The sequence below is a fragment of the Gadus macrocephalus genome, chromosome 4, assembly GCF_031168955.1.
Source record: "Gadus macrocephalus chromosome 4, ASM3116895v1".
In the NCBI taxonomy this organism is placed as follows: Eukaryota; Metazoa; Chordata; class Actinopteri; order Gadiformes; family Gadidae; genus Gadus; species Gadus macrocephalus.
In genome coordinates, this window is record NC_082385.1 from 10,884,440 (window position 1) to 10,954,959 (window position 70,520).

At 40.6% G+C, this 70,520-nt stretch overlaps 5 protein-coding genes and 2 pseudogenes across 9 annotated transcripts; all 7 read left to right on the top strand.

Moving 5' to 3' along the window:
• The first annotated feature begins 5,738 nt into the window (after positions 1–5,738).
• LOC132455065 (myosin heavy chain, fast skeletal muscle-like) lies at positions 5,739–17,107 on the top strand. The gene is made up of 41 exons (XM_060048774.1): positions 5,739–5,805; positions 6,149–6,183; positions 6,294–6,508; positions 6,613–6,756; positions 6,848–7,004; positions 7,094–7,121; positions 7,222–7,339; positions 7,453–7,545; positions 7,636–7,699; positions 7,781–7,879; positions 8,180–8,283; positions 8,375–8,513; positions 8,638–8,756; positions 8,879–9,028; positions 9,149–9,319; positions 9,413–9,713; positions 9,847–9,917; positions 10,032–10,119; positions 10,218–10,335; positions 10,426–10,549; positions 10,621–10,757; positions 10,838–11,093; positions 11,180–11,422; positions 11,542–11,718; positions 11,827–11,972; positions 12,065–12,155; positions 12,246–12,635; positions 12,747–12,873; positions 13,983–14,101; positions 14,189–14,385; positions 14,471–14,654; positions 14,754–14,919; positions 15,002–15,126; positions 15,209–15,517; positions 15,612–15,815; positions 15,898–16,023; positions 16,103–16,273; positions 16,356–16,460; positions 16,564–16,659; positions 16,740–16,871; positions 17,001–17,107. The coding sequence occupies exons 3-41, from the start codon at positions 6,302–6,304 to the stop codon at positions 17,019–17,021; spliced, it is 5,817 nt and encodes a 1,938-aa protein (XP_059904757.1). The 5' UTR covers positions 5,739–5,805; positions 6,149–6,183; positions 6,294–6,301; the 3' UTR covers positions 17,022–17,107.
• A 6,076-nt stretch (positions 17,108–23,183) lies between these two features.
• LOC132454863 (myosin heavy chain, fast skeletal muscle-like) lies at positions 23,184–41,185 on the top strand (annotated as a pseudogene).
• LOC132455089 (myosin heavy chain, fast skeletal muscle-like) lies at positions 28,237–29,578 on the top strand (annotated as a pseudogene).
• On the top strand, positions 35,676–39,567 carry LOC132455079 (uncharacterized). Of its 5 annotated transcripts, XM_060048791.1 has the most exons (7): positions 36,391–37,080; positions 37,243–37,545; positions 37,678–37,841; positions 38,022–38,163; positions 38,263–38,497; positions 38,612–38,910; positions 39,032–39,567. In XM_060048791.1, the coding sequence occupies exons 5-7, from the start codon at positions 38,311–38,313 to the stop codon at positions 39,386–39,388; spliced, it is 843 nt and encodes a 280-aa protein (XP_059904774.1). In that variant the 5' UTR covers positions 36,391–37,080; positions 37,243–37,545; positions 37,678–37,841; positions 38,022–38,163; positions 38,263–38,310; the 3' UTR covers positions 39,389–39,567. The 5 variants fall into 5 exon arrangements, with proteins under 5 accessions (XP_059904778.1, XP_059904773.1, XP_059904774.1 ...); XM_060048794.1 differs by having other exon boundaries at positions 37,678–38,163; XM_060048793.1 differs by having other exon boundaries at positions 38,022–38,497.
• Positions 41,186–41,326: 141 nt separating the features above from the next.
• On the top strand, positions 41,327–44,169 carry LOC132454864 (myosin-8-like). Its single transcript, XM_060048412.1, is given in 8 exon segments — positions 41,327–41,467; positions 42,121–42,234; positions 42,345–42,450; positions 42,453–42,487; positions 42,573–42,677; positions 42,789–42,884; positions 42,967–43,203; positions 44,158–44,169. Coding segments are annotated over 8 exon segments (846 nt in total).
• Positions 44,170–47,643: 3,474 nt separating this feature from the next.
• On the top strand, positions 47,644–58,602 carry LOC132455084 (myosin heavy chain, fast skeletal muscle-like). The gene is made up of 40 exons (XM_060048800.1): positions 47,644–47,678; positions 47,789–48,003; positions 48,108–48,251; positions 48,343–48,499; positions 48,589–48,616; positions 48,717–48,834; positions 48,948–49,040; positions 49,131–49,194; positions 49,276–49,374; positions 49,675–49,778; positions 49,870–50,008; positions 50,133–50,251; positions 50,374–50,523; positions 50,644–50,814; positions 50,908–51,208; positions 51,342–51,412; positions 51,527–51,614; positions 51,713–51,830; positions 51,921–52,044; positions 52,116–52,252; positions 52,333–52,588; positions 52,675–52,917; positions 53,037–53,213; positions 53,322–53,467; positions 53,560–53,650; positions 53,741–54,130; positions 54,242–54,368; positions 55,478–55,596; positions 55,684–55,880; positions 55,966–56,149; positions 56,249–56,414; positions 56,497–56,621; positions 56,704–57,012; positions 57,107–57,310; positions 57,393–57,518; positions 57,598–57,768; positions 57,851–57,955; positions 58,059–58,154; positions 58,235–58,366; positions 58,496–58,602. Exons 2-40 carry the CDS (start codon positions 47,797–47,799, stop codon positions 58,514–58,516), a joined length of 5,817 nt encoding a protein of 1,938 aa, XP_059904783.1. The 5' UTR covers positions 47,644–47,678; positions 47,789–47,796; the 3' UTR covers positions 58,517–58,602.
• A 5,830-nt stretch (positions 58,603–64,432) lies between these two features.
• Positions 64,433–66,421, top strand: LOC132454865 (myosin-4-like). The gene is made up of 7 exons (XM_060048413.1): positions 64,433–64,956; positions 65,054–65,197; positions 65,292–65,443; positions 65,666–65,774; positions 65,900–65,992; positions 66,082–66,145; positions 66,227–66,421. The coding sequence occupies exons 1-7, from the start codon at positions 64,750–64,752 to the stop codon at positions 66,337–66,339; spliced, it is 882 nt and encodes a 293-aa protein (XP_059904396.1). The 5' UTR covers positions 64,433–64,749; the 3' UTR covers positions 66,340–66,421.
• The last annotated feature ends 4,099 nt before the right edge of the window (positions 66,422–70,520 follow it).

The following is a 70,520-nucleotide window of genomic DNA, read 5'->3' on the forward strand; positions in this document are numbered from 1 at the left end:
AGTTGGAAGGCCTACCAAATTTATTGGTAGTTAGATTAGTAGTTAAAAAAAAATGTTTGCAAGAAGTATGCTGCCCCACCTGCCCATATGGATGTCACGCGCCTGCATTTGAATTTGAAAAGAACAAACATGTTTTGATTGTAATTGCATTATAATATGTTTCAGAACAAAATCTTGTTGAACTCAAAGAAGAAGCTTGAGACCGACCAGGGTGAGGTGGACGACACCGTCCAGGAAGCCAGGAATGCTGAAGAGAAGGCCAAGAAGGCCATCACTGATGTAGGTCTACTTGTATTGCTTAATTCATGGAATGACAAGCTAAATTACCTCTTAATAAAATAAACATTCTTACTTTTTATAATTTCAAGGCTGCCATGATGGCTGAGTAGCTTAAGAAAGAGCAGGACACTAGTTCTCATCTGGAGAGGATGAAGAAGAACCTGGAGGTCACAGTGAAAGACCTGCAGCTTCGCCTGGATGAGGCTGAGAACCTGGCCGTGAATGCAAGAAGCAGCTCCAGAAACTGGAGTCATCATCGAGCATTTAATCATAGATTTAAGTCCAATGTAAGGAGGAGATTTATTTATTTCACTTTAAATCTAAAGGTTTGTGATCTGGAATCAGAGGTTGATAATGAACAGAGACGTGGAGCAGAGGCTGTAAAAGGTGTCCGCAAATATGAGAGGCGGGTCAAGGAACTCACCTACCAGCAGTGTTGGGATAGTTCACTTTCTACGTGAACTAGTTCAAAGTTCAGTTCACAAATTTTAAAATGAACTAGTTCAGTTCAACGTTCATAATTCAAAGATTTGAACTAAGTTCACAGTTCCAAAAAATGAACTGGTTCATAGTTCTTTTTTTCAATATGTTGCCGTGTGAGCTATTATTTTTTTCCGGTATTTTGAACATCGAGCCCACTTCGTGATTTGTCTAGGATGATATAGAGTGGTTGAATCAAGCATCGTAGCGAAAATGTATTGTACATTTAGCGCATTTTGTAAATCCCATTGATTTCTGTTGGAAGACTCATTGCTTCGTTGGCCGGAAGCGGAAAGGGAACTAGTTTGGTTGTAGTTCAAATTTGGTTGTAGTCTTTTCGCTCGGTTCTAGCCCTACTGTTGAGTCGGAGAACCGAGCGAAAAGACTACAACCAAACGTAAACAGCCCCCATTTACGTTTCCGGCCAACAAGCAATGATTCTAGGAGGTATTCTAGTCCGCTGAGCTATGAGCCAGCGGGAGATAACGTTATGGATTGTACATATTTATAATTCGAAATTCGTCTCAGCCTTTATACCACAGACACTCTAGGGTCCATAGCATACAACCGTGTTGTCTGATTACAGTTTGATTAATTTTTCACTATTTAACAGATCTCGTTCTGAAGAATAATCACCGCGCCATTCGTTTCAATGGGAATCGGGACGGTCTATGCTTTCAACATAAAGTGTATTTATATTTTTTTAATTCGTCCCAGCCTTTACACCACAGACACTATAGGGTCTATAGCATATAACCGCATTTTCTGATTGCAGTTTAATGTAACAGTAAGCTGACAACGCCGCAACTGCAAATGAAACACACGGAGATAACCATGGCAACCGGTCAAACAAATCATTCTGCGCGCGCATCCGCCGTTTTGATAAACAAATAACCCCCCAATTGAACGATGTTAAACCGAGTGCGCGTGCCGTTCACAGACACCAGAATGAACGAGTTCACAGTAACGTTCATCAGGCAGTAATACAGTACGTTCAGTTCACGTTCGCCGAAAATATGAACGAGTTCATGAACTATCGTTCAATGAACGCGTTCAGGCACAACACTGCCTACTAGGTATGTCAAACTTACATCTCCAAATATGTTTCTATTGCAATAATATTTTGAGGACATTTTGATATCTAAAGGCCACATGATGTAGATTTTTCACTTTCAAATGTGCATCAGACTGAGGAGGATAAGAAGAATGGTTGCAGACTACAGGATCTTGTGGACAAACTGCAGCTGAAGGTGAAGGCTTACAAGAGGCAGGCTGAGGAAGCGGTAAGTGAAAGTTACATAACAAACTCAAGGTATTGCAATACATTTTAGTACCTATTTAAACAAAATATGAATGTTCCTGTAGGAGGAGCAGGCCAACTCTTACCTGTCCAAGTGCAGGAAGGTTCAACATGAGCTGGAGGAGGCTGAGGAACGTGCTGACATCGCTGAGACTCAGGTCAACAAGCTGAGGGCCAAGAGCCGTGACTCTGGAAAGGTAATTGGACGGCAAACTACTGTTCACATTATTGCGCAAACATATATCTTAGAATTAACTGAAATTATTTACTTGAAAATGACTATGTATCTAATTCCTATATTTGTTTGGTTTTTTTCTCGTAGGGAAAGGTGAGTGCTGAATAATTCCTTTCCATTGGAAGTATCACACATTGTAAAAGTCATACAATATGACACAAATGTGAATTACAAACAATAAACTATGTGTCAACTTTCCATCCTGCAATGTGCGGCTATTTTTTGGGCTTTACTTCCTTTGCTCACTCAACAGGGTTTATCTTTACCAGAGCTGTATCTCATAAGTCATTGAATGTAGGCCGGAGGGTTTAACATATGCATATGCTATGGATAATGTAGTGAAAGCAAAAGAAAAGCTAGGCTTTGGAATGTGCGTGACATTTTCAAGTGTAAACATTGGACTACTTGAGAAACGCACAACTAATGCAAAAGTGTGTTGTACAGCATTTTAGTTTAAGTACTTTCCATCCCTGGTGGTAACACACATCTTCACTCCTTATGATTTGGTTGTGAATGCTAAAATGCTAACACTACATGATTTAAGCCAGATTTTCAAGTGAAAGACAGCCCACAGCTTCGAGGCATATCGTAGCATGTGCCTTAGAGTGATGATAGTGTGAACTGCAAAGACGCAATCCGATAGGCGCAGTGATATATTGCAGAGCCCCGAGTGATATCAAGCATGTTTAATATCTGGACCGGTCTTGTAGTCCAAAGGCTCTGCCCACAACCTTATTTATATATATACTGATACATGAAATACTGAGTAATGGAAATGCAATCTAACATTTCTTTGGCATCATGTCATTAAAGTATATATAATCCAATAACATGATCCGAACCATGCCGCTAAAGGATCTGTATTCAGTTTCGATGTCAACCTAATTATTTATAGATAGATGCCCAACTATCATTCAATCTGTGATAGAAGGTAAATGTCACTGCAGCTGGTTTTTGGCTGATATTACAATAGTAAAATGGGAAATGGTAAAGAGACAGGAATGATGCCCTTGTGTCTCAGTGTATGCGCTGACTGCAGTAAAAATGATAATAAAAAGGGGAGATTTACATTTCTACATTTCAAACGCAATATTAAACTGCTATAATTATAATAACGGTTCAAAATAAAAAACTACATGAATGAAGCCAGTACTCTGGTCCAAATGAATTAAGAGAAGCATCAATAAGAAGTTTTATAACCTACAATTTTTTTACATTGTGATGAACGAGTGATGAACTGATTTATTCATTTTTACTCCTTGCTGTTTTGCTGATAAAATACTTTAACCATTACTCCATATGCATTGTGTTAGGTTAAGCCACCATGAGAATGCTTACATTGCACACACACACACACACACACACACACACACACACACACACACACACACACACACACACACACACACACAGACATACACTATGTTGATGAAATACTTAGTGGCAATGGAAGAAGTGAAGGGAGTGCACTCCAAGAGGTATTAATAAATGCAACACTATACCTTCCAAGGTATCAGGCCTTGATTAATTTACGTTCCCTGGCATTAAGTCATAAAGATTGAAAATCTTGCCAACAAAACGGAATGTTGGCTAACTGTTGCAATGTGGCAAGCACTGGTAATAAACGTAACTAATATATTTATAGATTAAACTGATTATTAACTTGTTAAACATAGTAAATGTTCTGCATTTCCATGAAACCAAATATGAAATGTCCCCAGATATTATGAATTGGATTCCAGCATAAAAACATTTGAAATGTGTTGATGTTGCATTTAAACTATTGAGATAAAATACATATACAACTTATACAACTATAGATTGTTATCATGTATGGCACTAAAAGAATGAGCGACTGTCAATGACAGTAGCAACCTTCGTCCAATGAGAGAGCAAGACTAAAGGTAAAGGTAATCCTTAGGAGGAATCACAACACCTACAAAAGATATCGGAAAACATGGCTGAGAGGACGACTCAGCAGTGTGTATATATATACATAAAATGTATACTTTTTTTATTATAATTGTTTTGAAGGGAGGATTCCTCCTTCTAAAACATCTTGAAATATGACTCCCTGCAAAACTATTTTTGAGGCTAAACAGTATTCTCTTTCCCATAAAACTTCTTACTCTCCCCCCAATGTTTATTAATCAGACCACATGTATTTACAACTGGCATCTGCAATGAAGTTACACATCTAAGACAATTTTTGATATGTGTGGAAATGTTGTATGTATGTATATGTATGTATATGGGTGCCAATATAAATATAATTGCTTTTGACCGGTTACACAAGCCAATAAAGTCTCTTCAATCTTAATATCCTTTCTGCCAGCCAAATAGCAAGCTATGTGCCACTGGTGTATTTATGTGAGGTCAAGCACTCCGACATCAAGCTAGAGGATACAGTGTAACATAAACAACTGTCCATTATGAAGATATCAAACATAAAAGTACAATAAAAAGTATTTTCATACAATTGAATAAGAAGGTGATTACATAGTAGAATTAATTTGTGGATAGGCCTTTGCATATATATATGTTTATAGATATATGCCAAAAAAACAAGTAAACATCTTATTCCCTTGGTGGTCCACTTTTGCACATTAGATTGAATATGTATTCAGTTTAAAAGCACAATCATTGCAGATTGAACAAATAATTGAAGCGAAGCTGAATGGAAACACAATCTGTAAATCTCCAAAAAATGTAAAAATACATTCATCACTATTCCTTGGCATCATGTCATTACATTTGATATACTCTAACCATGCCTAAAGTGGTAATCAGGTGACAGTTGCAATGTTGCAATGTAGACAATAATTTGGATATTTATAGAATCACAAACTTCTTCTTCATCTTTTATTCTGTTAAATTAAATAAATGATACTAAAGATAGTTTTTGAACAGATATGCACATGGTATATCTATTAATATAGGGAGACGGCAGATGAGTGTCTGTACACCTGTGGATACAAGTATACAAGAACTTAAAAAATCAGTCATGATTAAAATAAATGAACACATGCAGCCCTATACCCCCCAGCATAAGGGCCTCTATTGAATCGTCTACCTTGGCATTATGTCATAAATGTTTGAATACTGTGACAAAGCCAAAAAAGGAACCCTTGCTTACAGTTGCAATGTGGCATTGATACGTATTCAACGTTTGTACATGATATAATTATAGATTGTGTGAAACTGATTGTTAAATAAGTGATCACAATCTGCAAGGAAACAAAATATGAATAACAAAATATACGTTGAGAAAATACAATAAGCTAACATTATATTGTATTCTATATATCTTCAAAGTCAATTATTAATTTGCTTTCAGAATTGTAACTGTTGGAAATGTATATGCCAATGAACAAATTAAATGCAAAGCTCAACAGCACAAGAAGATCTGCCCTTATTTAGTTTCAGCCTGGACTGCAGAACCACCTCTATATAAGAGGCCACAAGATGAGATGGAGAGACTGCAGGGGCTTTCAGGTTATTACAACTGGTGGTAAGTCAGACTGATGCTTCAGCTGCTGTGGAAGGGAGATCATTGCATGGGGAATCAGAAATGCTTTTTTTATTGCGTTCATTGAAAATATTCCTATTTATCTACCTCTTAAAAAGAATCATGAAGAATATTTTTAATTCACATGTCTTTTAGATAATGTTTAGGATCTTTGGTTATTCAAATTAATATCTAGTGTTGTTTACATTCGTAAAGATTTTTCAAGTAAAATTTTGAATTTAATTGTTTTGTTGTCAAAACAAAACATTGATGTTATTTATGCAAAAATCGACCTTTACTTATACATGTGACTTAATAACACTAATAATAACTTTTATTTTTAAAGGAACAATTTCTTCTTCGATTAGAGGGAAGGAAACGGTAAGAATATGAATATCTCGTGGACAAACACCATCACAAAACCTTCTTGAAGCCATCTATATATGTCAGTTAAAATAAATAAATGAGTATGTTTGTTTTCATGAAATAAGCCTCCATCATGAGTACGGACGCAGAAATGGCCATTTATGGCACGGCTGCCATTTACCTCCGGAAGCCAGAGAAGGAGAGGATTGCGGCCCAGAGCACGCCATTTGATGCGAAGGCTGCTGCATATGTCACTGATGTTAAGGAACTGTACGTCAAGTGTACCATCACTAAGAGGGATGCTGGCAAAGTCACCGTCACAGTTTTGGCTACAAAGGAGGTAGGCAGAGGTTGATCATGGCATGGACTAGATTGTTGGTATCAACAATGCGAAAGTGAAAGATGCATTATTAAGAAAACTAAAAATGGGTTTCCATATTTCAGGAGAGGACAGTCAAGGAAGACGATGTCTTTCCCATGAATCCTCCCAAGTATGACAAAATTGAGGACATGGCCATGATGACCCATCTCAATGAAGCCTCTGTGTTGTATAACCTTGCAGAGCGTTATGCAGCATGGATGATCTACGTATGATATTTAACATTCTAAATTAAAATACATAAAATATATAATAGTATAGTATATAAATTACCCTGAAACTCTCTGTGATTTCCTTCAGACCTACTCGGGGCTGTTCTGTGCCACTGTAAACCCCTACAAGTGGCTCCCAGTGTACGATCAGTCGTGTGTCAATGCCTACAGAGGCAAGAAGCGAATGGAGGCTCCACCCCACATCTTCTCTGTCTCTGACAACGCCTTTCAGTTCATGCTCACTGGTTTGTAAATTCAAAGTTTGAAATCCCTAATCTTACCTTGTTTTTATGAATAAATGGTATAATCATTCAAATGTGAATTTTCTTTGCAGACAGAGAGAACCAGTCCGTCCTGATCACGTAAGTTTGATTCTGTTAATATGACATAGATATAATACAATGAATCATGCATTGGAAACATGTCAAAATGAATTTACTTTATTCTTCTTTTCACACCCAGTGGAGAATCCGGTGCTGGAAAGACTGTGAACACCAAGCGTGTCATCCAGTATTTTGCTACCATCGCCGTGAGTGGTGGAGGAGATAAGGCGGCGGATGTAGGCGCTGGAAAGATAAAAGTATGTTTAAATCAATTAAATCAATGAATCAATTCATTAATAAATCACATAAGAACGTGAAGAATTCAAATATAATTCAGAAAAAGGTATAAACATTTTATGTCGGATTATAGGGGTCACTGGAGGACCAGATCATTGCAGCAAATCCCCTGCTGGAGGCCTATGGTAATGCCAAGACTGTGAGAAATGACAACTCCTCCCGTTTTGTAAGTATGAAATGAATTCCTCCCTGAAGATGCTCCCTAGATTTTGAGTATTTTTTTGAGGATGATTAAAACTAATTATTTTGCAAACAGGGTAAATTCATCAGAATTCATTTCCACGCAAACGGTAAACTATCCAGTGCTGACATTGAGACGTGTAAGTATCTAGTTCTACATGTGGATTCCTTAACCAAGATTATTAGTGGTATAGGTTTTGATTAATGAATGGGCCTTATAGATCTGCTGGAGAAGTCCAGAGTGTCATTCCAGCTTCCCGATGAGAGAGGCTATCACATCTTCTTCCAGATGATGACCAACCACAAACCTGAGATCATTGGTGAGATTTTATAATAGTAAGAGTGTGAAGAATGTACTTAATATTAAGATGAAAAGTTGTCCTGAATTGCCTTTATCAATTCGAATATGACGTAATATGTACAAATTACTTCTGAAGTTGAAATATTTAAAGGGCTAGTTTTCTCTCTAGAATAAATCGTTTTTGGTAAAGATTATATCTTCCATTGCATATTATGGAAATACATTTGGAAAAGCAAGATTAATTATTTTTGTATTCAGAAGTTAACTGTTAGGTAGCAGCATATAAAGCAGAAAAAAATACATTTGTTTAATCCCTCAGAAATGACACTCATCACCAGCAACCCCTACGACTTCCCCATGTGCAGTCAGGGTCAAATCACTGTGGCCAGCATTGATGACAAAGAGGAGCTGGATGCTACTGATGTCAGTGGTTGATTGAAAAACATTTCATATATTTTCCACATGGCATACGTTTTACAAAATGTTTTCTAAATGTTCTTTGTTTTCAACACAGGCTGCTATTGATATTTTGGGCTTCACTAGTGAGGACAAGGTGGCCATCTTTAAGTTTACTGGTGCTGTGCTTCACCACGGTAACATGAAGTTCAAGCAGAAGCAGCGTGAGGAGCAGGCTGAGCCAGATGGCAATGAAGGTAACGATTAACATGTATTCATCAGTGCACTAGAAGGTATATTGGTGCATATTTGCTTGTATTACATTTGGAGTAATTATTATACAGAATAATAACACATTCATTTTTCATGTTACCTTTGTAGAGGCCGACAAGATTTGCTATCTACTGTCTCTGAACTCTGCTGATATGCTCAAGGCTCTTTGCTACCCAAGAGTGAAGGTCGGAAATGAGTATGTCACCAAGGGACAGACTGTACCTCAGGTAAGAAAAACACAGTTTGTTAAGGAAATATGGTACAATTTCTGTTAACATGGTTTGTCTATTATGACGTATAGTATATTTTGATATAATTGTGATGATTTTATAAAAAAATATATTTTCAGGTCAACAACTCAGTGAGTGCCCTGGCCAAGTCTATCTATGAGAGGCTGTTCTTGTGGATGGTCATCCGTATCAACACGATGCTGGACACCAAGCAAGCAAGACAATTCTACATTGGTGTGCTGGACATTGCTGGTTTTGAGATTTTTGATGTAGGTTGTTCAATAAGTGGCAGCATTTCTGAAAGCATTTCCTTCATTCTGAGACGTTCGTCATTACCATTCAATTCTTGAAAACGAGTAATAGTCGGTTTATTAAATGTCCCCTACTAGTACAACAGCATGGAGCAGCTGTGTATCAACTTTACCAATGAGAAACTGCAACAGTTCTTCAACCACACCATGTTCGTCCTGGAGCAAGAGGAGTACAAGAAGGAGGGTATCATCTGGGAGTTCATTGACTTTGGCATGGACTTGGCTGCCTGCATTGAGCTCATTGAGAAGGTACACCTGAATATTATAACTATAAATAATTATTCTTTGCATGAATTACAAATTACTTTTGATAATGTTTCATCAATATTTTTTTCTCTTAAGCCAATGGGAATCTTCTCCATCCTTGAAGAGGAGTGTATGTTCCCCAAGGCCTCAGACGTTACCTTCAAGAACAAGCTGTTTGACCAGCATCTTGGCAAGAACAGAGCATTTGAGAAGCCCAAGCCAGGAAAGGGCAAGGCTGAGGCCCACTTCTCCCTGGTGCACTATGCTGGTACTGTGGACTACAACGTCACTGGCTGGCTGGACAAGAACAAGGATCCCCTGAATGACTCTGTTATTCAGCTGTACCAGAAGTCCTCAAACAAACTGCTGCCTGTCCTGTACCCACCTGTAGTTGAAGGTACGGCTCACATTTGGGACCAGTAGTTTTTACGTCAGTGATATTATAATTATTTCCAGCCACTAAATGTGTTTCTTAGAAAAAACTAAAGTTATAAATTGAACAGTGACCAATCAACTATAATTAAAAACAGAGGTCGGGGGTGCCAAGAAAGGAGGCAAGAAGAAGGGTGGCTCCATGCAAACAGTGTCATCACAGTTCAGGGTAAGGGTAAACACACAAATAAATGTAAAAATGTACTTGTAGTACTACTTACTACATATGCATATATAATTCTAAATCGTTCTACGTAATTAATATTTAGTTTTGTGCCTTTAGGAGAACTTGGGAAAACTGATGACCAACTTGAGGAGCACCCATCCTCACTTTGTGCGTTGTCTGATTCCCAATGAGTCAAAGACTCCAGGTACAGTGACTACTAGTAAATGTTCATAGTGTCTGCATCAAGATTATACATTTAGTTAACTTATAATATTAAATTCATGAATTTCACAAAAATGACAGGACTCATGGAGAACCACCTGGTTATCCACCAGCTGAGGTGTAACGGTGTGCTGGAGGGCATCAGAATCTGCAGAAAGGGCTTCCCCAGCAGAATCATCTATGCTGACTTCAAGCAGAGGTATTAACTCCATCATTTTGATTTTTGAACTTTAAAAATGTCTTTTAACATTTTAGTTATTGTTAAAAACATTACAATGGTCTTCTTCAGGTACAAAGTACTGAATGCCAGTGTCATTCCTGACGGTCAGTTTATTGACAACAAGAAGGCTTCTGAGAAACTTCTTGGATCCATTGACGTACCTCATGATGAGTACAAATTTGGACACACCAAGGTATGTTTATTGCTGCAAAAACTAGGTTTATACTGGATTTGACGCTGACAAACGTCTCTTGTTACATTAAGGTGTTCTTCAAAGCTGGTCTTCTGGGTACTCTTGAGGAGATGCGAGATGAGAAGCTGGCAGCTCTGGTCGGGATGCTTCAGGCTGCAGCCAGAGGTTATGTCATGAGAAAGGAATACGTGAAGATGACGGAGAGGAGGTATGTTTTTAAACATTGTTGTCAAAACACCAATGGGTTTGTAGTACATCCCCGATATGATGGTTTATTTTATTCTATAGGGAAGCAATCTACACTATTCAGTACAACATCCGCTCATTCATGAATGTCAAACACTGGCCATGGATGAAGGTGTACTACAAGATAAAGCCTCTTCTGAAGAGTGCTGAAACCGAGAAGGAGCTTGCCAATATGAAGGAAAACTATGATAAGATGAAGACTGACTTGGCAGCTGCCCTGGCCAAGAAGAAGGAACTTGAGCAGAAGATGGTTTCTCTCCTGCAGGAGAAGAATGATCTTGCACTGCAAATGGCTTCTGTAAGTAAACATTATGTAAGATGTATGTGTGCAAACATTGAGATACATTTGATGTGACATGTTTTACCAATATAAATATCACACAGGAAGGAGACAATCTGAATGATGCTGAGGAGAGGTGTGAAGGACTTATCAAAAGTAAGATCCAGCTGGAGGCCAAACTCAAGGAGACGACTGAGAGATTGGAGGATGAGGAGGAAATCAATGCTGAGCTGACTGCCAAGAAGAGGAAACTGGAAGATGAATGCTCTGAACTCAAGAAGGACATTGATGACCTGGAGCTTACCTTGGCCAAAGTGGAGAAGGAGAAACATGCCACTGAAAACAAGGTTTGTTAAGATTTAACCACAATACCATCACCATCAACATTGTCCATCCGTTATAGAGTTTAAGGGAAGGTTACATTTTACTTATGAGAAATTATGAAACGTGAATTTGTTTTTTTCAGGTGAAGAACCTGACTGAGGAGATGGCCTCTCAGGATGAGAGCGTTGCTAAGCTGACAAAGGAGAAGAAAGCCCTCCAAGAGTCACATCAGCAGACTCTTGATGACCTGCAGGCAGAGGAAGACAAAGTCAACACTCTGACCAAGGCCAAGACCAAGCTTGAACAGCAAGTGGATGATGTGAGAAAAGCTCATGGAAACTTTCAATGAATATTAGTAATGGAGTTGAGTGAATATTCAATATTACATTGGATTGTTCTTAATTATTTTTCAATTATTGACATCCAGCTTGAAGGTTCTCTGGAGCAAGAGAAGAAGCTCCGTATGGACCTTGAGAGATCCAAGAGAAAGCTTGAGGGTGATCTGAAACTGGCTCAGGAAACTGTCATGGACCTTGAGAATGACAAACAGCAGTCTGACGAGAAAATCAAGAAGTAATTAATTTGTTTTTTAACAATAACAATCGGGTTTAGTGCATGTGACTGTTTTGATATAGTTTACAATTTATCTTATTAATTATTCACAGGAAGGACTTTGAGACCAGCCAGCTTCTGAGCAAAATTGAGGATGAGCAGTCATTGGGTGCTCAGCTTCAGAAAAAGATCAAGGAGCTTCAGGTGGGAAAATTAATCAATTTAATTGTTTTAATATAAACGTTCTGAAATTATGAACTTGGATATTGACCTTAATATTTGTGTATTATTTAGGCCCGTATTGAGGAACTGGAGGAAGAGATTGAGGCTGAGCGTGCTGCTCGGGCCAAGGTTGAGAAGCAGAGAGCTGATCTCTCCAGGGAACTTGAAGAGATCAGTGAGAGGCTTGAGGAGGCTGGTGGAGCCACTTCTGCTCAGATTGAGATGAACAAGAAGCGTGAGGCTGAATTCCAGAAGCTGCGTCGTGACCTTGAGGAGTCCACCCTGCAGCATGAAGCCACTGCTTCTGCTCTGCGTAAGAAGCAGGCTGACAGTGTAGCAGAGCTGGGAGAGCAGATTGACAACCTCCAGCGTGTCAAGCAGAAGCTTGAGAAGGAGAAGAGCGAGTACAAGATGGAGATTGATGACCTCTCCAGCAACATGGAAGCTGTTTCTAAGGCCAAGGTAAGTTATTCTTCAATACCTTCATTGTGTTAAGAAATAATGCAAAATAATAAGTACATAAATAACTATTAATCAACATTGATTTCAAATTGATAATCTTTTAATCATCAGGGAAATCTGGAAAAAATTTGCCGTACCCTTGAGGACCAACTCAGTGAAATCAAGGCTAAGAGTGATGAGAATGCTCGCCAGGTCAATGACATCAGTGCCCAGAGAGCAAGACTGCTGACAGAAAATGGTTGGTATTTATTTTATTCAGGCATTTGTATCATTTGAAATTCTGGGGGTACCATTATGGGAATGTAATTGAATATACATTTTCCTCCTCGGCAGCCAGTCAGTTTCGTTCTCAGTGGGTGCTGGTGTCCGCCAGGGCTGCGCCTTGTCACCAATCCTGTTAGTGATATACATGGACAGGATATCGAGGCGTAGTCGTGGTGGGGAGGGGTTGCAGTTCGGTGGTCTGAGGATCTCGTCACTGCTTTTTGCAGATGATGTGGTCCTCATTGGATCATCGGCCTGTGACCTTCAGCACTCACTGGATCGGCTGGCGGCCGAGTGTGAAGCGGCTGGGATGAGGATCAGCACCGCTAAATCTGAGGCCATGACTCTTAGCAGGAAACCGGTGGATTGCTTACTCCGGGTAGGAAATGAGTCCTTAGCCCAAATGAAGGAGTTCAAGTACCTCGGGGTCTTGTTCGCGAGTGAGGGTACTATGGAGCGTGAGATTGGCCGGAGAATCGGAGCAGCGGGGGCAGTATTGCGTTCGCTTTACCGCACCGTTGTAACGAAAAGAGAGCTGAGCCGCAAGGCAAAGCTCTCGATCTACCGGTCGATCTTCGTTCCTATCCTCACCTATGGTCATGAGGCCTGGGTGATGACCGAAAGGACGAGATCGCGGGTACAAGCGGCCGAGATGAGATTTCTCAGAAGGGTGGCTGGCGTCTCCCTTAGGGATAGGGTGAGAAGCTCAGCCATCCGTGAGGAACTCGGATTAGAGCCGCTGCTCCGTTACTTAGAAAGGAGACAGCTGAGGTGGTTCGGGCATCTGGTAAGGATGCCCACTGGGTGCCTTCCTTGGGAGGTGTTTCAGGCACGTCCAGTGGGGAGGAGACCTCGGGGAAGACCCAGGACTAGGTGGAGAGATTATATCTCAACACTGGCCTCGGGATCCCCCCGTCAGAGCTGGTCAATGTGGCCCGGGAAAGGGAAGTCTGGGGCCCCCTGCTTGAGCTGCTCCCCCCGCGACCCGACCCCGGATAAGCGAACGAAAATGAGATGAGATGAGATGAGATTTTCTCACAAATTCAATATGTATAACTAATTTGACATACCTCCGCCGACTAGGTGAGTTTGGTCGACAGCTTGAGGAGAAGGAAGCTCTTGTCTCCCAGCTGACCAGAGGCAAGCAGGCATATACTCAGCAGGTTGAGGAGCTGAAGAGGCAAAATGAGGAGGAAGTAAAAGTAAGGATCATTTATTCATAAAGACGGTAGGCTTCAAAGATCATGAAATGTATTGAATTTACGAGATCTCTGTTTCGCCTTTTGTAGGCAAAGAATGCTCTTGCTCATGGTGTGCAATCAGCCCGCCATGACTGTGATCTTCTGAGGGAGCAGTTTGAGGAGGAGCAGGAGGCCAAGGCTGAGCTACAGCGTGGAATGTCCAAGGCCAACGGTGAGGTGGCTCAGTGGAGGAGCAAGTATGAAACTGATGCTATCCAGCGCACTGAGGAGCTTGAGGAGTCCAAGTGAGTAAATCATTTAAAACTTTACCTAAATTGGACATTATAATTGTTAAACGTACCCAAATCAAGCCATGTTATTCTTTAACAGAAAAAAGCTTGCCCAGCGCCTTCAAGAGGCTGAGGAACAGATTGAGGCTGTGAACTCCAAGTGTGCCTCTCTGGAGAAGACCAAACAGAGACTCCAGGGTGAGGTGGAGGACCTCATGGTTGATGTGGAGAGGGCCAACGGACTGGCAGCCAACCTAGACAAGAAGCAGAGGAACTTTGACAAGGTGTGTTGTAATTAATTGAGATGACATTTTAAATATTTGTATACAATGATTATTCTTCAAGTGCTAAACTTTTCCTACTTTATTAACAATATTGTGCAGGTTTTGGCTGACTGGAAGCAGAAATATGAGGAGGGTCAGGCAGAGCTTGAAGGAAGTCTTAAAGAGGCTCGTTCTCTCAGCACTGAGCTTTTCAAGATGAAGAACTCCTATGAAGAAACTCTAGATCATCTGGAGACCATGAAGCGTGAAAACAAAAACCTTCAACGTGAGTATTTGTTAAATATTAAAGTGCTAGGTTGTGGTAAAATATGTATCAGACTTATGACAAATGCAAAATTGCTCTGCAGAGGAGATTTCTGATTTGACTGAACAAATTGGTGAGACCGGAAAGAGCATCCATGAGCTGGAGAAATCCAAGAAGCAGGTGGAGACAGAGAAGACTGAGATCCAGTCAGCCCTTGAGGAAGCTGAGGTGAGGATTCAATCTGCAAAACAACATAAAAAATCAAATAATTTGTGTCTGCAATTTTGTCAATTTTTATTTTATACCTTAGGGAACCCTGGAGCATGAGGAATCCAAGATTCTGCGTGTCCAACTGGAGCTGAACCAGATTAAGGGTGAGGTTGACAGGAAGCTGGCTGAAAAGGATGAGGAGATGGAGCAGATCAAGAGGAACAGCCAGAGGGTCATTGACTCCATGCAGAGCACGCTGGACTCTGAGGTCAGGAGCAGGAATGATGCCCTGAGAATCAAGAAGAAGATGGAAGGAGACTTGAATGAGATGGAGATCCAGCTGAGTCATGCCAACCGCCAGGCTGCTGAGGCCCAGAAGCAGCTGAGAAATGTTCAAGGACAACTGAAGGTAAAACACAGATGTAATGTACTGCACATGTAGAATATAGTTACATTTATATCTTGTGGTGAACTATTCAGTTCTGTTTTCATGTGAATATTAGGATGCCCAACTGCATCTTGATGATGCTGTCAGAGCTGCGGAAGACCTGAAGGAGCAGGCTGCCATGGTGGAACGTAGGAACGGTCTCATGGTGGCTGAAATTGAGGAGCTGAGGGCAGCTCTGGAACAGACAGAGAGAGGCCGCAAAGTGGCTGAGCAAGAGCTGGTGGATGCCAGCGAGCGTGTTGGACTGCTGCACTCTCAGGTAAACAAACATTTGAATCCTGTCATACGATTACAAGAACACGTTCATGTTTTAACAGTAATTGAGTAATAATATGTTTCAGAACACAAGCCTGTTGAACTCAAAGAAAAAGCTGGAAAGTGACCTGGTCCAAGTCCAGGGTGAGGTTGACGACAGTGTCCAGGAAGCCAGAAATGCTGAAGAGAAGGCCAAGAAAGCCATCACTGATGTAGGCCTATATTTGTTTGTTAATTGATGTTTTGAGAACTTAATGGAACTCTTGATGAATATATTACTTGTTCTTGTAGGCTGCCATGATGGCTGAGGAGCTGAAAAAAGAGCAGGATACTAGTTCTCACCTTGAGAGGATGAAGAAGAACCTGGAGGTCACAGTGAAAGACCTGCAGCATCGCCTGGATGAAGCTGAGAACCTGGCCATGAAGGGTGGCAAGAAGCAGCTGCAGAAACTGGAGGCCAGAGTAAGACAATAATCAGCCGGCATTTAAAAATGTATTACTCAAGTGTAAGGACAAGGTTGAGTCATTCACTTTTACTCTCAAGGTTCGCGATCTGGAGTCCGAGGTTGATAATGAACAGAGACGTGGAGCAGAAGCTATAAAAGGTGTCCGCAAATATGAGAGGAGAGTCAAGGAACTCACCTACCAGGTATGTCCAATTTACATCTCCAAATATGTTTCTACTGATATAGCATTTTGATCATATCTAAAGGCCACATGATGTGGATTTTTCACTTTCAAATGTGAAATAGACTGAGGAGGATAAGAAGAATGGCTGCAGACTTCAGGATCTTGTTGATAAGCTGCAATTGAAGGTGAAGGCTTACAAGAGACAGTCTGAGGAAGCGGTAAGTTGCAAGGAAAAACAAGGGATAGTTCAACTTTGTTACATTATATTCAAACTGACAAAATATGAATGTTTCTACAGGAGGAGCAGGCCAACTCTTACCTGTCCAAATGCAGGAAGGTTCAACATGAGCTGGAGGAGGCTGAGGAACGTGCTGACATCGCTGAGACTCAGGTCAACAAGCTGAGGGCAAAGACCCGTGACTCTGGAAAGGTAATTGGACAGTAAAAGTACAGTTCAGATTTTTCAACTATTTTCTATTTAATAATTTCCTTGAATTCTTTACTTTAAAAATGCCTTTTACAAATTTAAACCCTACTTTTCTTTTGATTTTCTCTTTAGGGAAAGGAGACTGCTGAATAATTCCTCATATTTGAAACATCATTCATACAAGTCATAAAATATGGCTAAATTGTGAATAGAAATCAATAAACTATAGAACAACTTTCCATCTTGTATTTTGTATTTATTTGTTTGACCTTACTTTCTTTGCATAGCCCTGTAATCAGAGAATATTTTCACTGGATCTGGATCCTTATCAAGAGCTAATTGGATGTGGTCAGACACAAGGTCATTCGGCTGTTGGGAAAGAGATTTTATGCTGATTTTTTTTATTAATGTAATGATTAATTGCTTCAGTCACTGCGTCATATTGCTGGGATTTTCTGTCTTTACACAGGCTTTGTGCTTTTTTGGAAAAGGAGTTGCAGATGAAAGGGAATGACAGGTCTTCTATTTCCTAGGGTCCAGTGTTCACAAACTGGTTGACAGAGACTGGCAAAAATATATGATTGGATAATTGTTTTATGTGAATGACATTCATTTTAGTGGGTGAAAAAATGGTTTGGATTACTGGAAGATAAAATAAGTTGTTTTAAACCAAAATAACATGATTTCGGGTTCCCTGGCACTAAACTAATGCCAACTCTAAAATTGCTGGAGTTAAGATTAATGCCATGTCATTTTTAATGCCATTCGTCAAGCTATTACCAAATTGAATGCACTGTAATGAGATCAACATCATCACAATATCAACATGCAACACTTAGGGATGGAGGGAGGAGAGATATTTTGAGTTGTTTAGTTTCAATATTTATGATTCAGTTTTAGCTGAAATGGCTTCTTTGACATCTTCTAAAATTAACCTAAAATTACTTTTAGTTACATAATTCAGGCATAAGACAAATAGAGTGAGTTAAAAGTAAAATAATGCTTTGGAATGTTCTAAGAGGTTTAAGGACAACTAATGCAATTTTTTTCAGTACAGTACTTCAGCAAAATCAACCCTAACTGCATATCCTGGTGGTAACCCCACAATCAAAGTGCCACAGGTTTAGCTGCTGGCATCCAACTTTCAATTTGGGCTACCAAGTCAATGTAATGAACTCACTTTCGTCAAGGAATTACCGTTAAGCTTTGGGAGAACATAATCCTACACAAATATTTGCACAAGGTTGTTTTGAAATGCAGAGAATGTGAGTCGGTAGCAATCATCTTAAAACAGCCTCCCGCCATTAGGCAACACAGTGCTCCCAAATGGGCAGGCTAATTAATACACATTTCGATTAAAGAGTTTAAACTGTATTCTCTTCCGCCTCTCGCTCTCCCCCCAATATTCATTAATCAGACCACATGTATTTACAGCTGTTGTGTAGCATGGCATGAGGGTGAATGCCTAGCATTCATTGGCTACTCACCACGAATTCTAGCCTGCTTAAGTGGTCATGGGCATATGTGCCTTATAATCATCTAGGCAGAGCAGTGCAGGCACTTATTCAGGCATGTGGGAGGCGGCTATCCTCTGGGGAGCAGCTATGGCTCATGGTTAGCGATAGTAGACTAGAAAACTGTTGACTTATTGAGGTACTATAATGACTTAGATGTACGATTCATTCAACTAAATGTGTAGAAATAAATTTATATTAAAGAACAGAGTAGAACAGGGAAGTCTGGGGCCCCCTGCTTGAGCTGCTCCCCCCGCGACCCGACCCTGGATAAGCGGATGAAGATGAGATGAGATGAGATGAAGAACAGAGTAGTCAATGGTTTATTGAAATGTTGGATAAGACCTTGATGGAAACGCCGAAACTGAACGGTACATACCTATTGTGTAAATAGGAACACGATTGGTGCAACGATTCTATTTTTTCACGTACCCAAGATTTGTGATTAAAAAGAAAAAGACATCTGCGGTGTAGCCCCGCTGCCTTAATGGAGGAACAATTCTGAATCTTGGCATATCATATTTTACATGATTTTTTCTACAACCCACAATGTCCGTCTTTATTTTTTTTACAGTGAAAGTTCTAGGAAAACATCAAAAATCGTGATCTTAATAACCGCAGGCGGAAAATTACACCAAATTTCGTCGACCTTCTCTACGGAAAATTATGATTCCCGAAAAGATGGCTGACATTTGTTTTTGCAATGTTCCATCAATCACAATTCCACAATTTTACTGTTAATTTTAAAAGTTACAATTGTGACCGATTTTTGGAGTTAATGACACAAAATTGTCAGTAACTCCAAAAATCTGTCACAATGTGGATTTCATTCTCAATAATGCTCAAAATTCCATATAAACGGCATTTGCTCATGAAAATGATGCAATGTGCCATTGGTGCCTTTTAATGAGGTCAAGCACTCGGACAACAAGCTAACAGATTCAGTGCTACAGAAACAAAATCAGACATATCAATTCAAAAATAAAAATGTAAAGATGATTAAGTAAGATAGGGATCTTATATTAGAATTGCTGTTGCTTAATATATAGATCAATTTTCATTATTTTAATTACATTTATATTATATAATATATAAAAAGAAAAATGCCTTTTAGTAAGAGTAAACATCAATAAAAAATAAAAGATATTAAATCATGCCAACCATACGGAATGTTGGCTAACGCTTGCAATGTGGCAAGCACTTGTAATAAACATTACTATATTATATTTAGATTTAACTGATTCTTAACTTGTTAAACCGAGTAAATGTTCTGAATTTTCATGAAAAAAACTGCAAACATGAAATATCCCCAGACATTAGGAAATTAATTCCAGCATGAAAACTGTTGAAATGTGTTGATGTGGCAGTTAAGCTATTGCGATATAAATACATCAACTACATAAATTGTTATCATGTAAGGCACTCAAAGAATGAGCCAATGAACAGATTATTTGCAAAGTTTAAAAAAAGAATTTTGAAGATCTGCCCTTATATAGTTTCTGACTGGACTGCACTGGAAAAAGCCTTCTGTTGAACCAATTAAAAAAAACAAGGGTAATGGTTCACATCTATATTACATTCATAAAAACTAAATAATACAACTTGGCACCAAGTATAATTCTATTCTTTGAATGAAGTTAATACATTTAAATCGTATGTTAAATCCTAAACAAAAATATATTGATTCACTCCAACAATTGTTTCTCATTTAAGAAGTATCTATCAGAAATAATTTGTTTTATCCAATCAAAAAGATTACAATTTAATCAAACAATTGTTTCTCATTTAAACATGAACATTTTTAAACATAACATATTTTTGTATACATCATCATCATCATTTTTTCCCGCCCCCAATGGCCTTGGGGCGCTTCTGTCTGGATTCGACATCACATCGCGACATCAGTCAGTTAGGTGCTTTGTCAAAGACACCTCGATACTCTGCTTGGTGAAGCCGGGGATCGAACCAACAATATACAATATATATTAACAATCTAAATGGCAGAGTTAGACCTACTCCAGACCTCCCTCCAGACACAGACAGACTGTCCTAGCTCACAGAACCAGTGAGTCATCGTCACTCTGGTCAAGGCTAGTGCTTTCACCTCAAAAAGTCGCCAAAAGTCACCAATAGCAGCTGGAAAAGAAGCTAGATTTGTCGCTTGTCGCTGTTTTGAAAAAAAGTCGCCACAGGGGTCTGAAAAGTAGCTAAATATAGCGACAAAATCGCTAAGTTGGCAACACTGCGGTTTGGTCCAGCAGTCGTAAGCGTCTTTGTATTTAATGCGCATGCGCAGGCTTGTACGTAACCTTGAAATTGTACATTTGTCTGAAAAATATTTCTAAATTGAGCTCCTAATCAAATATAAGTGTTTTAGGAAGAAAACAAAAAAAAAAAATTTGGATTGAATGACAAAATTATTAATCAGTTGAATACACAACCTTAAAATTTTACATTTGTCAAAATGGATATTTCTTAATTGAGCTCCTAATTAAAAATATCTATATTTCACAGTATTTTGAAATAAAAAAAAGTTATTTTAAAAATAAAACAATTTTTTTTTATTTGAATTGAATTACAAAATAATAATCAGATGAAGTACGGCTTAAAACCCTTTTTCCAGTGTGCAGATCCACCACTATAAAAGAGGCCAGAAGATGAGATGGATGGACTGCAGGGGATTTTCAGGTTATTACAACTGGTGGTAATTATGACTGATGCTTCAGCTGCTGTCTTGGAGGGACCATTGCATTAGAGAAGAGATTTTTACACTCTTGTTTTCATGGAGCTTCTTTTCATTTATTGAAATGACTACTTCCATATTTAGGCTACCTGCCTTCTTTTAACTTTTTTTTAATGGAGATTTCTTTTATTGTATATTATTTAAGAAGCCGTTACATAATAGTTAAATACATTGAGGTTTTATTCAGGCATTTGTTTGTATGGCATATGTTTTGGGAATTCATGTTTTGAATGACGTTTTCAGTGTTTTCAAACCAAGTCAGACCGCTGTCCAGGAGAGCTGCTTTCTAGGAAAGACTATTGCTTTAGAATAGGGAATCTTGCGTCCTTGTTTTCATTAAAGGAGACATATTATGGTGTTTTCCCAACAAGTAAACAAAGTATTTGAGTACCAGAAAACATGTTTTTGAAGCTGTTTGCTGGAAATAGCTTTTAGGAAAAAAGATCTCGCTTTTCCCCTCTGTTTCAGTCCCTTCGGAATGCGCTTTTTCTGGTGTCTGTACCTTTAACGCAAATGAGCTGCTGCCCATTGACCAATGAGCTGTCAGAGTGAACCACAGCATGGAGGAGAAGTGATGGTTGCCGTTTACGGACTACCGGAGCTCTATATAGATAGAATAGGATATCATAATAATAATAATAATAATAATAATATATGGCGAATTATATAATATTATATCTAATATCACGGCCAAAAGCTATGTGCCCATTGGATGATATTATGAATCATAAAGACTGCGTCTGATGTCTCTCGTACTTCCACAACAAGTAAAGATTCGTGGTGGGGGTTATCTCGGCTATGGTTGAGAATAATTGGGGGAAAGGAACTTTGGCCTTGACTCTCTGACGTCCATATTGATCAGCGAGATGGAGGAAAAAAGGATTGTTCTCCCGGAGCTGAGCTTCCGGACTGCCGCCCAGCTCCCCCCGCCGGAGCTGCCAGGGCTGCCGGAGCTGCCGGACTGCCGCCAGAGCTTCGGCGGCAGTCCGGCACATCCGGCGGGGGGAGCTGGGTGGCAGTCCGGCAGCTCTAGCGGAGAAATGGATTGTACTTCCGGAGCTGAGCTGCCGGGCTGCCGCCGAACTCCCCCTGCCGGAGCTGCCGGATTGCCGCCGAAGCTCCCCCACCTTAACTGCCGGACTTGCTCCAGAGCTTCGGCGGCAATCCGACAGCTCCGCCGGACTCCCTGCCAGGCAGTCACATGGCAAACTGACAAATTAGACATCTATATTTGTAACGAATATCCCTGCTTCTGAATGCGCAAACATCTCCGCCCAGTGCTCGTCCGCTGGTCCACAAAATCTTAGCTATGCTCTGATTGGAGGGGGGTGGGGAAATGGGAGGTCATATTCAAACATATCCCATTCCTACGTAGGAGGGGCGCCGGAACTGACTCGCTTTCAGCAATGCATATCTTACAAAAATCATGTACAGACTTTTTTTTTAAAGTTTGTATGTGTGTGGGAGCACCAAAGACCCAAAACAACAGCCCGAATCTTAGGAAAAGTGTTGTTTTCATCGGTACCCTTTAAGGTTATTAGAATTAGCCTTACCTCGAAAATATTTTTTTATATTCTACTTTGAAAGAAAATTTGTTCAGTTACGTTGTTATAGAAACCATAAGAGAATGTGGGGGATTCTTGTTACGTTATGTTTGGAACTTCTGTGTAATGTATTATTTACTTAGCACTTAACTACTTTTACATCATTTTATGAAGATGATATTTTTTTTATAATTTGATGGTTTACTTTGTTGGTTTCAGATGTTAAATGTTGATAGAAAAGAGACATTTGTGACGTAATTTAGTACGAAAAATCAAGTAGCTCTGCACTGACATACATTTTATGTAAGATTTTCCATTTCATTCAAAAACGAGTCATTAGAATGTGTAGATTAGACTCTGACTTGTAATCAATATGACTCATAATTTCTTCTGCGGTTGAAGGGAAGTAAACGGTAAGAATTATTTAATATCATCACGTCACTAAATATCTCCAAACCTTCTTGAAGCTATGTGTACTTGTAAGATAACATTAATCAAGTAGTATGTTTGTTTTTATCAAATAAGCCTCCATCATGAGTACGGACGCAGAGATGGCCGTTTACGGCCAGGCGGCCATTTTCCTCCGGAAGCCAGAGAAGGAGAGGATTGCGGCCCAGAGCGCGCCATTCGATGCGAAGGCTGCTGCATATGTCACTGATGTTAAGGAACTGTACGTAAAGTGTACCATCAATAAGAGGGAGGGTGGCAAAGTCACCGTCACAGTTTTGGCTACAAAAGAGGTAGGCAGAGATTGATCATCAACTGGTATCATTAAGAAAGTTTAAGTCTCAATAGCTGCACTGGTAAGAAAACTAAAAATGGGTTTCCATTTTTTAGGAGAAGACAGTCAAGGAGGACAATATCACACCCATGAACCCTCCCAAGTATGACAAAATTGAGGACATGGCCATGATGACCCATCTCAATGAAGCCTCTGTGTTGTATAACCTTGCAGAGCGTTATTCAGCATGGATGATCTATGTAAGATATTTTGCCTCAATGAAAATATAAGAAAAGTAAGTGAAATGAATCGTTAATAGGTCAAATCAATGTGAATCTATGTGACCTCCTTCAGACCTATTCTGGGCTGTTCTGTGCCACTGTAAACCCCTACAAGTGGCTCCCAGTGTACGACCAGTCGGTTGTCAATGCCTACAGAGGCAAGAAGCGTATGGAGGCTCCACCCCACATCTTCTCTGTCTCTGACAACGCCTTCCAGAACAACTGGTTTGTAAATTCAAAGTTTCAAATCCCTAATCTTATCTAGTTTTCATCAATTCGAGGCATACTCATGCAATGTTTGATACATTTGTTTAACAGATGGAGAGAACCAGTCAGTCCTTATCACGTAAATTTGATGCTGGAAACATGATATAAATATAATACAATGATTCCCTCATTGGAAAACATGTCAAAATGAAATTACTTTATGCTTCTTTTCACACCCAGTGGAGAATCCGGTGCTGGAAGGACCAAGCGTGTCATCCAGTACTTTGCTTCCATCTCAGTGGGTGGTGGAGGAGATAATAAGAAGGATGCAGGCGCTGGAAAGATAAAAGTATGTTTGAAAAATAAAAATAAACATTATATCAATGAATCAATGCATTAAAAAATCACGTAAGAACACGAAGAATTCAAATATAATTCAGTAAAAAGGTATTAACATTTTATGCTTGATTATAGGGGTCACTGGAGGACCAGATTATTGCAGCCAATCCCCTGCTGGAGGCCTATGGTAATGCCAAGACTGTGAGAAATGACAACTCCTCCCGTTTTGTAAGTATGAGAAGAATTCATCCCTGAAGATACTCCTGAGTTTTTGAGCATTTTTTAAAGGATGTTGAAACAAATTATTTTCCAAACAGGGTAAATTCATCAGAATTCATTTCCATGCAAACGGTAAACTATCCAGTGCTGACATTGAGACGTGTAAGTATCTAGTTCTACATGTGGATTCCTTAACCAAGATTATTAGTGGTATAGGTTTTGATTAATGAATGGGCCTTATAGATCTGCTGGAGAAGTCAAGAGTGACATTCCAGCTTCCCGATGAGAGAGGCTATCACATCTTCTACCAGATGATGACCAACCACAAACCTGAGATCATTGGTGAGATTTTATAATAGTAAGAGTGTGAAGAATGTACTTAATATTAAGATGAAAAGTTTTCCTGAATTGCCTTTATCTATTCGAATATGACTTAATATGTACAAATGACTAATGATTCTGAAGTTCAAATATTTAAAGGGCTAATTTTCTCTCTAGAAAAAATCGTTTTTGGTAAAGATTATATCTTCCATTGCATATTGTGGAAATGCATTTGGAAAACATGCATTGCATGTAAGTGCTAAGAAAGATTAATTTGTTTTTTATTCAGAAGTTATCTGTTAGGTAGCAGCATATCAAGCAGAAAAAATACATTTGTTTAATCCCTCAGAAATTACACATTAAACAATTTAGAAAAATATAGATTGGAAACGATAATGACAAAATCTAAGCAGAGAAATGACATATATTTAAAGGTCCCATGACATGCTATTTTATGTATTCTTTAATATAGGTATTAGTGGGCAACTAACACAGTATTCAAAGACGTTCCCTAAATTCAGCCGTGGTGCAGAGTTACAGCCACTCCGAGCCAGTCGCACATTGAGCTTCCCCCAAATGCGCTGTTTCGGTGGGCGTGTCAAGGAGGAGGGTGGGGGTGTGGCCCTGAGCAGCTTGCAGCCACGGTACCATGCGCTCTGTTTACAGTGGATGTATCGCAATGGCGAGGCGCACACAGCCTTTTGCCGTGTTCTGTAAATATTCTAGAACACACAGGAGTCCTGGAGCTCTATATCTAAATATTATCATATAGCCTACACATATATCTATATCATATAATATATATTATCACGGCCAAAAGCTGTGTGAGCCGATATTATGAATCTCAGACGACCGCGTTGGGTTCTCCGACGTTCCTGGTTCTTCAACGTCCACATCAATGTGAATACACACACTGTAGCAAGTGTTTCTTGTCGGTTCTTTGACGTGTCTTGTATTTCCACAACGAGACTGTCGTGGGGGTTATCTGAGCCATGGTTGAGAAGGAATTGGGGGAAAGGAACTTTGGTTTGACTCGCTGAAGTAGCCATACATGAACTGCGGCATGCCGCCGGTTGCCGCGAGGCACCATCGCCCGGCAGCGGGCAGCCGGCAGCGCGCGGTTCAGTCGACTTCAGGTTGATGTGAAAGTGGAAGAACCAGAGACGTCGCAGAACCCGACAAAGTCGTTTGTGATTCATAATATCGTCTGGAGGAGCACACAATATGTTATATGATATAGATATCTATGTATTATGTGATATTATTTAGATATAGAGCTCCAGGACTGTAACGCAAGTGTTGTACACTTCCTTGTTATTTGGATAACCGTTCTGCTGTTGGTGTGATGGCGCATAACACGTCGGACTCTCGTATCTGGTATTTCTACAACGAGACTCGTATTGGGGGTTATCTCAGCCAAGGTTGAGAATGAATTGGGGGGAAGGAACTTTGGCTTTGACTCCCTCAAGAACATGAACCACGACATGGAGGAGAAAGGGATTGTTGGCGGCGAATGTCTCCCGCTTGAGCCCCGCTGAGGGACCACCGCCGGAGGCGGAGGTGCATAAGCGCTGCCCGGCAAAGATCCCTTTCTCCTCCTTGTCGTGGTTCATGCACAGACATTCCAAGTCAGCGCGCTTGAGCCTCCGTTTTTTCAAAGGCGAGCAGAACAGCTAGTGCTGGTTTTACACCAAACGCAAGTTTTAGCCACTGGGGGACCATAGGCAGGCTAGGGGAACTCATATTTATGTTAGAAAACCTCCCAAAGTGAGATTTTCATGTCATGGGACCTTTAATCCCTCAGAAATGACCCTCATCACCAGCAACCCCTACGACTTCCCCATGTGCAGTCAGGGTCAGATCACTGTGGCCAGCATTGATGTCAAAGAGGAGCTGGATGCTACTGATGTCAGTGGTTGATTGGAAAACAATTCATGTATTTTCCACGTGGCATACGTTTTACAAAATGTTTTCTAAATGTTCTTTGTTTTCAACACAGGCTGCTATTGATAATTTGGGCTTCACTAATGAGGACAAGGTGGGCATCTTTAAGTTTACTGGTGCTGTGCTTCACCACGGTAACATGAAGTTCAAGCAGAAGCAGCGTGAGGAGCAGGCTGAGCCAGATGGCAATGAAGGTAACCATTAACATGTATTCATCAGTGCACTAGAAGGAATATTGGTTCATATTTGATTGAATTACATTTGGAGTCATTATTATACAGGATAATAATCCATTCATTTTTCATGTTAACTTTGTAGAGGCCGACAAGATTTCCTATCTACTGGGTCTGAACTCTGCTGATATGCTCAAGGCTCTTTGCTACCCAAGAGTGAAGGTCGGAAATGAGTATGTCACCAAGGGACAGACTGTACCTCAGGTAAGAAAAACACAATGTTTAGACGAAACATGGTAAAATATTCTGTTAACATGATGCATTTTCTACGTGAGATAAATATTTGTGATTATTTAGAAAAAATAATTTCAGGTCAACAACTCAGTCAGTGCCCTGGCCAAATCTATCTATGAGAGGATGTTCTTGTGGATGGTCATCTGCATCAACACGATGCTGGACACCAAGCAAGCAAGACAATTCTACATTGGTGGCTGGACATTGCTGGTTTTGAGATTTTTGATGTAAGTTGTTTAATAAGGGGCAGCATTTCTGATAGCATTTCCTTCATTCTGAGTCTATAGTCATTACCATTCAATTGTTGAAAACTAGTAAGAGTCAGTTTATTAAATGTCCCCTACTAGTACAACAGCATGGAGCAGCTATGCATCAACTTCACCAATGAGAAACTGCAACAGTTCTTCAACCACCACATGTTCGTCCTGGAGCAAGAGAAGTACAAGAAGGAGGGTATCATCTGGGAGTTCATTGACTTCGGCATGGACTTGGCTGCCTGCATTGATCTTATTGAGAAAGTACAACTGAATATTATAACTATACATCATTATACTTTGCGTGACTTACGAATTACTTTTGATAATGTTTCATCCATCCATTTTTCTCTTAAGCCAATGGGCATCTTCTCCATCCTTGAAGAGGAGTGCATGTTCCCCAAGGCCTCAGACGTTACCTTCAAGAACAAGCTGTATGACCAGCATCTTGGCAAGACCAAAGCATTTGAGAAGCCCAAGCCTGCAAAGGGCAAGGCTGAGGCCCACTTCTCCCTGGTGCACCATGCTGGTACCGTGGACTACAACGTCACTGGCTGGCTGGACAAGAACAAGGATCCCCTGAATGACTCTGTTATTCAGCTGTACCAGAAGTCCTCAAACAAACTGCTGCCTGTCCTGTACCCACCTGTAGTTGAAGGTACATAAGGGCATCAGAATATGCAGAAAGGGCTTCCCCAGCAGAATTCTCTATGCTGACTTCAAGCAGAGGTATTTACTCAAGGATTTTTCAAGGACAACTTTACAAATGCCTTTGGACATTTGAATGGACATCCTTGGACATCCTCCAGGTGGAACGTAGGAACGGTCTCATGGTGGCTGAAATTGAGGAGCTGAGGGCAGCTCTGGAACAGACAGAGAGAGGCCGCAAAGTGGCTGAGCAAGAGCTTGTGGACGCCAGCGAGCGTGTTGGACTGCTGCACTCTCAGGTAACCATACAATATAATCCTATCATTTGAATACAAGAACACAAATATTTTGACTGTAATTGCATTGTAATATGTTTCAGAACACAAGCTTTTTGAACACAAAGAAGAAGCTGGAAAGCGACCTGGTCCAAGTCCAGGGTGAGGTGGACGATAGTGTACAGGAAGCCAGAAATGCAGAAGAGAAGGCCAAAAAGGCCATCACTGATGTAGGTTTATTTTTATTTCCTAAATCATCAAACGACAAATCAAAATACCTCTTCATAAAAAAATTTGCTCCTTTTTTCTACGTCCAAGCAGCCATGATGGCTGAGGAGCTGAAGAAAGAGCAGGACACTAGCTCTCACTTAGAGAGGATGAAGAAGAACCTGGAGGTCACAGTGAAAGACCTGCAGCATCGCCTGGATGAGGCTGAGAGCCTGGCCATGAAGGGTGGCAAGAAGCAACTTCAGAAACTGGAGGCCAGAGTAAGAAATTAATCATCAAGCATTTAAGAATAGACTTAAGTCCAATATAAAGAGATTTATTAATTCACTTTAATTCGAAAGGTTTGTGATCTGGAGGCAGAGGTTGATAATGAACAGAGACGTGGAGCAGATGCTGTAAAAGGTGTCCGCAAACATAAGAGACGGGTCAAGGAACTTTTGATATCTAAAGGCCACATGATGTTGATTTTTCGATTTAAAATGTGCATCAGACTGAGGAGGATAAAAAGAATGGTTGCAGACTCCAGGATCTTGTTGATAAGCTGCAGCTGAAGGTGAAGGCTTACAAGAGGCAGTCTGAGGAAGCGGCAAGTAAAAGCTACGTAACAAAATCAATCTATCAATTTTAGTACCTATTTATACAAATTATGAATGTTCCTACAGGAGGAGCAGGCCAACTATTACCTGTCCAAGTGCAGGAAGGTTCAACATGAGCTGGAGGAGGCTGAGGAACGTGCTGACATCGCCGAGACTCAGGTCAACAAGCTGAGGGCCAAGAGCCGTGACTCTGGAAAGGTATTTCGATGGCATAGTACAGTTCAGATTATTGCACATATATATATCTTAGAATCGACTTTAATGATTTAATTTAAAAAATACTTTATCTCTAATTCCTACATTTGTTTTGTTTTTCTCGTAGGGCAAGGAGAGTGCTGAATAATTCCTTTCCATTGGAAATATTGCACATTGTAAAAGTCATACAATATGACACAATTCTGAATAGCATAAAATACATAATCTTCAGTCAGTGAATGTGTATGATCTTTATTAATCTTTATTATCTGAATGGCAAATGCAATATTTTAGGACGATTCACCGTTAAACGTGTTTCTAATAACATATCTAGCGAGAAATATACTTTTTACTTGCATAATCTTCAGTCAGTGATTGTGTCTGATCTTGATTTTTATAGTTATTAGGACGATTTTTTCGGCTCGCTCGCATGTTTCAACGACGTCAGGTTGTTAGGGACGCTGCTTTCGCTAAACTAGCAGCTCACGTGTTTCCTGCGTTTGTGTTATTAAACCGTTACTTTATGTAACTTTTAATGATATCATCTTGTTAGAAACACGTATATCTGAGAGCCAACCCAGTCGCCAAAAGCATACGTTGACAGTGTACGTTTCGTGAACACTGGATTACGTCGCATTTCAACATAAAATAGCGTGTTATACACACACACACACACGCACGCACGCACACACACGCACAGACACACACAGACACACACGCACACACACGGTGCATTTCGCTGCTAAAACAACAACAAAAAAATATTCCCTCAAATATTATTACTTTCAAAACATTGGCCAAAATGGCCAATAATATCATTTTTATTTGGGATGCTTCTAGGACACTTTGGGTGGATTTTGAATGGTATGTGGGCAGCACGTTTTTTGCAGGACCTGGCAACCCTGCGCTGTTGCCCGAGGTGCTGAAATGCTCCGGAACAGATCTGGATCCACCACCCCCCCCTCCCCCCCCCCCCCCGCCCCTCTAAATAAATACTATGGCAGAATAAAGAATAAATTATTTTACAGTAGAGTGGTGGAGGGATGACGTATGTTGGCCAACCCCGAAGTTAGCGTCGCCCTGGGTTCCCTTGACAAAAAGCCAACGGGTTTTTCCATTGGATTTTGGATTATTGCAGAAAAATTAGCATATTTGAAGCACCTCCTCAAAAACTGAAAATAAATAAATAAATAAAAAGAACCATGCTCCCAGTAGCGTGCGGTGCCCCTTCATTTCGGTGGGGCAGAAACTACTGGCGTATGACCACAATTTATTTTTATTTTTTACATATATATTTTGAGCTACATTAAAACATGTTAACTAAACTAATTGTGAGTAAGAATTAAAAATAAACTAATAGCCTAATGTTACTGCACGCTTTTGAAGTGCCATCCGCAACACTCGTCATGTCCCTTATAGGGAAGTTATTTCTTCCATATTTTATTTTGACAACAGGCTTAGCGAGTGCATTGCAAATACATGAAAAGTAGAAATACAAGTCATCAATCAAGCAGACCTTCGATTTGGAACTTGGCCCGACGATGTGTGCAAATCTCTCAATAACAACACTTTTGAAATCAGATATTTCTCAATAACAGCTGTTTAAATCAGGAATGAAATCAGGTATGCAATTTGAATACCTGCTGAAATAAATAGTCTTCAATGCCGAAAGATACAGGCGGAGTAATTCGATTTTAAACAACAGTCCTAGAATATGACCATGGGGCAGACTACTTTACGACCATATGGGCGTCTTATAGCTCTGATTGCAATTATTATTGCAGCCTGCAGGGTTATGCGAGAAACATAGGGAGGGACGCGGTCGTTGAGCTCCGCCGCCCCACATTGCATGACACGTTATGGTACGAACACACCAGACGCGTATCTCGTGTAATTTTTACGCGCGTAACGCAGCTAAAATGTTGCTTGACCATTTTGTGTCAAAAATGGGCATATGCTCCTAACGCGCCCGCTCCTACGCGCCTAGATGAGTCCATGTCCATGCAAGTGAACGGAGCGTTCCCTCTTCGTCACAACTATCAAACCAAACATCCTTCACATTCACCGAGCGAACATTATGAAAGTAAAATGCACATTTCTCGCAAGAAATGTTTCCATAAACGCATTTAATGGCGTAACTATGTTACTATTTCCACACAGAATAAAGAAAGATGTCGGCCGTATGCTTCTGTCCAAGCTCACTACTCTCTGCCAGTGACGTCGGGTCAAGCTCAACGCTGATTGGGCAACGCGGCTAATCGTCATGCGTATGAGCGTAAAAAGTTAAATTTTTTGAACTCCTCGCGTACGCGCGTATATGTACGCGCGTATATATACGCGCGTAAATATACGCGCGTAAATATACGCGCCTCATACGCGGCTAACGCGGGAAAAATGTTGCTCTAGCGCATGTAACACGTGTACGCGTCTCATACGCGCGTAAACCAATGGTTCCCTATGGAAAATTTGACGATTTTATACGCGAGGTACGCGGGTAACGCGTTTGGTGTGGCCGCACCTTTAAACTCAACTAGAATCGCCACCATCAATTTGATATCGACAGACCAAAAATAGTCTGAAAGCCTACAGAAACTATAGATAGTTAATGTGACAATCACATTATTAAAAATAAACTTGGAGCAATGATTTACTGAGGAACTATTTTTTTTGGGAGCATGCTTTTCAGGGAGTTCGCCGCCCCACCTGCCCATATGGACGGCACGCGGCTGCATGCTCCAAAGAATGAAATGTAAACCAATGCATTCTGAATGGGAGTGTTTCTCCGATTTTTCCATTCTACACAGAACGAAATGTATGAGATAACAAAAAGTGAATGTGCATTTCTCTCATAACTTTTTGTCATTAATGAAGAGAGGCCTGATTCTCAGATATGCATGTTGGACTGTTAGGGTGTAGGTCTGGGAAGAACTTCAGGCCAAAATCTTGCAAGCGAGCCGGTGGGTGAGGTGCAACGAGATGGAGCACTTGCTGAGTCATTTCCTGTAGGGCTGGAGCAACAGGTTGAAGCGTATGCGTCCTTTGAAACCCCCTTTGATATGTAAGAGACCCCAAGGTACAGTTGACTTCAATGTTCTCGATTCAGTCACCTATTGCATCACTTCCTTTAGGGCTTCGGCCTCCTAATTGATCATTGCAGTATAATTGAATGCCCTCTTTCATATTATATGATACTTCCACCACTGGGACGTGGCAACAACTCTCCAAATCCATATGGGGAGGGGGGGGATGCTTTTGGACAGTAGGGGTGTACACTAGACATAAATAGGAAGCAAACTCAGGAGAAGGAATGACCTCTCACAAATATTTATTTAATAAATTGTTTCAAATAACCCTGCCTCGTTAAATCAATGAACTTGGTGTTTTGCTTTAAAAAATAGGTTATAGAAGAAGTCTAAACTGCAGAAAATAAAAACATCCAAGCTGCCTTTTAAGGATACCTCGGAATATCTGTCTATTTTTTAACCGTCGGACCCCAGTTTACGACAAAAACAACACAATTGACGGCAGCTCCTTTGCCGCGTGTTTTTTAGAGCCATGTAAGGATTAGAGGGGGCGGTCGATAGCAACCACCATAGCAACCATGATGGTCAAGTGACTCGATGCAGCCCCGTTGAAAAAAATAGAATACCACCCAACACACTCAGGAGATTAATGATATTTAAATTATTATGACCATGAAGTCTTTATTTGGGTCTTTTTATGGGTTTACATTTCGTTCTGTATAGCATGGAAAAATCGGAGAAACACTCCCATTCAGAATGCATTGGTTTACATTTCGTTCTTAGGAGCATGGTTCTTTTTATTTATTTTTTTATTTTCAGTTTTTGAGGAGGTGTTTCAAATATGCTAATTTTTCTGCAATAATCCAAAATCCAATGGAAAAACCCGTTGGCTTTTTGTCAAGGGAACCCAGGGCGACGCTAACTTCGGGGTTGGCCAACATACGTCATCCCTCCACCTCTACTGTAAAAACAAATGTTCAAGTTTAATGATAATGCATGAATTTATTCTTTATTCTGCCATAGTATTTATTTAGGGGGGGGGGGGGGGGGTGGATCCAGATCTGGTCCGGAGCATTTCAGCACCTCGGGCAACAGCGCAGGGTTGCCAGGGGCCTCATTTATAACCGTTGCGTACGCACAAAACGGGGCTGAAATTTGCGTACGTGACTTTCCACGCCAAGGTTGTGATCTATAAAAAACCGACTTGACGGGAGAATGTGCGCAGCCCTAAGCAAACTCTGACCCATGCGTACGCATGGTTTGGAGGAAAAGGAGAAATGGCGACACAGATGGTGTGGTGGTGAACTGAAGTCAGACAGAAGAATTGTAGAGTGAGAAGAACGATAATGTTTTATCATCGCCCTTCATAAATGTAATTTCGACCCGTATCATGCGTTAAATCTACGTAATCAGAATAATTTTGGTCAACTGCGTTATTTCTCAGTTATAACTCCAGAAACATCTCCTTAGAATAGAAATAAAAATAAATCTCTATATTTAATCCCGTCACTCCATACTGTCCACTGACGGCGCGACTGCATGGAATAAAGCATCCGTCCAACATGTGTCAATAACATAATATTTTTATTTGACACTGTAAACACATAATCAAATGTCAATTAAATCCCAAGTGTGGAAAACCAAGACACACTCCTCATCACAATCGTTGTCAATTACTCTTGATGCTTTTCATTAAGTGTTCTCGGTCAGTCTACCGTAACCCTATAAATACAGAGGAGGTGAGCGCCGTGGTAATGCTGCACCATATGGCACTTCTGGCGGACCATGCAAATGGCAGGATTCGGAGGGAGAGGGTCTTTAGGGACCATAACGATTTATTGGTAGGCTATATAAAAATATGTGCCTTTATGTCAGACGAGTCCACTTCTTTTTTAATTCTGGGACTGTGCGCTCCGTGCTACTGACAGAGTTCACTGCTGCAGCAACATGTTGCCGCTCACTCTGCTTTTGGTTGTTGGCGATCCCATCCGTGACCGCCGAACAAAGTGTCTCCACTTCAGCCTCCGTGAAATTTCACTTTTTTGCTTTTCTCAGTACTTCTGCCATTGTTTCCGACAAGACATAATACTTGCATCTGAGTCTGTTTTATATGCAGATCGCATTCATGAGGTCATTTGCATTGACCATTTATGGTAAAAAAAGGGGCGTGTACAGGGCGGAACGTGAAGCTGATTCAGCTGCGCACACTTGTAGTCAGTATGTGATTTATAAAGCAAAGATTGCGTACAGGTGTGCGTACGCAGTGTTTTATAAATCCGAATATTTTTTGGCGCACGCAAAACTTGGCTTCTGGGCGTACGCACATTTTTAGTAACGATCCCACGCACAGTTTTATAAATGAGGCCCCAGGTCCTGCAAAAAACGTGCTGCCCACATACCGTTCAAAATCCACCCAAAATGTCCTAGAAGCATCCCAAATAAAAATGATATTATTGGCCATTTTGGTCAATGTTTTGAAAGTAATAATATTCGAGGAAATATTTTTTTGTTGTTGTTTTAGCAGCGAAATGCACCGTGTGCGTGTGTGTGTGTCTGTGCGTGTGTGTGCGTGTGTGTGCGTATGTGTGTGTGTGTGTATAACACGCTATTTTATGTTGAAATGCGACGTAATCCAGTGTTCACGAAACGTACACTGTCAACGTATGCTTTTGGCGACTGGGTTGGCTCTCAGATATACGTGTTTCTAACAAGATGATATCATTAAAAGTTACATAAAGTAGCGGTTTAATAACACAAATGCAGGAAACACGTGAGCTGCTAGTTTAGCGAAAGCAGCGTCCCTAACAACCTGACGTCGTTGAAACATGCGAGCGAGCCGATAAAATCTTCCTAATAACTATAAAACTAAAGATCAGACACAATCCCTGACTGATTATGAAAGTAAAAAGTATATTTCTCGCTAGAAATGTTATTAGAAACACGTATAACGGTGAATCGGTCCTAAAATATTGCATTTCCCATTCAGATAATAAAGATTAATAAAGATCATACACATTCACTGACTGAAGATTATGTAAGGAAAATTTACATTTCTCCCTAGAAATGTCATTAGAAACGCGTTTAATGGTGCATCTGTGTCCCCCCCCCCTCAACAAACGTGTTTCCCCCCCCCTACAAACGTGTCCCCCCCCCCCTCAACAAACGTGTCTCTCCCCCACCTCACCCTCAACTACACTCATAAAAATTATTCAAGCACTTCTTAGATATGACAAATTAATATTCTATTTGTCGAATGAAATATATATTAATTCAAATAAAAACCAAAATAGTTTAACTCGTACAACTTAAAATGTATTCATCGTCTCAGCTGACGCTGCTGACCTATCCGTTCAACCCAAAAAGATTGAGGTCAATGACTGAAGCATGCGCACGTGAGGTGACCACGCCCCTCTTTCCATGCCCTGAAGCAGCGCGCCATTTTGTTCATCTTCTGGCTGCAGCGAGCGACTTCAACTTACTCTCGGTAAGTTTGCATTTTTTTCAGTAGTCCCAAAGTGGGAGCTATTGGATGCTGTTTTATAAATTGGCATCTGTAAAGTTGCCGTGATATGTAAAGAACAGAAGAATTTCACATGGTTTTTTAAACGTTGAGTTGGCAGGCAGTGGCTGTGTGAGGCCTCATTTCAGTTTTGAGCTAGCTTAATTTAGTAGTAAAGAAGCGCTAAATCACGCGGGAACCGACATAAGCACACTGTCTTGTAATGATGATTTTTTTTTTTGTAATAGATGTACTTGTTTATAAGGGGCTCTCATTGATTTAAAGCTTTAAGGCCAATTTATGTATCCTGAATAATGGGCGCAAAAGTCGCGGAGTCCGCAGACATGCCGGACATGCTCAGTGTCAGTCAGCACATGGCTCAGAGGGAAAATAAAACGAGTTACCTCTGCAGGAATATAACGGTTTAACGTATAGTCTACTTTCCGTTAGGCTAGGTGAGAATCTGCTAGTTTTTTCACTGCAGAGCAATGTTATTACAATTCCGGTATTTTGAACATTGAGCCCCATTTCTGGTTGGTCTCAGTTGACACCGAAGTTTTCAGAAATGTGCAACTCACCGAGTGGTTAGTGGTGTTCGTTCGTTGTTCCAAATCAAGTATCGTAGCGAAATACAGTTTCTACTGGGCAATGATTCTTCCAACAGGAATCAATGGGATTTATAAAATGCGATACATGTGCAATAAAACATGACAGAAACTGTATTTCGCTACGATACTTGATTTGGAACATCAACGTACACAACAACTCGGTGAGTTGCACATTTCTGAAAAGGAACGTTTAGGGTTGTTTTAAGGACAGGTTTGTGCATGCACGTAGCCAGCCATTGTGTTAGCCAATACCCGAGAAAGGACCAATAGTCAACATTTTGTGTGTGTGTGTGTGTGTGTGTGTGTGTGTGTGTGTGTGTGTGTGTGTGTGTGTGTGTGTGTGTGTGTGTGTGTGTGTGTGTGTGTGTGTGTGTGTGTGTGTGTGTGTGTGTGTGTGTGTGTGTGTCTAACAATATGTGATGCTCACCTAGTCCTCTTATTTTGAGTAATGAAATGCAGCCCTTTTTTCAGGAATGTATGGACAAACTGAACCTCAGGAACTTGGTGTCTATTTCAATGGATGGGCCCAATGTGAATTGGAAACTCTTCGACCTTTTCCAGAAAGATCAAGCTGAGCAGTACGGAGGTGAGGAGTTTATAATGCTATTACTGTGTGTGTGGGTGAGTGTGTTTCTGATCCATTAGTAATTATAAAAATGTATTTTATTTGTAGTGCACTTAACATTGAATAAACAATTTCAAAGTTCTAATTTGGTTTCTAATATCAAGTTTGCATTGAAACCTTTAGGTCTTCAGCTCGTTTGTGTGGGGAGCTGTGGCCTACACACGCTACACAACTCCTTTAAGTGTGGGTTCACTGTATGGCAGCTGGACAAATTGCTGAGAGCAATGCACACATTGTTTCACAATACGCCTGCCAGGAGAGAGGATTACATCACCGTAACCAAGTCCAGTGTGTTCCCTCTATCTTTCTGTGTCCATCGTTGGGTAGAAAACCTTCTGGTTGTGGAGAGAGCCCTGGCAGTCTGGCCATCATTTCTCCTGTACATGGAAGCTGTGAAAACAAAGAGACTCCCGAACCCTGGAACAGGTAGGCCCTTCTTAAATGATGTGAATAGGTCTGTGACCGTGTCCTAACCCTGGTGGTGGTGTGGCCTTGTCATAGTTTTTGTAATATATGGCTAAGTTGAAATGTCTGACTTTCTGTATGTCTTTTTCTCAGCATCATATGACACAGTTGCAGCAGCCATAAAGGATCCACTCGTCTTGGCCAAATTGCAGTTCTACGCAGCAATTGCCAGGACCTTCAATCCCTTCCTGAAAAAATATCAGACGGATGAGCCTGTGCTCCCATTCCTCCCCAAGGACCTGACCGAGTTGATGATGGTAACAATTTACTTAACGTTATAACCACTGATTGGGCTCAATTGATCCATTATGACAAAATGGGGTTTGTGGTTAGGATGTGTAAAAAATAGTGGCTACATTGTGCATCATCATAAGATAATTTGATGTTGGTGATTAATGTGCCGCACCAGACATTTTTGTGTTTGTCTGTTGACAGAGTCTACTCAGACGCTTCATAAAGAGAGAAGTACTACACGATATCACTGCCCTGCAGCTGACCAAACTAGATGTCACAGACAAGACCATCTGGCTCAGCCCACAAGACATCAGCATTGGTCTAGGTGCAGAGTCAGTCCTTAAGGTAGTGTGATGTTTTCAAAAGATAATTTTACAAATGGTTAGGGTGAACCAGGTGTCATTGAAGACATGTTCTATATTCATGGCTAATTTCTCTCTCTAGAGAATCAAAGGTGCAGAGCTCAGGGTGCTCGAGTTCAAGAGAGAGTGCATGCAGGGACTGAGTAACATGATCAAGAAAGTGCAGGACAAGAGCCCCCTCAAGTATCTGACTGTTCGGCAGATGGTGTGCCTGGATCCGTCAGTAATGTATAGAGAACCAGAAAGAGGCAGGAATCACATGAAAGGGCTGGTTCAAAGGTTTCTCCAGGACAGACAGCTTACTGATACTTCTTCGGGTAAGAATTAGGCAAATTATAGGCTACACATGAATTTATCCTCAATCTAATTAGCTGGTAATGCCCAAAGATTTATCAATGTTTTTCTCTATTTTCTCATTTGTTTTGTCGCAGGGGATGTCATACTGCAGCAGTTCGACAGTCTCCTGTCCTTGGAGAGCCGGAGTGAGGACTTCCTCTCCTTTCAACCCATGCAGAAGAGGCTGGACATCTTCCTGAGCAGCGCCATGGAGCCTTATCCCGAGCTGTGGGCCTTCTGCAAGAAGCTGCTCATCCTCTCCCACGGTCAAGCTACAGTTGAGCGTGGATTCTCAATCAATAAAGAGGTGGAGTCTGATAACTTGGCGGAGGATACTGTGGTCACACGGAGACTGGTGTGTGACTACATCATACAACATGGAGGTGTTACCAAGGTAAGATGACTCCTGTCTGGAGTAGTAATATGCTGTTGACTTAAAAGTTGATAGAATCAACATAGTTGGTCTCTTGAGTTTGTCACTGAATCTGGTTCTCTTTCCCCAACCCGATACCCAGGTTCCACTCAGTAAACCGCTACTGGAAAGTGTAGCAAGGGCAAGGACAAGGTATCGTACCCATCTGGAGACCAAAAGAAGGAACAGGGAGGCAAAAGACCAGGCTCTCAAGAGGAGGGAAGCAGAGGACTGTCTTGAGGAGCTGAAGGTTAAGAGGAGACGTGTACAGGAGGTATCTGAGGGTCTGGCTAGGGATGCGGACAAGATGGCTGAGGAGGCTGAAGCGAAGGCAGGGAGCAAGATGGCTGGCCTGATCACCAGGTCAAACATCTTGCGGAGAGACCATAAGGAGAAGTTGGCAGAACTGTCTCTCCTTGATAAAGAGATCGCTGCTAAGAGTGCAGAGCTTAGGAGTTGACTGTGTGATGGTGATCATAATTTTATTTATTGTTGAGTTGATTTTCATTGTTTATTGTTCAGGAGTCTGTGCTGTTGGCGTAAGTACTCACCACTATGCTGCAATGTTCCATCATTCCATAATGCTTTACAGTCCACATTTTCACATTTGTTGAAATAAATGAACAAATTTTGAACAAACGTCGGTAGGTCTGTGAAATAGGCCGTGAAATAGGTATTCATTTTTATATAAGTGGTCTTAAAAGGGACTTAAAAAGACTTGAATTTGACTTGAACAAACCTGTAGGAACCCTGTAATAAAATAACCTCAAACAGCTAATGTCTCATGTATGTTATATTGGGGTAGGGGGTAGAATGGGAGGGGGGGATTTTTGAATAATTCATTTCCAATGAACCATATATTTTTAGGTTGAACAAACACAATTTATTTTAACTACTTTAATGTAATAACTTTTGTTTACCTCTCTTTGTTACAAATATGTAGTGGTAACTCAATCTAATTTCATTAGATAGATGAATTTAGTTTCAGCTGGACCAACTTAGAAAAAAATTGGTAGATGAACTCAAATACATTGTATTGAATCGATTGACTTGTTTTAGGTTGGGGTAACATATATTTATTGGATGGAAATCCTGCCCACAATTTAGTTCATCCAATGAGTTGTTTTTTTTAGTGTAACTTGTTCCCCCCCCCCCCTGCAAACGTGTCCCCCCCCCCCATCAACAAACGTGTCTCCCCCCCCCCCCCTCCCCGGTCAACAACAGTCTACCTCCCCACTCAACAATCGTGTCCACAATTTGCCGCGAAACCCGTGAAACCCAAACCCCGAAACCCGCCTCCACAGCGGCACGCGTGGATACTGTAGGTATAACACGCTATTTTACGTTGAAATGCTACGTATCCAGTGTTCATGGAAACGTACACCGTCAACGTTTTTTCTTGGCGACTGGGTTGGATGCGGAGAGGGCCAATGGACTGGCTGCCAACCTTGACAAGAAGCAAAGGAACTTTGATAAGGTGAGTTTTAATTAATTTAAATAAATTGTATTATTATCATCCCATGATCCTTCCTCCGGTCCTAAACCACCACTTACCAAAAATAATGTATAGGTTTTGGCTGACTGGAAGCAGAAATGAGGAGGGCCAGGCAGAGCTTGAAGGAACTCAGAAAGAGGCTCGTTCTCTCAGCACTGAGCTTTTCAAGATGAAGAACTCTTATGAAGAAACACTGGATCATCTGGAGACCATGAAGCGTGAAAATAAAAACCTCCAACGTGAGTTTTTGGTCAATAATATTAGTAGTACTAATTTGCAGATTAATATGCATCAGACTTATAACAAGTACAAATCTGCTCTGTAGAGGAGATTTCCGATCTGACCGAACAAATTGGCGAGACCGGAAAGAGCATCCATGAGCTGGAGAAATCCAAGAAGCAGGTGGTACAAATTCGTCTAATTTAATTACAAACAATAGGGAACTCTGGAGCATGAGGAATCCAAGATTCTGCGTGTCCAGCTGGAGCTCAATCAGATTAAGGGTGAGGTTGACAGGAAGCTGGCTGAGAAGGATGAGGAGATGGAGCAGATCAAGAGGAACAGCCAGAGGGTCATTGACTCCATGCAGGCCACTCTTGACTCTGAGGTCAGGAGCAGGAATGATGCCCTGAGAATCAAGAAGAAGATGGAGGGAGACCTGAATGAGATGGAGATCCAGCTGAGTCATGCCAACCGCCAGGCTGCTGAAGCCCAGAAGCAGCTGAAGAATGTTCAGGGACAACTGATGGTATGACACAAACAAATGTATGGCGCATGTAAAACATAGTTCAAGCCATCCTGTTGGGCTGTTTTCTGATAAAAGTTTTCTGTGAATATTAGGATGCACAACTGCATCTTGATGATGCTGTCAGAGCTGCAGGAGACCAAAAGGAGCAGGCTGCCATGGTGGACCGTAGGAACGGTCTCATGGTGGCTGAAATTGAGGAACTGAGGGCAGCTCTGGAACAGACAGAGAGAGGCCGCAAAGTGGCTGAGCAAGAGCTGGTGGACGCCAGTGAGCGTGTTGGACTGCTGCACTCTCAGGTTAACAAACATTCTAATCCTATCATTTGAACAGCAGTGTGCGGGGACCCAAAATTTCAGTGGGGCAGAAACTACTAGCATATGACCACATCCACAATGTATATGTTTTTTTTTATATGTATATTTTTTGAGCTACATTAAACAACTTTAAACTTTTACATTAAACAACTTGTCGTCTGTCTGGGCCAAGTTGTTTGATGACACTGTAACAGGTGCAACAGCACTCGCCCTATCCGCATCTGATATAGAAACGATGAAAGATACTGGCGGAAAAATTTGAGTTAAAACAACAAAAGTTCTAGAATATGACCATTGGGCAGACTACTTTACGAGGTGTCTTTTAGAGCGGATTGCAATTCTTATTGCAGCCTGCAGGGTTATGCGATACACATACGGAGAAACAAGTTGCTGAGCTGCCCTGACCCCAACATTGTTTGAAAGGTTAAACTCAACTAGAATCACCCCCATTATCCAAAATGTGATGTCATCACACCAAAAATAGTTGGAAGGCCTACCAAATCTATTGGTAGTTAAAAAAAAATGTTTGCAAGAAGTATGCTGCCCCACCTGCCCATATGGATGTCACGCGCCTGCATTTGAATTTGAAAAGAACAAACATGTTTTGATTGTAATTGCATTATAATATGTTTCAGAACAAAAGCTTGTTGAACTCAAAGAAGAAGCTTGAGACCGACCAGGGTGAGGTGGACGACACCGTCCAGGAAGCCAGGAATGCTGAAGAGAAGGCCAAGAAGGCCATCACTGATGTAGGTCTACTTGTATTGCTTAATTCATGGAATGACAAGCTAAATTACCTCTTAATAAAATAAACATTCTTACTTTTTATAATTTCAAGGCTGCCATGATGGCTGAGTAGCTTAAGAAAGAGCAAGACACTAGTTCTCATCTGGAGAGGATGAAGAACCTGGAGGTCACAGTGAAAGACCTGCAGCTTCGCCTGGATGAGGCTGAGAACCTGGCCCTGAAGGCAAGAAGCAGCTCCAGAAACTGGAGGCCAGAGTAAGATAGTCATCATCGAGCATTTAATCATAGATTTAAGTCCAATGTAAGGAGGAGATTTATTTATTTCACTTTAAATCTAAAGGTTTGTGATCTGGAATCAGAGGTTGATAATGAACAGAGACGTGGAGCAGAGGCTGTAAAAGGTGTCTGCAAATATGAGAGGCGGGTCAAGGAACTCACCTACCAGGTATGTCAAACTTACATCTCCAAATATGTTTCTATTGCAATAATATTTTGAGGACATTTTGATATCTAAAGGCCACATGATGTAGATTTTTCACTTGCAAATGTGCATCAGACTGAGGAGGATAAGAAGAATGGTTGCAGACTACAGGATCTTGTGGACAAACTGCAGCTGAAGGTGAAGGCTTACAAGAGGCAGGCTGAGGAAACGGTAAGTGAAAGTTACATAACAAACTCAAGGTATTGCAATACATTTTAGTACCTATTTAAACAAAATATGAATGTTCCTGTAGGAGGAGCAGGCCAACTCTTACCTGTCCAAGTGCAGGAAGGTTCAACATGAGCTGGAGGAGGCTGAGGAACGTGCTGACATCGCTGAGACTCAGGTCAACAAGCTGAGGGCCCAGAGCCGTGACTCTGGAAAGGTAATTGGACGGCAAAGTACTGTTCACATTATTGCGCAAACATATATCTTAGAATTAACTGAAATTATTTGCTTGAAAATGACTATGTATCTAATTCCTATATTTGTTTGTTTTTTTTCTCATAGGGAAAGGAGAGTGCTGAATAATTCCTTTCCATTGGAAGTATCGCACATTGTAAAAGTCATACAATATGACACAAATGTGAATTACAAACAATAAACTATGTTTCAACTTTCCATCCTGCAATGTGCGGCTATTTTTTGGGCTTTACTTCCTTTGCTCACTCAACAGGGTTTATCTTTACCAGAGCTGTATCTCATAAGTCATTGAATGTAGGCCGGAAGGTTTAACATATGCATATGCTATGGATAATGTAGTGAAAGAAAAAGAAAAGTTAGGCTTTGGAATGTGCGTGACATTTTCAAGTGTAAACATTGGACTACTTGAGAAACGCACAACTAATGCAAAAGTGTGTTGTACAGCATTTTCGTTTAAGTACTTTCCATCCCTGGTGGTAACACACATCTTCACTCCTTAAGATTTGGTCGTGAATACTAAAATGCTAACACTACATGATTTAAGCCAGATTTTCAAGTGAAAGACAGCCCACAGCTTCGAGGCATATCGTAGCATGTGCCTTAGAGTGATGATAGTGTGAACTGCAAAGACGCAATCCGATAGGCGCAGTGATATATTGCAGAGCCCCGAGTGATATCAAGCAGGTTTAATATCTGGACCGGTCTTGTAGTCCAAAGGCTCTGCCCACAACCTTATTTATATATATACTGATTCATGAAATACTGAGTAATGGAAATGCAATCTAACATTTCTTTGGCATCATGTCATGAAAGTATATATAATCCAATAACATGATCCGAACCATGCCGCTAAAGGATCTGTATTCAGTTTCGATGTCAACCTAATTATTTATAGATAGATGCCCAACTATCATTCAATCTGTGATAGAAGGTAAATGTCACTGCAGCTGGTCTTTGGCTGATATTACAATAGTAAAATGGGAAATGGTAAAGAGACAGGAATGATGCCCTTGTGTCTCAGTGTGTGCGCTGACTGCAGTAAAAATGATAATAAAAAGGGGAGATTTACATTTCTACATTTCAAACACAATATTAAACTGCTATAATTATAATAACGGTTCAAAATAAAAAACGACATGAATGAAGCCAGTACTCCGGTCCAAATGAATTAAGAGAAGCATCAATAAGAAGTTTTATAACCTACAATTCTTTTACATTGTGATGAACGAGTGATGAACTGATTTATTCATTTTTACTCCTTGCTGTTTTGCTGATGAAATACTTTAACCATTACTCCATATGCATTGTGTTAGGTTAAGCCACCTTGAGAATGCTTACACACACACACACACACACACACACACACACACACACACACACACACACACACACACACACACACACACACACACACACACACACACACACGCACACACACACACACACACATACACTATGTTGATGAAATACTTAGTGGCAATGGAAGAAGTGAAGGGAGTGCACTCCAAGAGGTATTAATAAATGCAACACTATACCTTCCAAGGTATCAGGCCTTGAATAATTTACGTTCCCTGGCATTAAGTCATAAAGATTGAAAATCTTGCCAACAAAACGGAATGTTGGCTAACTGTTGCAATGTGGCAAGCACTGGTAATAAACGTAACTAATATATTTATAGATTAAACTGATTATTAACTTGTTAAACATAGTAAATGTTCTGCATTTCCAAGAAACCAAATATGAAATGTCCCCAAATATTATGAATTGGATTCCAGCATAAAAACATTTGAAATGTGTTCAAGATTCAAGATTCAAAAAGCTTTATTGTCTAGTATGTTGCCATACTAGAAAATTGTCTTTTGACTGAAGGCTTGGAGGTGTGTGTGTGTGTGTGTGTGTGTGTGTGTGTGTGTGTGTGTGTGTGTGTGTGTGTGTGTGTGTGTGTGTGTGTGTGTGTGTGTGTGTGTGTGTGTGTGTGTGTGTGTGTGTGTGTGTGTGTGTGTGTTATTTGTGTGAGTTCTTTGAGGAATGAGTGTTCTGTGTGTGTATAGCTATGGGGATGAATGATTTTTTGTAGATAGCTTTCCTGGCCAAAGGCATTCTGAATCTTCTGCCAGAAGGAAGTAGATCAAAACAAGGATGGAGTGGGTGGGAGGGATCTAAGAGGATGGAGTTGGTCTTCCTTCCCACTGCCTGGATATACAGATCCTCCAGCGCTTTCTGGTGTATTCCTATTAGCTTGCTTGCTTGCTTAGTTAATCTATTAAGTCTGCTTTTGCTTGCGTTTGTGAGGAAGCCGTACCAGGATGTAATGTTGCAAGTGATGATGGATTCCACCAGAGATTGGTAGGCAGTTGACAAAATGTCTTTACTGACATTGAAGGTGTCTAGTTTCCTCAGGAGATACATACGTTGTTGTCCCTTCTTGTAAACCCCATCTGCATGCTGGCTAAAGGACAGACGTTGGTCGATCTCTGTGCCAAGGTATTTGAGTTGATGTTGCATTTAAACTATTGAGATAAAATACATAAACAACTTATACAACTATAGATTGTTATCATGTATGGCACTAAAAGAATGAGCGACTGTCAATGACAGTAGCAACCTTCATCCAATGAGAGAGCAAGACTAAAGGTAAAGGTAATCCTTAGGAGGAATCACAACACCTTCAAAAGATATCGGAAAACATGGCTGAGAGGAAGACTCAGCAGTGTGTATATATATACATAAAATGTATACTTTTTTTATTATAATTGTTTTGAAGGGAGGATTCCTCCTTCTAAAACATCTTGAAATATGACTCCCTGCAAAACTATTTTTGAGAATAAACAGTATTCTCTTTCCCATAAAACTTCTTATTCTCCCCCCAATGTTTCTTAATCAGACCACATGTATTTACAACTGGCATCTGCAATGAAGTTACACATCTAAGACAATTTTTGATATGTGTGGAAATGTTGTATGTATATGGGTGCCAATACAAATATAATTGCTTTTGACCGGTTACACAAGCCAATAAATTCTCTTCAATCTTAATATCCTTTCTGCCAGCCAAATAGCAAGTGATGTGCCACTGGTGTATTTATGTGAGGTCAAGCACTCCGACATCAAACTAGAGGATACAGTGTAACATATACAACTGTCCATTATGAAGATATCAAACATAAAAGTACAATAAAAAGTATTTTCATACAATTGAATAAGAAGGTGATTACATAGTAGAATTAATTTGTGGATAGGCCTTTGCATATATATATATGTTTATAGATATATGCCACATCTTATTCCCTTGGTGGTCCACTTTTGCACATCAGATTGAATATGTATTCAGTTTAAAAGCACAATCATTGCAGATTGAACAAATAATTGAAGCAAAGCTGAATGGAAACACAATCTGAAAAAAATGTAAAAATACATTCATTACTATTCCTTGGCATCATGTCATTAAATTTGATATACTCTAACCATGCCAAAAGTGGTAATCAGGTGACAGTTGCAACGTTGCAATATGGACAATAATTTGGATATTTATAGAATCTCAAACTTCTTCTTCATCTTTTATTCTGTTAAATTAAATAAATGATACTATAGATAGTTTTGGAACAGATATGCACATTGTATATCTATTAATATAGGGAGACGGCAGATGAGTGTCTGTACACCTAAATGTTTGTTGAATGTTTGAATACTGTGACAAAGCCAAAAAAGTAACCCTTGCTTACAGTTGCAATGTGGCATGGATACGTATTCAACGTTTGTACATGATATAATTATAGATTGTGTGAAACTGATTGTTAAATAAGTGATCACAATCTGCGAGGAAACAAAATATGAATAACAAAATATACGTTGAGAAAATACAATAAGCTAACATTATAATGTATTCTATATATATTCAAAGTCAATGATTAATTTGCTTTCAGAATTGTAACTGTTGGAAATGTACATGCCAATGAACAAATTTAATGCAAAGCTCAACAGAACAAGAAGATCTGCCCTTATTTAGTTTCAGCCTGGACTGCAGAACCACCTCTATATAAGAGGCCACAAGATGAGATGGAGAGACTGCAGGGGCTTTCAGGTTATTACAACTGGTGGTAAGTCAGACTGATGCTTCAGCTGCTGTGGAAGGGAGATCATTGCATGGGGAATCAGAAATGCTTTTTTTATTGCGTTCATTGAAAATATTCCTATTCATCTACCTCTTAAAAAGAATCATGAAGAATATTTTTAATTCACATGTCTTTTTGATAATGTTTAGGATCTTTGGTTATTCAAATTACTATCTAGTGTTGTTTACATTCGTAAAGATTTTTCAAGTAATCTTCTTTCTAGGTATTCTTCTTATTTTAGAGGTCATTAGAGGTGTCTTAAAGCTGCATCTTATCTGAATTTTGAATTTAATTGTTTTGTTGTCAAAACAAAACATTGATGTTATTTATGTAAAAATCTACCTTTACTTATACATGTGACTTAATAACACTAATAATAACTTTTATTTTTAAAGGAACAATTTCTTCTTCGATTAGAGGGAAGGAAACGGTAAGAATATGAATATCTCGTGGACAAACACCATCACAAAACCTTCTTGAAGCCATCTATATATGTCAGTTAAAATAAATAAATGAGTATGTTTGTTTTCATGAAATAAGCCTCCATCATGAGTACGGACGCAGAAATGGCCATTTATGGCGCGGCTGCCATTTACCTCCGGAAGCCAGAGAAGGAGAGGATTGCGGCCCAGAGCACGCCATTTGATGCGAAGGCTGCTGCATATGTCAGTGATGTTAAGGAACTGTACGTCAAGTGTACCATCACTAAGAGGGATGCTGGCAAAGTCACCGTCACAGTTTTGGCTACAAAGGAGGTAGGCAGAGGTTGATCATGGCATGGACTAGATTGTTGGTATCAACAATGCGAAAGTGAAAGATGCATTATTAAGAAAACTAAAAATGGGTTTCCATATTTCAGGAGAGGACAGTCAAGGAAGACGATGTCTTTCCCATGAATCCTCCCAAGTATGACAAAATTGAGGACATGGCCATGATGACCCATCTCAATGAAGCCTCTGTGTTGTATAACCTTGCAGAGCGTTATGCAGCATGGATGATCTACGTATGATATTTAACATTCTAAATTAAAATACATAAAATATATAATAGTATAGCATATAAATTACCCTGAAACTCTCTGTGATTTCCTTCAGACCTACTCGGGGCTGTTCTGTGCCACTGTAAACCCCTACAAGTGGCTCCCAGTGTACGATCAGTCGTGTGTCAATGCCTACAGAGGCAAGAAGCGAATGGAGGCTCCACCCCACATCTTCTCTGTCTCTGACAACGCCTTTCAGTTCATGCTCACTGGTTTGTAAATTCAAAGTTTTAAATCCCTAATCTTACCTTGTTTTTATGAATAAATGGTATAATCATTCAAATGTGAATTTTCTTTGCAGACAGAGAGAACCAGTCCGTCCTGATCACGTAAGTTTGATTCTGTTAATATGACATAGATATAATACAATGAATCATGCATTGGAAACATGTCAAAATGAATTTACTTTATTCTTCTTTTCACACCCAGTGGAGAATCCGGTGCTGGAAAGACTGTGAACACCAAGCGTGTCATCCAGTATTTTGCTACCATCGCAGTGAGTGGTGGAGGAGATAAGGCGGCGGATGCAGGCGCTGGAAAGATAAAAGTATGTTTAAATCAATTAAATCAATGAATCAATTCATTAATAAATCACATAAGAACATGAAGAATTAAAATATAATTCAGAAAAAGGTATAAACATTTTATGTCGGATTATAGGGGTCACTGGAGGACCAGATCATTGCAGCAAATCCCCTGCTGGAGGCCTATGGTAATGCCAAGACTGTGAGAAATGACAACTCCTCCCGTTTTGTAAGTATGAAATGAATCCCTCCCTGAAGATGCTCCCTAGCTTTTGAGTATTTTTTTGAGGATGATTAAAACTAATTATTTTGCAAACAGGGTAAATTCATCAGAATTCATTTCCACGCAAACGGTAAACTATCCAGTGCTGACATTGAGACGTGTAAGTATCTAGTTCTACATGTGGATTCCTTAACCAAGATTATTAGCGGTATAGGTTTTGATAAATGAATGGGCCGTATAGATCTGCTGGAGAAGTCCAGAGTGTCATTCCAGCTTCCCGATGAGAGAGGCTATCACATCTTCTTCCAGATGATGACCAACCACAAACCTGAGATCATTGGTGAGATTTTATAATAGTAAGAGTGTGAAGAATGTACTTAATATTAAGATGAAAAGTTGTCCTGAATTGCCTTTATCTATTCGAACATGACGTAATATGTACAAATGACTTCTGAAGTTCAAATATTTAAAGGGCTAGTTTTCTCTCTAGAATAAATCGTTTTTGGTAAAGATTATATCTCCCATTGCATATTATGGAAATGCATTTGGAAAAGCAAGATTAATTATTTTTTTATTCAGAAGTTAACTGTTAGGTAGCAGCATATAAAGCAGAAAAAATGACATTTGTTTAATCCCTCAGAAATGTGCCTCATCACCAGCAACCCCTACGACTTCCCCATGTGCAGTCAGGGTCAGATCACTGTGGCCAGCATTGATGACAAAGAGGAGCTGGATGCTACTGATGTCAGTGGTTGATTGAAAAACAATTCATATATTTTCCACGTGGCATACGTTTTACAAAATGTTTTCTAAATGTTCTTTGTTTTCAACACAGGCTGCTATTGATATTTTGGGCTTCACTAATGAGGACAAGGTGGCCATCTTTAAGTTTACTGGTGCTGTGCTTCACCACGGTAACATGAAGTTCAAGCAGAAGCAGCGTGAGGAGCAGGCTGAGCCAGATGGCAATGAAGGTAACGATTAACATGTATTCATCAGTGCACTGGAAGGTATATTGGTGCATATTTGCTTGTATTACGTTTGGAGTAATTATTATACAGAATAATAACACATTCATTTTTCATGTTACCTTTGTAGAGGCCGACAAGATTTGCTATCTACTGTCTCTGAACTCTGCTGATATGCTCAAGGCTCTTTGCTACCCAAGAGTGAAGGTCGGAAATGAGTACGTCACCAAGGGACAGACTGTACCTCAGGTAAGAAAAACACAGTTTGTTAAGGAAATATGGTACAATTTCTGTTAACATGGTTTGTCTTTTATGACGTATAGTATATTTTGATATAATTGTGATGATTTTATAAAAAAATATATTTTCAGGTCAACAACTCAGTGAGTGCCCTGGCCAAGTCTATCTATGAGAGGCTGTTCTTGTGGATGGTCATCCGTATCAACACGATGCTGGACACCAAGCAAGCAAGACAATTCTACATTGGTGTGCTGGACATTGCTGGTTTTGAGATTTTTGATGTAGGTTGTTCAATAAGTGGCAGCATTTCTGAAAGCATTTCCTTCATTCTGAGACGTTCGTCATTACCATTCAATTCTTGAAAACGAGTAATCGTCGGTTTATTAAATGTCCCCTACTAGTACAACAGCATGGAGCAGCTGTGCATCAACTTTACCAATGAGAAACTGCAACAGTTCTTCAACCACACCATGTTCGTCCTGGAGCAAGAGGAGTACAAGAAGGAGGGTATCATCTGGGAGTTCATAGACTTTGGCATGGACTTGGCTGCCTGCATTGAGCTCATTGAGAAGGTACACCTGAATATTATAACGATAAATAATTATTCTTTGCGTGAATTACAAATTACTTTTGATAATGTTTCATCAATATTTTTTTCTCTTAAGCCAATGGGAATCTTCTCCATCCTTGAAGAGGAGTGTATGTTCCCCAAGGCCTCAGACGCTACCTTCAAGAACAAGCTGTTTGACCAGCATCTTGGCAAGAACAGAGCATTTGAGAAGCCCAAGCCAGGAAAGGGCAAGGCTGAGGCCCACTTCTCCCTGGTGCACTATGCTGGTACTGTGGACTACAACGTCACTGGCTGGCTGGACAAGAACAAGGATCCCCTGAATGACTCTGTTATTCAGCTGTACCAGAAGTCCTCAAACAAACTGCTGCCTGTCCTGTACCCACCTGTAGTTGAAGGTACGGCTCACATTTGGGACCAGTAGTTTTTACGTCAGTGATATTATAATTATTTCCAGCCACTAAATGTGTTTCTTAGAAAAAACTAAAGTTATAAATTGAACAGTGACCAATCAACTATAATTAAAAACAGAGGTCGGGGGTGCCAAGAAAGGAGGCAAGAAGAAGGGTGGCTCCATGCAAACAGTGTCATCACAGTTCAGGGTAAGGGTAAACACACAAATAAATGTAAAAATGTACTTGTAGTACTACTTACTACATATGCATATATAATTCTAAATCGTTCTACGTAATTAATATTTAGTTTTGTGCCTTTAGGAGAACTTGGGAAAACTGATGACCAACTTGAGGAGCACCCATCCTCACTTTGTGCGTTGTCTGATTCCCAATGAGTCAAAGACTCCAGGTACAGTGACTACTAGTAAATGTTCATAGTGTCTGCATCAAGATTATACATTTAGTTAACTTATAATATTAAATTCATGAATTTCACCAAAATGACAGGACTCATGGAGAACCACCTGGTTATCCACCAGCTGAGGTGTAACGGTGTGCTGGAGGGCATCAGAATCTGCAGAAAGGGCTTCCCCAGCAGAATCATCTATGCTGACTTCAAGCAGAGGTATTAACTCAAGCATTTTGATTTTTGAACTTTAAAAATGTCTTTTAACATTTTAGTTATTGTTAAAAACATTACAATGGTCTTCTTCAGGTACAAAGTACTGAATGCCAGTGTCATTCCTGACGGTCAGTTTATTGACAACAAGAAGGCTTCTGAGAAACTTCTTGGATCCATTGACGTACCTCATGATGAGTACAAATTTGGACACACCAAGGTATGTTTATTGCTGCAAAAACTAGGTTTATACTGGATTTGACGCTGACAAACGTCTCTTGTTACATTAAGGTGTTCTTCAAAGCTGGTCTTCTGGGTACTCTTGAGGAGATGCGAGATGAGAAGCTGGCAGCTCTGGTCGGGATGCTTCAGGCTGCAGCCAGAGGTTATGTCATGAGAAAGGAATACGTGAAGATGACGGAGAGGAGGTATGTTTTTAAACATTGTTGTCAAAACACCAATGGGTTTGTAGTACATCCCCGATATGATGGTTTATTTTATTCTATAGGGAAGCAATCTACACTATTCAGTACAACATCCGCTCATTCATGAATGTCAAACACTGGCCATGGATGAAGGTGTACTACAAGATAAAGCCTCTTCTGAAGAGTGCTGAAACCGAGAAGGAGCTTGCCAATATGAAGGAAAACTATGATAAGATGAAGACTGACTTGGCAGCTGCCCTGGCCAAGAAGAAGGAACTTGAGCAGAAGATGGTTTCTCTCCTGCAGGAGAAGAATGATCTTGCACTGCAAATGGCTTCTGTAAGTAAACATTATGTAAGATGTATGTGTGCAAACATTGAGATACATTTGATGTGACATGTTTTACCAATATAAATATCACACAGGAAGGAGACAATCTGAATGATGCTGAGGAGAGGTGTGAAGGACTTATCAAAAGTAAGATCCAGCTGGAGGCCAAACTCAAGGAGACGACTGAGAGATTGGAGGATGAGGAGGAAATCAATGCTGAGCTGACTGCCAAGAAGAGGAAACTGGAAGATGAATGCTCTGAACTCAAGAAGGACATTGATGACCTGGAGCTTACCTTGGCCAAAGTGGAGAAGGAGAAACATGCCACTGAAAACAAGGTTTGTTAAGATTTAACCACAATACCATCACCATCAACATTGTCCATCAGTTATAGAGTTTAAGGGAAGGTTACATTTTACTTATGAGAAATTATGAAACGTGAATTGGTTTTTTTCAGGTGAAGAACCTGACTGAGGAGATGGCCTCTCAGGATGAGAGCGTTGCTAAGCTGACAAAGGAGAAGAAAGCCCTCCAAGAGTCACATCAGCAGACTCTTGATGACCTGCAGGCAGAGGAAGACAAAGTCAACACTCTGACCAAGGCCAAGACCAAGCTTGAACAGCAAGTGGATGATGTGAGAAAAGCTCATGGAAACTTTCAATGAATATTAGTAATGGAGTTGAGTGAATATTCAATATTACATTGGATTGTTCTTAATTATTTTTCAATTATTGACATCCAGCTTGAAGGTTCTCTGGAGCAAGAGAAGAAGCTCCGTATGGACCTTGAGAGATCCAAGAGAAAGCTTGAGGGTGATCTGAAACTGGCTCAGGAAACTGTCATGGACCTTGAGAATGACAAACAGCAGTCTGACGAGAAAATCAAGAAGTAATTAATTTGTTTTTTAACAATAACAATCGGGTTTAGTGCATGTGACTGTTTTGATATAGTTTACAATTTATCTTATTAATTATTCACAGGAAGGACTTTGAGACCAGCCAGCTTCTGAGCAAAATTGAGGATGAGCAGTCATTGGGTGCTCAGCTTCAGAAAAAGATCAAGGAGCTTCAGGTGGGAAAATTAATCAATTTAATTGTTTTAATATAAACGTTCTGAAATTATGAACTTGGATATTGACCTTAATATTTGTGTATTATTTAGGCCCGTATTGAGGAACTGGAGGAAGAGATTGAGGCTGAGCGTGCTGCTCGGGCCAAGGTTGAGAAGCAGAGAGCTGATCTCTCCAGGGAACTTGAAGAGATCAGTGAGAGGCTTGAGGAGGCTGGTGGAGCCACTTCTGCTCAGATTGAGATGAACAAGAAGCGTGAGGCTGAATTCCAGAAGCTGCGTCGTGACCTTGAGGAGTCCACCCTGCAGCATGAAGCCACTGCTTCTGCTCTGCGTAAGAAGCAGGCTGACAGTGTAGCAGAGCTGGGAGAGCAGATTGACAACCTCCAGCGTGTCAAGCAGAAGCTTGAGAAGGAGAAGAGCGAGTACAAGATGGAGATTGATGACCTCTCCAGCAACATGGAAGCTGTTTCTAAGGCCAAGGTAAGTTATTCTTCAATACCTTCATTGTGTTAAGAAATAATGCAAAATAATAAGTACATAAATAACTATTAATCAACATTGATTTCAAATTGATAATCTTTTAATCATCAGGGAAATCTGGAAAAAATTTGCCGTACCCTTGAGGACCAACTCAGTGAAATCAAGGCTAAGAGTGATGAGAATGCTCGCCAGGTCAATGACATCAGTGCCCAGAGAGCAAGACTGCTGACAGAAAATGGTTGGTATTTATTTTATTCAGGCATTTGTATCATTTGAAATTCTGGGGGTACCATTATGGGAATGTAATTGAATATACATTTTCCTCCTCGGCAGCCAGTCAGTTTCGTTCTCAGTGGGTGCTGGTGTCCGCCAGGGCTGCGCCTTGTCACCAATCCTGTTAGTGATATACATGGACAGGATATCGAGGCGTAGTCGTGGTGGGGAGGGGTTGCAGTTCGGTGGTCTGAGGATCTCGTCACTGCTTTTTGCAGATGATGTGGTCCTCATTGGATCATCGGCCTGTGACCTTCAGCACTCACTGGATCGGCTGGCGGCCGAGTGTGAAGCGGCTGGGATGAGGATCAGCACCGCTAAATCTGAGGCCATGACTCTTAGCAGGAAACCGGTGGATTGCTTACTCCGGGTAGGAAATGAGTCCTTAGCCCAAATGAAGGAGTTCAAGTACCTCGGGGTCTTGTTCGCGAGTGAGGGTACTATGGAGCGTGAGATTGGCCGGAGAATCGGAGCAGCGGGGGCAGTATTGCGTTCGCTTTACCGCACCGTTGTAACGAAAAGAGAGCTGAGCCGCAAGGCAAAGCTCTCGATCTACCGGTCGATCTTCGTTCCTATCCTCACCTATGGTCATGAGGCCTGGGTGATGACCGAAAGGACGAGATCGCGGGTACAAGCGGCCGAGATGAGATTTCTCAGAAGGGTGGCTGGCGTCTCCCTTAGGGATAGGGTGAGAAGCTCAGCCATCCGTGAGGAACTCGGATTAGAGCCGCTGCTCCGTTACTTAGAAAGGAGACAGCTGAGGTGGTTCGGGCATCTGGTAAGGATGCCCACTGGGTGCCTTCCTTGGGAGGTGTTTCAGGCACGTCCAGTGGGGAGGAGACCTCGGGGAAGACCCAGGACTAGGTGGAGAGATTATATCTCAACACTGGCCTCGGGATCCCCCCGTCAGAGCTGGTCAATGTGGCCCGGGAAAGGGAAGTCTGGGGCCCCCTGCTTGAGCTGCTCCCCCCGCGACCCGACCCCGGATAAGCGAACGAAAATGAGATGAGATGAGATGAGATTTTCTCACAAATTCAATATGTATAACTAATTTGACATACCTCCGCCGACTAGGTGAGTTTGGTCGACAGCTTGAGGAGAAGGAAGCTCTTGTCTCCCAGCTGACCAGAGGCAAGCAGGCATATACTCAGCAGGTTGAGGAGCTGAAGAGGCAAAATGAGGAGGAAGTAAAAGTAAGGATCATTTATTCATAAAGACGGTAGGCTTCAAAGATCATGAAATGTATTGAATTTACGAGATCTCTGTTTCGCCTTTTGTAGGCAAAGAATGCTCTTGCTCATGGTGTGCAATCAGCCCGCCATGACTGTGATCTTCTGAGGGAGCAGTTTGAGGAGGAGCAAGAGGCCAAGGCTGAGCTACAGCGTGGAATGTCCAAGGCCAACGGTGAGGTGGCTCAGTGGAGGAGCAAGTATGAAACTGATGCTATCCAGCGCACTGAGGAGCTTGAGGAGTCCAAGTGAGTAAATCATTTAAAACTTTACCTAAATTGGACATTATAATTGTTAAACGTACCCAAATCAAGCCATGTTATTCTTTAACAGAAAAAAGCTTGCCCAGCGCCTTCAAGAGGCTGAGGAACAGATTGAGGCTGTGAACTCCAAGTGTGCCTCTCTGGAGAAGACCAAACAGAGACTCCAGGGTGAGGTGGAGGACCTCATGGTTGATGTGGAGAGGGCCAACGGACTGGCAGCCAACCTAGACAAGAAGCAGAGGAACTTTGACAAGGTGTGTTGTAATTAATTGAGATGACATTTTAAATATTTGTATACAATGATTATTCTTCAAGTGCTAAACTTTTCCTACTTTATTAACAATATTGTGCAGGTTTTGGCTGACTGGAAGCAGAAATATGAGGAGGGTCAGGCAGAGCTTGAAGGAAGTCTTAAAGAGGCTCGTTCTCTCAGCACTGAGCTTTTCAAGATGAAGAACTCCTATGAAGAAACTCTAGATCATCTGGAGACCATGAAGCGTGAAAACAAAAACCTTCAACGTGAGTATTTGTTAAATATTAAAGTGCTAGGTTGTGGTAAAATATGTATCAGACTTATGACAAATGCAAAATTGCTCTGCAGAGGAGATTTCTGATTTGACTGAACAAATTGGTGAGACCGGAAAGAGCATCCATGAGCTGGAGAAATCCAAGAAGCAGGTGGAGACAGAGAAGACTGAGATCCAGTCAGCCCTTGAGGAAGCTGAGGTGAGGATTCAATCTGCAAAACAACATAAAAAATCAAATAATTTGTGTCTGCAATTTTGTCAATTTTTATTTTATACCTTAGGGAACCCTGGAGCATGAGGAATCCAAGATTCTGCGTGTCCAACTGGAGCTGAACCAGATTAAGGGTGAGGTTGACAGGAAGCTGGCTGAAAAGGATGAGGAGATGGAGCAGATCAAGAGGAACAGCCAGAGGGTCATTGACTCCATGCAGAGCACGCTGGACTCTGAGGTCAGGAGCAGGAATGATGCCCTGAGAATCAAGAAGAAGATGGAAGGAGACTTGAATGAGATGGAGATCCAGCTGAGTCATGCCAACCGCCAGGCTGCTGAGGCCCAGAAGCAGCTGAGAAATGTTCAAGGACAACTGAAGGTAAAACACAGATGTAATGTACGGCACATGTAGAATATAGTTACATTTATATCTTGTGGTGAACTATTCAGTTCTGTTTTCATGTGAATATTAGGATGCCCAACTGCATCTTGATGATGCTGTCAGAGCTGCGGAAGACCTGAAGGAGCAGGCTGCCATGGTGGAACGTAGGAACGGTCTCATGGTGGCTGAAATTGAGGAGCTGAGGGCAGCTCTGGAACAGACAGAGAGAGGCCGCAAAGTGGCTGAGCAAGAGCTGGTGGATGCCAGCGAGCGTGTTGGACTGCTGCACTCTCAGGTAAACAAACATTTGAATCCTGTCATACGATTACAAGAACACGTTCATGTTTTAACAGTAATTGAGTAATAATATGTTTCAGAACACAAGCCTGTTGAACTCAAAGAAAAAGCTGGAAAGTGACCTGGTCCAAGTCCAGGGTGAGGTTGACGACAGTGTCCAGGAAGCCAGAAATGCTGAAGAGAAGGCCAAGAAAGCCATCACTGATGTAGGCCTATATTTGTTTGTTAATTGATGTTTTGAGAACTTAATGGAACTCTTGATGAATATATTACTTGTTCTTGTAGGCTGCCATGATGGCTGAGGAGCTGAAAAAAGAGCAGGATACTAGTTCTCACCTTGAGAGGATGAAGAAGAACCTGGAGGTCACAGTGAAAGACCTGCAGCATCGCCTGGATGAAGCTGAGAACCTGGCCATGAAGGGTGGCAAGAAGCAGCTGCAGAAACTGGAGGCCAGAGTAAGACAATAATCAGCCGGCATTTAAAAATGTATTACTCAAGTGTAAGGACAAGGTTGAGTCATTCACTTTTACTCTCAAGGTTCGCGATCTGGAGTCCGAGGTTGATAATGAACAGAGACGTGGAGCAGAAGCTATAAAAGGTGTCCGCAAATATGAGAGGAGAGTCAAGGAACTCACCTACCAGGTATGTCCAATTTACATCTCCAAATATGTTTCTACTGATATAGCATTTTGATCATATCTAAAGGCCACATGATGTGGATTTTTCACTTTCAAATGTGAAATAGACTGAGGAGGATAAGAAGAATGGCTGCAGACTTCAGGATCTTGTTGATAAGCTGCAATTGAAGGTGAAGGCTTACAAGAGACAGTCTGAGGAAGCGGTAAGTTGCAAGGAAAAACAAGGGATAGTTCAACTTTGTTACATTATATTCAAACTGACAAAATATGAATGTTTCTACAGGAGGAGCAGGCCAACTCTTACCTGTCCAAATGCAGGAAGGTTCAACATGAGCTGGAGGAGGCTGAGGAACGTGCTGACATCGCTGAGACTCAGGTCAACAAGCTGAGGGCAAAGACCCGTGACTCTGGAAAGGTAATTGGACAGTAAAAGTACAGTTCAGATTTTTCAACTATTTTCTATTTAATAATTTCCTAGAATTCTTTACTTTAAAAATGCCTTTTACAAATTTAAACCCTACTTTTCTTTTGATTTTCTCTTTAGGGAAAGGAGACTGCTGAATAATTCCTCATATTTGAAACATCATTCATACAAGTCATAAAATATGGCTAAATTGTGAATAGAAATCAATAAACTATAGAACAACTTTCCATCTTGTATTTTGTATTTATTTGTTTGACCTTACTTTCTTTGCATAGCCCTGTAATCAGAGAATATTTTCACTGGATCTGGATCCTTATCAAGAGCTAATTGGATGTGGTCAGACACAAGGTCATTCGGCTGTTGGGAAAGAGATTTTATGCTGATTTTTTTTATTAATGTAATGATTAATTGCTTCAGTCACTGCGTCATATTGCTGGGATTTTCTGTCTTTACACAGGCTTTGTGCTTTTTTGGAAAAGGAGTTGCAGATGAAAGGGAATGACAGGTCTTCTATTTCCTAGGGTCCAGTGTTCACAAACTGGTTGACAGAGACTGGCAAAAATATATGATTGGATAATTGTTTTATGTGAATGACATTCATTTTAGTGGGTGAAAAAATGGTTTGGATTACTGGAAGATAAAATAAGTTGTTTTAAACCAAAATAACATGATTTCGGGTTCCCTGGCACTAAACTAATGCCAACTCTAAAATTGCTGGAGTTAAGATTAATGCCATGTCATTTTTAATGCCATTCGTCAAGCTATTACCAAATTGAATGCACTGTAATGAGATCAACATCATCACAATATCAACATGCAACACTTAGGGATGGAGGGAGGAGAGATATTTTGAGTTGTTTAGTTTCAATATTTATGATTCAGTTTTAGCTGAAATGGCTTCTTTGACATCTTCTAAAATTAACCTAAAATTACTTTTAGTTACATAATTCAGGCATAAGACAAATAGAGTGAGTTAAAAGTAAAATAATGCTTTGGAATGTTCTAAGAGGTTTAAGGACAACTAATGCAATTTTTTTCAGTACAGTACTTCAGCAAAATCAACCCTAACTGCATATCCTGGTGGTAACCCCACAATCAAAGTGCCACAGGTTTAGCTGCTGGCATCCAACTTTCAATTTGGGCTACCAAGTCAATGTAATGAACTCACTTTCGTCAAGGAATTACCGTTAAGCTTTGGGAGAACATAATCCTACACAAATATTTGCACAAGGTTGTTTTGAAATGCAGAGAATGTGAGTCGGTAGCAATCATCTTAAAACAGCCTCCCGCCATTAGGCAACACAGTGCTCCCAAATGGGCAGGCTAATTAATACACATTTCGATTAAAGAGTTTAAACTGTATTCTCTTCCGCCTCTCGCTCTCCCCCCAATATTCATTAATCAGACCACATGTATTTACAGCTGTTGTGTAGCATGGCATGAGGGTGAATGCCTAGCATTCATTGGCTACTCACCACGAATTCTGTGGTGATCATGGTCATGGGCATATGTGGCTTATAATCATCTAGGCAGAGCAGTGCAGGCACTTATTCAGGCATGTGGGAGGCGGCTATCCTCTGGGGAGCAGCTATGGCTCATGGTTAGCGATAGTAGACTAGAAAACTGTTGACTTATTGAGGTACTATAATGACTTAGATGTACGATTCATTCAACTAAATGTGTAGAAATAAATTTATATTAAAGAACAGAGTAGAACAGGGAAGTCTGGGGCCCCCTGCTTGAGCTGCTCCCCCCGCGACCCGACCCCGGATAAGCGGATGAAGATGAGATGAGATGAGATGAAGAACAGAGTAGTCAATGGTTTATTGAAATGTTGGATAAGACCTTGATGGAAACGCCGAAACTGAACGGTACATACCTATTGTGTAAATAGGAACACGATTGGTGCAACGATTCTATTTTTTCACGTACCCAAGATTTGTGATTAAAAAGAAAAAGACATCTGCGGTGTAGCCCCGCTGCCTTAATGGAGGAACAATTCTGAATCTTGGCATATCATATTTTACATGATTTTTTCTACAACCCACAATGTCCGTCTTTATTTTTTTTACAGTGAAAGTTCTAGGAAAACATCAAAAATCGTGATCTTAATAACCGCAGGCTGTAAATTACACCAAATTTCGTCGACCTTCTCTACGGAAAATTATGATTCCCGAAAAGATGGCTGACATTTGTTTTTGCAATGTTCCATCAATCACAATTCCACAATTTTACTGTTAATTTTAAAAGTTACAATTGTGACAGATTTTTGGAGTTAATGACACAAAATTGTCAGTAACTCCAAAAATCTGTCACAATGTGGATTTCAATGTGGATGCTCAAAATTCCATATAAACGGCATTTGCTCATGAAAATGATGCAATGTGCCATTGGTGCCTTTTAATGAGGTCAAGCACTCGGACATCAAGCTAACAGATTCAGTGCTACAGAAACAAAATCACACATATAAATTCAAAAATAAAAATGTAAAGATGATTAAGTAAGATAGGGATCTTATATTAGAATTGCTGTTGCTTAATATATAGATCAATTTTCATTATTTTAATTAAATTTATATTATATAATATATAAAAAGAAGAGTATGTTTATTTATGTTTATTTAAAGTAAACATAAATAAAAAATAAAAGATATTAAATCATGCCAACCATACGGAATGTTGGCTAACGCTTGCAATGTGGCAAGCACTTGTAATAAACATTACTATATTATATTTAGATTTAACTGATTCTTAACTTGTTAAACCGAGTAAATGTTCTGAATTTTCATGAAAAAAACTGCAAACATGAAATATCCCCAGACATTAGGAAATTAATTCCAGCATGAAAACTGTTGAAATGTGTTGATGTGGCAGTTAAGCTATTGAGATATAAATACATCAACTACATAAATTGTTATCATGTAAGGCACTCAAAGAATGAGCCAATGAACAGATTATTTGCAAAGTTTAAAAAAAGAGTTTTGAAGATCTGCCCATATATAGTTTCTGCCTGGACTGCACTGGAAAAAGCCTTCTGTTGAACCAATTAAAAAAAACAAGGGTAATGGTTCACATCTATATTACATAACTTGAGCCAATGACAAATATATAGCTTGCCTTAAACAATATTTCCTATGTTCATAAAAACTAAATAATACAACTTGGCACCAAGTATAATTCTATTCTTTGAATGAAGTTAATACATTTAAATCGTATCATAAATCCTAAACAAAAAAATATTGATTCACTCCAACAATTGTTTCTCATTTAAGAAATATCTATCAGAAATAATTTGTTTTATCCAATCAAAAAGATTACAATTTAATCAAACAATTGTTTCTCATTTAAACATGAACATTTTTAAACATAACATATTTTTGTATACATCATCATCATCATTTTTTCCCGCCCCCAATGGCCTTGGGGCGCTTCTGTCTGGATTCGACATCACATCGCGACATCAGTCAGTTAGGTGCTTTGTCAAAGACACCTCGATACTCTGCTTGGTGAAGCCGGGGATCGAACCAACAATATACAATATATATTAACAATCTAAATGGCAGAGTTAGACCTACTCCAGACCTCCCTCCAGACACAGACAGACTGTCCTAGCTCACAGAACCATTGAGTCATCGTCACTCTGGTCAAGGCTAGTGCTTTCACCTCAAAAAGTCGCCAAAAGTCACCAATAGCAGCTGGAAAAGAAGCTAGATTTGTCGCTTGTCGCTGTTTTGAAAAAAAGTCGCCAAAGGGGTCTGAAAAGTAGCTAAATATAGCGACAAAATCGCTAAGTTGGCAACACTGCGGTTTGGTCCAGTAGTCGTAAGCGTCTTTGTATTTAATGCGCGTGCGCAGGCTTGTACGTAACCTTGAAATTGTACATTTGTCTGAACAAATATTTCTAAATTGAGCTCCTAATCAAATATAACAGTGTTTTAGGAAGAAAACAAAACAAAAATATTTGGATTGAATGACAAAATTATTAATCAGTTGAATACACAACCTTAAAATTTTACATTTGTCAAAATGGATATTTCTTAATTGAGCTCCTAATTAAAAATATCTATATTTCACAGTATTTTGAAATAAAAAAGTTATTTTAAAAATAAAACAAAAAATGTTTATTTGAATTGAATTACAAAATAATAATCAGATGAAGTACGGCTTAAAACCCTTTTTCCAGTGTGCAGATCCACCACTATAAAAGAGGCCAGAAGATGAGATGGATGGACTGCAGGGGATTTTCAGGTTATTACAACTGGTGGTAAGTATGACTGATGCTTCAGCTGCTGTCTTGGAGGGACCATTGCATTAGAGAAGAGATTTTTACACTCTTGTTTTCATGGAGCTTCTTTTCATTTATTTAAATGACTACTTCCATATTTAGGCTACCTGCCTTCTGTTAACTTTTTTTTAATGGAGATTTATTTTATTGTATATTATTTAAGAAGCCGTTACATAATAGTTAAATACATTGAGGTTTTATTCAGGCATTTGTTTGTATGGCATATGTTTTGGGAATTCATGTTTTGAATGACGTTTTCAGTGTTGTCCAACCAAGTCAGACCGCTGTCCAGGAGAGCTGCTTTCTAGGAAAGACTATTGCTTTAGAATAGGGAATCTTGCGTCCTTGTTTTCATTAAAGGAGACATATTATGGTGTTTTCCCAACAAGTAAACAAAGTATATGAGTACCAGAAAACATGTTTTTGAAGCTGTTTGCTGGAAATAGCTTTTAGGAAAAAAGATCTCGCTTTTCCCCTCTGTTTCAGTCCCTTCGGAATGCGCTTTTTCTGGTGTCTGTACCTTTAACGCAAATGAGCTGCTGCCCATTGACCAATGAGCTGTCAGAGTGAACCACAGCATGGAGGAGAAGTGATGGTTGCCGTTTACGGACTACCGGAGCTCTATATCTATAGAATAGGATATCATAATAATAATAATAATATATAGCGAATTATATAATATTTATATCTAATATCACGGCCAAAAGCTATGTGCCCATCGGATGATATTATGAATCATAAAGACTGCGTCTGATGTCTCTCGTACTTCCACAACAAGTAAAGACTCGTGGTGGGGGTTATCTCGGCTATGGTTGAGAATAATTGGGGGAAAGGAACTTTGGCCTTGACTCTCTGACGTCCATATTGATCAGCGAGATGGAGGAAAAAAGGATTGTTCTCCCGGAGCTGAGCTTCCGGACTGCCGCCCAGGTCCCCCCCGCCGGAGCTGCCAGGGCTGCCGGAGCTGCCGGACTGCCGCCAGAGCTTCGGCGGCAGTCCGGCACATCCGGCGGGGGGAGCTCGGTGGCAGTCCGGCAGCTCTAGCGGAGAAATGGATTGTACTTCCGGAGCTGAGCTGCCGGGCTGCCGCCGAACTCCCCCTGCCGGAGCTGCCGGATTGCCGCCGAAGCTCCCCCACCTTAACTGCCGGACTTGCTCCAGAGCTTCGGCGGCAATCCGACAGCTCCGCCGGACTCCCTGCCAGGCAGTCACATGGCAAACTGACAAATTAGACATCTATATTTGTATCGAATATCCCTGCTTCTGAATGCGCAAACATCTCCGCCCAGTGCTCGTCCGCTGGTCCACAAAATCTTAGCTATGCTCTGATTGGAGGGGGGTGGGGAAATGGGAGGTCATATTCAAACATATCCCATTCCTACGTAGGAGGGGCGCCGGAACTGACTCGCTTTCAGCAATGCATATCTTACAAAAATCATGTACAGACTTTTTTTAAAGTTTGTATGTGTGTGGGAGCACCAAAGACCCAAAACAACAGCCCGAATCTTAGGAAAAGTGTTGTTTTCATCGGTACCCTTTAAGGTTATTAGAATTAGCCTTACCTCGAAAATATTTTTTTATATTCTACTTTGAATGAAAATTTGTTCAGTTACGTTGTTATAGAAACCATAAGAGAATGTGGGGGATTCTTGTTACGTTATGTTTGGAACTTCTGTGTAATGTATTATTTACTTAGCACTTAACTACTTTTACTTTTTTCATTTTATGAAGATGATATTTTTTTTATAATTTGATGGTTTACTTTGTTGGTTTCAGATGTTAAATGTTGATAGAAAAGAGACATTTGTGACGTAATTTAGTACGAAAAATCAAGTAGCTCTGCACTGACATACATTTTATGTAAGATTTTCCAATTCATTCAAAAACGAGCCATTAGAATGTGTAGATTAGACTCTGACTTGTAATCAATATGACTCATAATTTCTTCTGCGGTTGAAGGGAAGTAAACGGTAAGAATTATATAATATCATCACGTCACTAAATATCTCCAAACCTTCTTGAAGCTATGTGTACTTGTAAGATAACATTAATCAAGTAGTATGTTTGTTTTTATCAAATAAGCCTCCATCATGAGTACGGACGCAGAGATGGCCGTTTACGGCCAGGCGGCCATTTTCCTCCGGAAGCCAGAGAAGGAGAGGATTGCGGCCCAGAGCGCGCCATTCGATGCGAAGGCTGCTGCATATGTCACTGATGTTAAGGAACTGTACGTAAAGTGTACCATCAATAAGAGGGAGGGTGGCAAAGTCACCGTCACAGTTTTGGCTACAAAAGAGGTAGGCAGAGATTGATCATCAACTGGTATCATTCAGAAAGTTTAAGTCTCAATAGCTGCACTGGTAAGAAAACTAAAAATGGGTTTCCATTTTTTAGGAGAAGACAGTCAAGGAGGACAATATCACACCCATGAACCCTCCCAAGTATGACAAAATTGAGGACATGGCCATGATGACCCATCTCAATGAAGCCTCTGTGTTGTATAACCTTGCAGAGCGTTATTCAGCATGGATGATCTATGTAAGATATTTTGCCTCAATGAAAATATAAGAAAAGTAAGTGAAATGAATCGTTAATAGGTCAAATCAATGTGAATCTATGTGACCTCCTTCAGACCTACTCTGGGCTGTTCTGTGCCACTGTAAACCCCTACAAGTGGCTTCCAGTGTACGACCAGTCGGTTGTCAATGCCTACAGAGGCAAGAAGCGTATGGAGGCTCCACCCCACATCTTCTCTGTCTCTGACAACGCCTTCCAGAACAACTGGTTTGTAAATTCAAAGTTTCAAATCCCTAATCTTATCTAGTTTTCATCAATTCGAGGCACACTCATGCAATGTTTGATACATTTGTTTAACAGATGGAGAGAACCAGTCAGTCCTTATCACGTAAATTTGATGCTGGAAACATGATATAAATATAATACAATGATTCCCTCATTGGAAAACATGTCAAAATGAAATTACTTTATGCTTCTTTTCACACCCAGTGGAGAATCCGGTGCTGGAAGGACCAAGCGTGTCATCCAGTACTTTGCTACCATCTCAGTGGGTGGTGGAGGAGATAATAAGAAGGATGCAGGCGCTGGAAAGATAAAAGTATGTTTGAAAAATAAAACTAAACATTATATCAATGAATCAATACATTAAAAAATCACGTAAGAACACGAAGAATTCAAATATAATTCAGTAAAAAGGTATTAACATTTTATGCTTGATTATAGGGGTCACTGGAGGACCAGATTATTGCAGCCAATCCCCTGCTGGAGGCCTATGGTAATGCCAAGACTGTGAGAAATGACAACTCCTCCCGTTTTGTAAGTATGAGAAGAATTCATCCCTGAAGATACTCCTGAGTTTTTGAGCATTCTTTAAAAGATGTTGAAACGAATTATTTTCCAAACAGGGTAAATTCAGCAGAATTCATTTCCATGCAAACGGTAAACTATCCAGTGCTGACATTGAGACGTGTAAGTATCTAGTTCTACATGTGGATTCCTTAACCAAGATTATTAGTGGTATAGGTTTTGATTAATGAATGGGCCTTATAGATCTGCTGGAGAAGTCAAGAGTGACATTCCAGCTTCCCGATGAGAGAGGCTATCACATCTTCTACCAGATGATGACCAACCACAAACCTGAGATCATTGGTGAGATTTTATAATAGTAAGAGTGTGAAGAATGTACTTAATATTAAGATGAAAAGTTTTCCTGAATTGCCTTTATCTATTCGAATATGACTTAATATGTACAAATGACTTCTGATTCTGAAGTTCAAATATTTAAAGGGCTAATTTTCTCTCTAGAAAAAATCGTTTTTGGTAAAGATTATATCTTCCATTGCATATTGTGGAAATGCATTTGGAAAACATGCATTGCATGTAAGTGCTAAGAAAGATTAATTTGTTTTTTATTCAGAAGTTATCTGTTAGGTAGCAGCATATCAAGCAGAAAAAATACATTTGTTTAATCCCTCAGAAATTACACATGAAACAATTTAGAAAAATATAGATTGGAAACGATAATGACAAAATCTAAGCAGAGAAATGACATATATTTAAAGGTCCCATGACATGCTATTTTATGTATTCTTTAATATAGGTATTAGTGGGCAACTAACACAGTATTCAAAGACGTTCCCTAAATTCAGCCGTGGTGCAGAGTTACAGCCACTCCGAGCCAGTCGCACATTGAGCTTCCCCCAAATGCGCTGTTTCGGTGGGCGTGTCAAGGAGGAGGGTGGGGGTGTGGCCCTGAGCAGCTTGCAGCCACGGTACCATGCGCTCTGTTTACAGTGGATGTATCGCAATGGCGAGGCGCACACAGCCTTTAGCCGTGTTCTGTAAATATTCTAGAACACACAGGAGTCCTGGAGCTCTATATCTAAATATTATCATATAGCCTACACATATATCTATATCATATAATATATATTATCACGGCCAAAAGCTGTGTGAGCCGATATTATGAATCTCAAACGACCGCGTTGGGTTCTCCGACGTTCCTGGTTCTTCAACGTCCACATCAATGTGAATACACACACTGTAGCAAGTGTTTCTTGTCGGTTCTTTGACGTGTCTTGTATTTCCACAACGAGACTGTCGTGGGGGTTATCTGAGCCATGGTTGAGAAGGAATTGGGGGAAAGGAACTTTGGTTTGACTCGCTGAAGTAGCCATACATGAACTGCGGCATGCCGCCGGTTGCCGCGAGGCACCATCGCCCGGCAGCGGGCAGCCGGCAGCGCGCGGTTCAGTCGACTTCAGGTTGATGTGAAAGTGGAAGAACCAGAGACGTCGCAGAACCCGACAAAGTCGTTTGTGATTCATAATATCGTCTGGAGGAGCACACAATATGTTATATGATATAGATATCGATGTATTATATGATATTATTTAGATATAGAGCTCCAGGACTGTAACGCAAAAGTGTTGTACACTTCCTTGTTATTTGGATAACCGTTCTGCTGTTGGTGTGATGGCGCATAACACGTCGGACTCTCGTCTCTGGTATTTCTACAACGAGACTCGTATTGGGGGTTATCTCAGCCAAGGTTGAGAATGAATTGGGGGGAAGGAACTTTGGCTTTGACTCCCTCAAGAACATGAACCACGACATGGAGGAGAAAGGGATTGTTGGCGGCGAATGTCTCCCGCTTGAGCCCCGCTGAGGGACCACCGCCGGAGGCGGAGGTGCATAAGCGCTGCCCGGCAAAGATCCCTTTCTCCTCCTTGTCGTGGTTCATGTTCTTGAGGGAGTCAAAGCCAAAGTTCCTTCCCCCCAATTCATTCTCAACCTTGGCTGAGATAACCCCCAATACGAGTCTCGTTGTAGAAATACCAGAGACGAGAGTCCGACGTGTTATGCGCCATCACACCAACAGCAGAACGGTTATCCAAATAACAAGGAAGTGTACAACACTTTTGCGTTACAGTCCTGGAGCTCTATATCTAAATAATATCATATAATACATAGATATCTATATCATATAACATATTGTGTGCGCCTCCAGACGATATTATGAATCACAAACGACTTTGTCGGGTTCTGCGACGTCTCTGGTTCTTCCACTTTCACCTCAACCTGAAGTCGACTGAACCGCGCGCTACCTGCTGCCGGCTGCCCGCTGCCGGGCGATGGTGCCTCGCGGCAACCGGCGGCATGTCGCAGTTCATGTACTTCAGCGAGTCAAACCAAAGTTCCTTTCCCCCAATTCCTTCTCAACCATGGCTCAGATAACCCCCACGACAGTCTCGTTGTGGAAATACAAGACACGTCAAAGAACCGACAAGAAACACTTGCGTTACAGTGTGTGTATTCACACACACATGTGGCGCTCAGTGTTGCCAGATTTGGTTGAGCTAAATCCGCCCAATCACGTTCCAAAACCCGCCCACTTCAGCAAAAAACCACCCAATGACGTTTTTCACAGGAAAAAAATAATTTTTGAATAAACATTAAACGCATGTTGTGGTTCTAGTGTTATATGCGCCAAGAGTTACTTCTAATGGCTGCAATGTTTTAGGCTCCGTCCGGTTGAGGAGTAATAATAAACATCCCTGGGGATTTGACCATATCGACTCGTCCTTCTGATTACGCGGTAACGCTACGGTATTAAACAATTAAGCCCAAATGGCAAGTTCTATTTTATTATCACAGACCGTGCATGTCACAGAAAATGTGGATATTTCCCCCACTTCGGCATGATGCTTATTTCGCTAACAGAGTTGAGAGAGAGCGGGATTTTGCCTCAGACTTCTGCGTCGGCGCACAACGGTTTGTTGATGTGACATCACGACGTGAAGTATATTGAAGTATTGGCCTACTGAGTTTTGTATTTGTACTGTTTTTAAACCATAAAATAACAGTTTGGTGTGCTGTTTTCACATTATTAAAAAACCGCCAGATATTGGCAAAGTGCCTCTGTGGAGGCGGGTTTCGGGGTTTGGGTTTCACGGCTTTCGCGGCAAATTGTGGACACGATTGTTTAGGGGGGGGGGGGGGGAGGTAGACTGTTGTTGACCGGGGAGGGGGGGGGGAGACACGTTTGTTGAGGGGGGGACGACGACACGATTGTAGGGGGGGGAACACGTCAGTTGAAGGGGGACGACGACGATGACACGTTTGTTGAGGGGGGGGGAGACACGTTTGTAGGGGGGGGGGGCACGCTCGACAACGAGAGTTGGTTTTTATTGAACGCTCGACAACGAGAGTTGGTTTTTATTGAACGAGACTTCAACACGGAACAGCTGCACGAAACGATGGTCACGTCACTCTCGGTGACGGTGTCGACAACAATGAACACACGAACAATGTTAATAGAACAACACACAACCACATAACATCCCGAACCCATCAACCCCACTTAATCCTAACAACAAAACAAGTTAACAAAAGCCCCATTTGTCAACTGACAACCCCAATTCCCAGAATCCCCCGCGGCTCCGGAACACGGCGTAGTTTATATTAATCTTTATTATCCGAATGGGAAATGCAATATTTTAGGACAGATACACCATTAAACGCGTTTCTAATGACATTTCTAGCGAGAAATGTACATTTTCCTTACATAATCTTCATTCAGTGAATGTGTATGATCTTTATTAATCTTTATTATCTGAATGGGAAATGCAATATTTTAGGACCGATTCACCGTTAAACGTGTTTCTAATAACATTTCTAGCGAGAAATATACTTTTTACTTGCATAATCTTCAGTCACTGATTGTGTCTGATCTTTAGTTTTATAGTTATTAGGATTTGATCGGATCGCTCGCATGTTTCAACGTCAGGTTGTTAGGCTGCTTTCGCTAAACTAGCAGCTCACTTGCTTCCTGCGTTTGTGTTATTAAACTGTTACTTTATGTAACTTTTAATGATATCATCTTGTTAGAAACACGTATATCTGAGAGGCAACCCAGTCGCCAAAAGCATTCGTTGACAGTGTACGTTTCGTGAACACTGGATTACGTCGCATTTCAACATAAAATAGCGTGTTATACACACACACACACACGCACGCACACACACGCACGCACACACACACACACGCACACGCACGCACACACACACACGCACACGCACGCACAGACACACACACACACACACACACACACACACACACACACACACACACACACACACACACACACACACACACACACGGTGCATTTCGCTGCTAAAACAACAACAACAACAACAACAACAAAATATTCCCTCAAATATTATTACTAAAGAACCGTTTTCCAAAGAACGAAATGTGAACCAATGCATTCTGAATGGGAGTGTTTCTCCGATTAAATATCATTAATCTCCGTGTGTTGGGTGGTAGGCCTATTCTATTTTTT

Coding starts and splice junctions, on each gene's coding strand:
- LOC132455065 (XM_060048774.1), top strand. CDS start 6,302: ATGAGTACGGACGCAGAAATGGCCATTTATGGCACGGCTGCCATTTAC. Junction 7,880..8,179: donor CCACAAACCTGAGATCATTG/GTGAGATTTTAT, acceptor TTAATCCCTCAG/AAATGACACTCATCACCAGC. Junction 10,758..10,837: donor GTGAAGATGACGGAGAGGAG/GTATGTTTTTAA, acceptor TTTATTCTATAG/GGAAGCAATCTACACTATTC.
- LOC132455079 (XM_060048790.1), top strand. CDS start 35,698: ATGTATTCATCGTCTCAGCTGACGCTGCTGACCTATCCGTTCAACCCA. Junction 35,872..36,965: donor GCGACTTCAACTTACTCTCG/GTAAGTTTGCAT, acceptor CCCTTTTTTCAG/GAATGTATGGACAAACTGAA. Junction 37,842..38,021: donor ACCTGACCGAGTTGATGATG/GTAACAATTTAC, acceptor CTGTTGACAGAG/TCTACTCAGACGCTTCATAA.
- LOC132455084 (XM_060048800.1), top strand. CDS start 47,797: ATGAGTACGGACGCAGAAATGGCCATTTATGGCGCGGCTGCCATTTAC. Junction 50,009..50,132: donor TGAGCCAGATGGCAATGAAG/GTAACGATTAAC, acceptor TTACCTTTGTAG/AGGCCGACAAGATTTGCTAT. Junction 58,155..58,234: donor AGAGACAGTCTGAGGAAGCG/GTAAGTTGCAAG, acceptor ATGTTTCTACAG/GAGGAGCAGGCCAACTCTTA.
- LOC132454865 (XM_060048413.1), top strand. CDS start 64,750: ATGAGTACGGACGCAGAGATGGCCGTTTACGGCCAGGCGGCCATTTTC. Junction 65,993..66,081: donor ATGACAACTCCTCCCGTTTT/GTAAGTATGAGA, acceptor TTTTCCAAACAG/GGTAAATTCAGCAGAATTCA. Junction 66,146..66,226: donor CAGTGCTGACATTGAGACGT/GTAAGTATCTAG, acceptor TGGGCCTTATAG/ATCTGCTGGAGAAGTCAAGA.